Source organism: Oncorhynchus nerka, linkage group LG6 (assembly GCF_034236695.1).
Source record: "Oncorhynchus nerka isolate Pitt River linkage group LG6, Oner_Uvic_2.0, whole genome shotgun sequence".
NCBI lineage: Eukaryota > Metazoa > Chordata > Actinopteri > Salmoniformes > Salmonidae > Oncorhynchus > Oncorhynchus nerka.
Genome location: NC_088401.1, coordinates 82,702,123 through 82,774,211, shown reverse-complemented (window position 1 = coordinate 82,774,211; position 72,089 = coordinate 82,702,123). Strand labels below are relative to the sequence as shown.

The 72,089-nt window shown below is 43.8% G+C and overlaps 2 protein-coding genes and 1 long non-coding RNA gene across 6 annotated transcripts in view; all 3 read left to right on the top strand.

Annotated features, from left to right (window-relative positions):
• LOC115115054 (ganglioside GM2 activator-like) overlaps window positions 1–4,818 on the top strand; it is a 7,532-nt gene extending 2,714 nt beyond the window's left edge. For all 3 annotated transcript variants that reach the window (XM_029643523.2, XM_029643521.2, XM_029643522.2), the window contains 2 exons: window positions 1,741–1,923; window positions 3,566–4,818. In XM_029643523.2, coding sequence (XP_029499383.1) covers window positions 1,741–1,923; window positions 3,566–3,724 — 342 coding nt within the window. In that variant the 3' untranslated portion in view covers window positions 3,725–4,818. The remainder of the gene's footprint in view (window positions 1–1,740; window positions 1,924–3,565) is intronic.
• A 23,590-nt stretch (window positions 4,819–28,408) lies between these two features.
• On the top strand, window positions 28,409–51,162 carry LOC115125664 (coiled-coil domain-containing protein 69-like). 2 transcript variants are annotated; one of them, XM_029655194.2, is made up of 10 exons: window positions 28,409–28,671; window positions 34,403–34,466; window positions 40,673–40,857; window positions 43,650–43,688; window positions 47,737–47,824; window positions 48,832–48,905; window positions 49,041–49,142; window positions 49,554–49,673; window positions 49,944–50,041; window positions 50,564–51,162. In XM_029655194.2, the coding sequence occupies exons 1-10, from the start codon at window positions 28,651–28,653 to the stop codon at window positions 50,730–50,732; spliced, it is 960 nt and encodes a 319-aa protein (XP_029511054.1). In that variant the 5' UTR covers window positions 28,409–28,650; the 3' UTR covers window positions 50,733–51,162. The 2 variants fall into 2 exon arrangements, with proteins under 2 accessions (XP_029511054.1, XP_029511055.1); XM_029655195.2 differs by lacking the exon at window positions 43,650–43,688 and having other exon boundaries at window positions 28,410–28,671.
• Window positions 34,476–38,768, top strand: LOC135572260 (uncharacterized). Its single transcript, XR_010464170.1, has 2 exons — window positions 34,476–34,584; window positions 37,712–38,768. It is a non-coding gene; the product is annotated as an uncharacterized LOC135572260 (long non-coding RNA).
• Window positions 51,163–72,089: the final 20,927 nt, after the last annotated feature.

Genomic DNA, 72,089 nt, shown 5'->3' with positions numbered 1-72,089 from the left:
CCCTTCTCACCTCATTTGCTCACATTGTATATAGACTTGTTTTTCTACTGTATTATTGACTGTGTTTGTTTTACTCCATGTGTAACTCTGTTGTTATGTGTCAAACTGCTTTGCTTTATCTTGGCCAGGTCGCAATTGTAAATGAGAACTTGTTCTCCACTTGCTTACCTGGTTAAATAAAGGTGAAATAAAAATATACAGTAACAGTCAAAAGTTTGGACATGCTGACTCATTGAAGGGTTTTTCTTTATTTTTACTATTTCTACATTGCAGAATAAGAGTGACAATGTCAAAACTATGAAATAACACATATGGAATCATGTAGTAACCAAAAAAAGTGTTAAACAAATCAAAATATAATTGAGATTCGTCAAAGTATCCATCCTTTGCCTGGATGAGAGCTTTGAATACTCTTGGAATTCTCTCAACCAGCTTCATGAGGTAGTCACCTGGAATGCTTTTCCAACAGTCTTGAAGGAGTTCCCACATATGCTGAGTACTTGTTAGCTGATTTTCCTTCACTCTGTGGTCCAGCTCATCCAAGACCATCTCAATTGGGTTGAAATCGGGCGATTGTGGAGGGCAAGTCATCTGATGCAGTACTCCATCACTCTCCTTCTTGGTCAAATAGCCCTTACACAGCCTGGAGGTGTGTTTTGGATCATTGCCCTGTTGAAAAACAAATCATAATCCCACTAAGCACAAACCAGATGGGATGGCGTATCGCTGCAGAATGCTGGTTAAGTGTGTCTTGAATTCTAAATAAATCACTGACAGTGTCACCAGCAAAGCACCCCTACACCATCACACCTCCTCCATGCTTTACAGTGGGAACCACACATGCGGAGATTAAATGTTCACCTACTCTGCGTCTCACAAAGCCACGGCGGTTGGAACCAAAAATGTCACATTTGGACATCAAACCAAAGGACAGATTTCCACTGGTCTAATGTCGATTGCTCGTGTTTCTTGACCCATCAAACCTCTTCTCATTGGTGTCCTTTAGTAGTAGTTTCTTTGCAGCAATTCAACCATGAAGGCCTGATTCACACAGTCTCCTGGAATGCATTTCAATTAACAGGTGTGCCTTGTTAAGTGCCGATTTCTGAGGCTGGTAACTAATGACTTTATCCTCTGCAGCAGAGGTAACTCTGGTTCTTCCTTTCCTGTGGCGGTCCTCGTGAGAGCCAGTTTCATCATAGCGCTTGATGGTTTTTGCGACTGCACTTGTTGACACGTTCAAAGTTCTTGAAATGTTCCATATTGACTGATCTTCATGTCTTAAGCAATGATGGTCTGTCATTTCTCTTGGCTTATTTGAGCTGTTCTTGGCATCATATGGACTTGGTCTCTTACCAAATAGGGCTTTATTCTGTATACTCCCCATACCTTGTCACAACCCAACTGATTGGCTCAAATGCATTAAGAAGGAAAGAAATTCCACAAATTAAATTTTTAACAAGGCACACCTGTTAATTGAAATGCATTCCAGGTGACTACCTCATGAAGCTGGTTGAGAGAATGCCAAGAGTATGCAAAGCTGTCATCAAGGCAAAGGGTGGTTACTTTGTAGAATCTCAAATATAAAATATATTTTGATTTGTTTAACACTTTGTTTTGGTTACTACTGGATTCCATATGTGTTATTTCATAGTTTTGATGTCTTCACTATTATTCTATTCCCTTGAATGAGTAGGTGTGTCCAAACCTTTGACTGGTGCTGTATTTCTCTCCTCTTAGGTGAACGTGACACTGGAGAAGGAGGTGGCAGGGTTCTGGGTCAAGGTGCCGTGTGTGGAAGAGATCGGGAGCTGCCACTACGCAGACGGCTGTGACCTGCTCAACCAGCTGATACCGCCAGGACAGGACTGTCCTGAACCTCTACACACCTACGGCATCCCCTGCCACTGTCCCTTTAAAGCTGTGAGTCTATACTGTAGTCCATCCACTGTCCCTTTAAAGCTGTGAGTCTATACTGTAGTCCATCCCCTGCCCACTGTCCCTTTAAAGCTGTGAGTCGATACTGTAGTCCATCCCCTGTCCACTGTCCCTTTAAAGCTGTGAGTCTATACTGTAGTTCATCCCCTGCCACTGTCCCTTTAAAGCTGTGAGTCTATACTGTAGTTCATCCCCTGTCCACTGTCCCTTTAAAGCTGTGAGTCTATACTGTAGTCCATCCCCTGTCCACTGTCCCTTTAAAGCTGTGAGTCTATACTGTAGTCCATCCCCTGTCCACTGTCCCTTTAAAGCTGTGAGTCTATACTGTAGTCCATCCCCTGTCCACTGTCCCTTTAAAGCTGTGAGTCTATACTGTAGTTCATCCACTGTCCCTTTAAAGCTGTGAGTCTATACTGTAGTTCATCCACTGTCCCTTTAAAGCTGTGAGTCTATACTGTAGTTCATCCACTGCCCACTGTCCCTTTAAAGCTGTGAGTCTATACTGTAGTCCATCCCCTGTCCACTGTCCCTTTAAAGCTGTGAGTCTATACTGTAGTTCATCCACTGTCCCTTTAAAGCTGTGAGTCTATACTGTAGTTCATCCCCTGCCACTGTCCCTTTAAAGCTGTGAGTCTATACTGTAGTTCTTCCACTGTCCCTTTAAAGCTGTGAGTCTATACTGTAGTTCATCCACTGTCCCTTTAAAGCTGTGAGTCTATACTGTAGTTCATCCACTGTCCCTTTAAAGCTGTGAGTCTATACTGTAGTCCATCCCCTGCCACTGTCCCTTTAAAGCTGTGAGTCTATACTGTAGTTCATCCCCTGCCCACTGTCCCTTTAAAGCTGTGAGTCTATACTGTAGTTCATCCCCTGCCCACTGTCCCTTTAAAGCTGTGAGTCTATACTGTAGTTCATCCCCTGCCCACTGTCCCTTTAAAGCTGTGAGTCTATCATTTATGGTTGTGTTCATTAGGGCACAATCATTTGAAACTGTTTTGCAATGACAAATGATGATGGCCGTTTCTTATTGGACAGGTCCTGTTAGTCCCTCTATAAGCCTGTCTGTCCATTTTCTTCCGTTTGTTGCCTTTTGAACCCATCCCCAAGAAAGAACCAGTTCCTCCAGTGGTCAATGCTCAGGCTACTTCCCTCTTTCGTATTCTGTTCAGTGCAATGTGGTGAATGTCTGTTGATAGCACTGTGAATGATTGGTAACAGAGTGTTTGTTGAACAGCAGCTAGCCAAACAACAAAGTTAAAAATAAAAAAAACATTCTCTGAATGTTTTGAACATGTGCACTTAACGTTCTGTTGCTCGGAACTCATTCTGTTTTTCTCAAAGATAATTTTTTCTGTTTACTCAATTCATGTCTATTGGGCTCAAATTACCTATTTTCTGTCTCCTAAGGGTGCATACCTTTTCTATACAGTAAAACATGCTTCACTCTGGGGCTGTGTCCCAAATGACACCCTATTCCTAAATATACAGTACTTTGACCAAGGTGCACTACCCTTGAAAAGAGCCCTATGGGCCTTGGTCATAAGTAGTGCACTATCTAGGGAATAGGATGCCATTCGGGACATAGTGAAAGTGTATTGGTTAACCTCTATTTCCTGTCTGTTCTAAGGGGATGTACACGCTACCAGAGTCCGACTTCTACCTCCCTGACATTGACCTACCCTATTGGCTGACCAACGGACACTACAGGGTACAGGGAGTACTGGGAGCTATGGGAAAAGAACTGGGCTGCCTCAAAATCACCTTTGCTGTCCACTCTAATAACTAAACGATGGATAAACAACCTCCTCTTTCCACTCTAGTTAAATGGAGGCTACAGGGAACATAAATGTGCCATTCAGTGAGCTGCGATACTGAACCTTTTTGTCTTCTTTATTCTCACGGGAACTTCTGCTCTCATCTCTTCCCATCTCATCAAACTGCCAATTGAGAACGGGGCCTGTATAGACAAAGTCTCTCTCTGAGTAGGAGTACTGATCAGTTTTACCTTTACAATCGTAATGAATAGGAGGGTGGACCTGATCCTAGATCAGCACTCTGAGATACTTTGTGGATACTGGCCCTGTACCAAACAAGCAGTAACTGAGCTGCTACTGTAGTTTAGGATATGATTCAGTCGACTCACTTTCAGGTCAAACAGTTGAGTGATTTGCATGGCTTCCTACTGTACTGCTATGAACTTGTCGTCACCTGTTTTTGATTCTTTTTCACAATGTTTTACACTGTCTTTTTTTATACCGAATGAATTTTATTAGATTCCTTGTCAAGGGTGAATGTCCGTGGGTATGCTTCTATTGCTCATTGGCTTCTACCCTAGGTAAGGTGCTGGTCACATGACTAGGAGGTTTTATTGTGCCATAGTCGTTTCTGGCTGACTCTTACTGTGTCATTCGTTTTTGGTTCCATGGATGGTAATGCTACTTCCTGTTGCTAGTGGTGACACTTTTGATTTTAGAACCTCTGGGAATATGTTGTTCTTCCTGTTGATTTGTGTATTGATCTGTTTTTTTTCTGAAGGTGTTTTATTGTTGACATATTCAAAGTGCCTAAGTTGACCTGCTGGAATTGAGGTCGACGAATCAAGTGTGACTGTGTGATGTTTCAAAGGGAAATGTGATTAATACAGACAGTCAATTCCCTCCTTATAATACCAAAAGCCTAATCCCATTCTATAACCAGTTAAAGTGGTCTTAAATCAAAATTCAAATGAAATGGTAATCAAGTATCAAAGTTTTTAGGAATCAACATGAAAAATTGCACCTTGATTATTTAGAAATGACATTGCTTACAACTGTAACAAATCAGCATTCCTGGCCAATATTTCACTGTAAACCCCTTGTTTAAATAAAATAGTATCCTATATGTTGGTAAGTCTTTGTTTTCTGAAATGCATGACTGTATTTTTCAATTGTGATTTGAGCTTCTGCAGTTTCACAGGATGGACACAGGATGGCGCTAGTGGTTAAATGTTGATAACATGACATTGGGTCATGGGAGATTGAGACTTATTCCTGGCTTCAGTCTACCAACTTCTTTGGTAGTTTCTTGAAAAGATGCCATGCAAATTATGTGGAGTTGTGTGAAGTACTGTAATTTGATTACTTACTTTACCATTGTGGTGCTAGTTTGGGTTCCCGAGTGGCACAGCGGTCTAAGGTACTGCATCTCAGTGCTAGAGGTGTCACTGCAGACCCTAGTTCGATTCCAGGCTGTATCACAACCGGATGTGATTGTGAGTCCCATAGGGCAGCGCCCAACTGGCCCAGCGTCGTTAGGGTTTGGCCGGGGTAGGCCGTCATTGTAAATAAGAATTTGTTCTTAACTGACTTGCCTCCACCCCATCCCCCCTCCTCTCTCGCTATCTCTGTATGTCTCTCACTCGCTCTGTCTCACTCTCTCTCCCCCCCTCTCTTTATCTCGCTATCTCGGTACGTCTCCCCCCCCTCTCTCTTTATCTCGCTGTCTCTCACTCTCTCTTTCTCAAAACATTTCCCAGAGTAGATGTCTCAGTTAAGAAGCCTAGTCTGTCTTCTATAGCTAGCAACTGATCACAGTAATAATAGTAATGATTCCTGTTTGGGCTGAAGTTGTGCTTCCCCTTTATAACTCAGATATGACATAGAAAGCAAGAAGGTTTTACTTAGTTCTGTTTGCTTCTGCAAACTGTTAGTGTTGTGTATTCTTAGGCATTGAACAGGTTTATGATTTCCAGTAAGCCCTGCATGTATATTCTCTTCACTGTATGTACCCTCCCCTCATGTCTATAAACTTCTTGTGTGTACTGGAAATATAAAGCACTGTGTACAGTATGTTACTGTCCTCTGTTGAGGCTACAGGAAATATAAAGCACTGTGTACAGTATGTTACTGTCCTCTGTTGAGGCTACAGGGAATATAAAGCACTGTGTACAGTATGTTACTGTCCTCTGTTGAGGCTACAGGGAATATAAAGCACTGTGTACAGTATGTTACTGTCCTGTTGAGGCTACAGTAAATATAAAGCATTGTGTACAGTATCCTACTGTCCTCCGAGGCTACAGGGAATATAAAGCATTGTGTACAGTATGTTACTGTCCTGTTGAGGCTACAGGAAATATAAAGCATTGTGTACAGTATCCTACTGTCCTCCGAGGCTACAGGGAATATAAAGCATTGTGTACAGTATCCTACTGTCCTCCGAGGCTACAGGAAATATAAAGCAATGTGTACAGTATGTTACTGTCCTGTTGAGGCTACAGGGAATATAAAGCATTGTGTACAGTATGTTACTGTCCTGTTGAGGCTACAGGAAATATAAAGCACTGTGTACAGTATGTTACTGTCCTGTTGAGGCTACAGGGAATATAAAGCATTGTGTACAGTATGTTACTGTCCTCTGTTGAGGCTACAGGAAATATAGAGCACTGTGTACAATATCCTACTGTCCTCTGTTGAGGCTACAGGAAATATAAAGCATTGTGTACAGTATCCTACTGTCCTCTGTTGAGGCTACAGGAAATATAAAGCATTGTGTACAGTATGTTACTGTCCTCTGTTGAGGCTACAGGAAATATAAAGCATTGTGTACAGCTTGTTACTGTCCTCTGTTGAGGCTACAGGAAATATAAAGCACAGTATCCCACTGTCCTCTGTTGAGGCTACAGGAAATATAAAGCATTGTGTACAGTATGTTACTGTCCTCTGTTGAGGCTACAGGAAATATAAAGCATTGTGTACAGTATGTTACTGTCCTGTTGAGGCTACAGGAAATATAAAGCACTGTGTACAGTATGTTACGGTCCTCTGAGGCTACAGGAAATGTAAAGCATTGTGTACAGTATGTTACTGTCCTCTGTTGAGGCTACAGGGAATATAAAGCACTGTGTACAGTATGTTACTGTCCTGTTGAGGCTACAGTAAATATAAAGCATTGTGTACAGTATCCTACTGTCCTCCGAGGCTACAGGGAATATAAAGCATTGTGTACAGTATCCTACTGTCCTCCGAGGCTACAGGGAATATAAAGCATTGTGTACAGTATGTTACTGTCCTGTTGAGGCTACAGGAAATATAAAGCATTGTGTACAGTATCCTACTGTCCTCCGAGGCTACAGGGAATATAAAGCATTGTGTACAGTATCCTACTGTCCTCCGAGGCTACAGGAAATATAAAGCAATGTGTACAGTATGTTACTGTCCTGTTGAGGCTACAGGAATATAAAGCATTGTGTACAGTATGTTACTGTCCTGTTGAGGCTACAGGAAATATAAAGCACTGTGTACAGTATGTTACTGTCCTGTTGAGGCTACAGGGAATATAAAGCATTGTGTACAGTATGTTACTGTCCTGTTGAGGCTACAGGAAATATAGAGCACTGTGTACAATATCCTACTGTCCTCTGTTGAGGCTACAGGAAATATAAAGCAATGTGTACAGTATGTTACTGTCCTCTGTTGAGGCTACAGGAAATAAAAAGCACTGTGTACAGTATGTTACTGTCCTCTGTTGAGGCTACAGGAAATATAGAGCACTGTGTACAGTGTCCTACTGTCCTCTGTTGAGGCTACAGGGAATATAAAGCACTGTGTACAGTATGTTACTGTCCTCTGTTGAGGCTACAGGAAATATAAAGCATTGTGTACAGTATGTTACTGTCCTCTGTTGAGGCTACAGGAAATATAAAGCACTGTGTACAGTATGTTACTGTCCTCTGTTGAGGCTACAGGGAATATAAAGCATTGTGTACAGTATCCTACTGTCCTCTGTTGAGGCTACAGGAAATATAAAGCATTGTGTACAGTATGTTACTGTCCTCTGTTGAGGCTACAGGAAATATAAAGCATTGTGTACAGTATGTTACTGTCCTCTGTTGAGGCTACAGGAAATATAAAGCATTGTGTACAGTATGTTACTGTCCTGTTGAGGCTACAGGAAATATAAAGCATTGTGTACAGTATGTTACTGTCCTGTTGAGGCTACAGGAAATATAAAGCATTGTGTACAGCTTGTTACTGTCCTCTGTTGAGGCTACAGGAAATATAAAGCACAGTATCCCACTGTCCTCTGTTGAGGCTACAGGAAATATAAAGCATTGTGTACAGTATGTTACTGTCCTCTGTTGAGGCTACAGGAAATATAAAGCATTGTGTAGAGTATGTTACTGTCCTGTTGAGGCTACAGGAAATATAAAGCACTGTGTACAGTATGTTACGGTCCTCTGAGGCTACAGGAAATATAAAGCATTGTGTACAGTATGTTACTGTCCTCTGTTGAGGCTACAGGAAATATAAAGCACTGTGTACAGTATGTTACTGTCCTCTGTTGAGGCTACAGGAAATATAAAGCACTGTGTACAGTATGTTACTGTCCTCTGTTGAGGCTACAGGAAATATAAAGCACTGTGTACAGTATTCTACTGTCCTCTGTTGAGGCTACAGGAAATCTAAAGCACTGTGTACAGTATGTTACGGTCCTCTGAGGCTACAGGAAATATAAAGCATTGTGTACAGTATGTTACTGTCCTCTGTTGAGGCTACAGGAAATATAAAGCACTGTGTACAGTATGTTACTGTCCTGTTGAGGCTACAGGAAATATAAAGCACTGTGTACAGTATGTTACTGTCCTGTTGAGGCTACAGGGAATATAAAGCATTGTGTACAGTATGTTACTGTCCTCTGTTGAGGCTACAGGAAATATAGAGCACTGTGTACAATATCCTACTGTCCTCTGTTGAGGCTACAGGAAATATAAAGCAATGTGTACAGTATGTTACTGTCCTCTGTTGAGGCTACAGGAAATAAAAAGAACTGTGTACAGTATGTTACTGTCCTCTGTTGAGGCTACAGGAAATATAGAGCACTGTGTACAGTGTCCTACTGTCCTCTGTTGAGGCTACAGGAAATATAAAGCATTGTGTACAGTATGTTACTGTCCTGTTGAGGCTACAGGAAATATAAAGCATTGTGTACAGTATGTTACTGTCCTGTTGAGGCTACAGGAAATATAAAGCAATGTGTACAGTATGTTACTGTCCTCTGTTGAGGCTACAGGAAATAAAAAGAACTGTGTACAGTATGTTACTGTCCTCTGTTGAGGCTACAGGAAATATAGAGCACTGTGTACAGTGTCCTACTGTCCTCTGTTGAGGCTACAGGAAATATAAAGCATTGTGTACAGTATGTTACTGTCCTGTTGAGGCTACAGGAAATATAAAGCATTGTGTACAGTATGTTACTGTCCTGTTGAGGCTACAGGAAATATAAAGCACAGTATCCCACTGTCCTCTGTTGAGGCTACAGGAAATATAAAGCATTGTGTACAGTATGTTACTGTCCTCTGTTGAGGCTACAGGAAATATAAAGCATTGTGTACAGTATGTTACTGTCCTGTTGAGGCTACAGGAAATATAAAGCACTGTGTACAGTATGTTACGGTCCTCTGAGGCTACAGGAAATGTAAAGCATTGTGTACAGTATGTTACTGTCCTCTGTTGAGGCTACAGGGAATATAAAGCACTGTGTACAGTATGTTACTGTCCTGTTGAGGCTACAGTAAATATAAAGCATTGTGTACAGTATCCTACTGTCCTCCGAGGCTACAGGGAATATAAAGCATTGTGTACAGTATCCTACTGTCCTCCGAGGCTACAGGGAATATAAAGCATTGTGTACAGTATGTTACTGTCCTGTTGAGGCTACAGGAAATATAAAGCATTGTGTACAGTATCCTACTGTCCTCCGAGGCTACAGGGAATATAAAGCATTGTGTACAGTATCCTACTGTCCTCCGAGGCTACAGGAAATATAAAGCAATGTGTACAGTATGTTACTGTCCTGTTGAGGCTACAGGGAATATAAAGCATTGTGTACAGTATGTTACTGTCCTGTTGAGGCTACAGGAAATATAAAGCACTGTGTACAGTATGTTACTGTCCTGTTGAGGCTACAGGGAATATAAAGCATTGTGTACAGTATGTTACTGTCCTGTTGAGGCTACAGGAAATATAGAGCACTGTGTACAATATCCTACTGTCCTCTGTTGAGGCTACAGGAAATATAAAGCAATGTGTACAGTATGTTACTGTCCTCTGTTGAGGCTACAGGAAATAAAAAGCACTGTGTACAGTATGTTACTGTCCTCTGTTGAGGCTACAGGAAATATAGAGCACTGTGTACAGTGTCCTACTGTCCTCTGTTGAGGCTACAGGGAATATAAAGCACTGTGTACAGTATGTTACTGTCCTCTGTTGAGGCTACAGGAAATATAAAGCATTGTGTACAGTATGTTACTGTCCTCTGTTGAGGCTACAGGAAATATAAAGCACTGTGTACAGTATCCTACTGTCCTCTGTTGAGGCTACAGGAAATATAAAGCATTGTGTACAGTATGTTACTGTCCTCTGTTGAGGCTACAGGAAATATAAAGCATTGTGTACAGTATGTTACTGTCCTGTTGAGGCTACAGGAAATATAAAGCATTGTGTACAGTATGTTACTGTCCTGTTGAGGCTACAGGAAATATAAAGCATTGTGTACAGCTTGTTACTGTCCTCTGTTGAGGCTACAGGAAATATAAAGCACAGTATCCCACTGTCCTCTGTTGAGGCTACAGGAAATATAAAGCATTGTGTACAGTATGTTACTGTCCTCTGTTGAGGCTACAGGAAATATAAAGCATTGTGTACAGTATGTTACTTTCCTGTTGAGGCTACAGGAAATATAAAGCACTGTGTACAGTATGTTACGGTCCTCTGAGGCTACAGGAAATATAAAGCATTGTGTACAGTATGTTACTGTCCTCTGTTGAGGCTACAGGAAATATAAAGCACTGTGTACAGTATGTTACTGTCCTCTGTTGAGGCTACAGGAAATATAAAGCACTGTGTACAGTATTCTACTGTCCTCTGTTGAGGCTACAGGAAATCTAAAGCACTGTGTACAGTATGTTACGGTCCTCTGAGGCTACAGGAAATATAAAGCATTGTGTACAGTATGTTACTGTCCTCTGTTGAGGCTACAGGAAATATAAAGCACTGTGTACAGTATGTTACTGTCCTCTGTTGAGGCTACAGGAAATATAAAGCACTGTGTACAGTATGTTACTGTCCTCTGTTGAGGCTACAGGAAATATAAAGCACTGTGTACAGTATTCTACTGTCCTCTGTTGAGGCTACAGGAAATCTAAAGCACTGTGTTACCCTTCCAGCGAGTTCTCACTCAGTCTCAGAGGGCAATGTTTGCATCCCAAATGGCACCCTATTCCCCAATAGACCCTGGTCAAAAGTAGTGCACTATATAGGGAATAGGGTGCCATTTGGGACGCATTGATGTTAAGCCTGTTATCTATTGGCCAGCAGAGTGGACAGCTACCCTCCTGGTGTCTGGTCCTCCTATCCTGCTGATGTCTGGTCCTTCTACCCTCCTGATGTTTGGTCCTCCTACCCTCCTGATGTCTGGTCCTACCCTGCTGATGTCTGGTCCTCCTACCATCCTGATGTCTGGTCCTCCTACCCTGCTGAAGTCTGGTCCTCCTACCCTCCTGATGTCTGGTCCTCCTACCCTCCTGATGTCTGGTCCTCCTACCCTCCTGATGTCTGGTCCTCCGACCCTGCTTCCCTGGGTCACGTGCCTCAGCTTTATGAGGGTTTATTATATCCAAGACCTTTATGCCTTGACAATCACACTCTGTTTATTCTAGGGCTGGGGCATGCCTTTCCCTTTATGTCCCCACAATCACACTCTGTTTATTCTAGGGCTGGGGCATGCCTTTCCCTTTATATCCCCACAATCACACTCTGTTTATTCTAGGGCTGAGGCATGCTTTTCCCTTTATGCCTTGACAATCACACTCTGTTTATTCTAGGGCTGAGGCATGCCTTTCCCTTTATGCCTTGACAATCACACTCTGTTTATTCTAGGGCTGAGGCATGCTTTTCCCTTTATGTCCCCACAATCACACTCTGTTTATTCTAGGGCTGAGGCATTCCTTTCCCTTTATGCCCCAACAATCACACTCTGTTTATTCTAGGGCTGGGGCATGCCTTTCCCTTTATGTCCCAACAATCACACTCTGTTTATTCTAGGGCTGAGGCATGCCTTTCCCTTTATGTCCCAACAATCACACTCTGTTTATTCTAGGGCTGAGGCATGCCTTTCCCTTTATGTCCCAACAATCACTCTGTTTACTAGGGCTGAGGCATGCCTTTCTGCCTTGACAATTTGTTTATTCTAGGGCTGAGGCATGCCTTTCCCTTTATGTCCAGGACAATCACACTCTGTTTATTCTAGGGCTGAGGCATGCCTTTCCCTTTATGTCCCCACAATCACACTCTGTTTATTCTAGGGCTGAGGCATGCCTTTCCCTTTATATCCCAACAATCACACTCTGTTTATTCTAGGGCTGGGGCATGCCTTTCCCTTTATGGCACTCTGTTTATTCTAGGGCTGAGGCATGCCTTTCCCTTTATGTCCCCAGGACAATATACACTCTGTTTATTCTAGGGCTGAGGCATGCCTTTCCCTTTATATCCCAACAATCACACTCTGTTTATTCTAGGGCTGAGGCATGCCTTTCCCTTTGATGTCCCAACAATCACACTCTGTTTATTCTAGGGCTGAGGCATGCCTTTCCCTTTATGTCCCCACAATCACACTCTGTTTATTCTAGGGCTGAGGCATGCCTTTCCCTTTATGTCCCCACAATCACACTCTGTTTATTCTAGGGCTGGGGCATGCCTTTCCCTTTACGCCCCAACAATCACACTCTGTTAATTCTAGGGCTGAGGCATGCCTTTCCCTTTATATCCCCACAATCACATTCTGTTTATTCTAGGGCTGAGGCATGCCTTTCCCTTTATGCCTTGACAATCACACTCTGTTTATTCTAGGGCTGAGGCATGCCTTTCCCTTTATGCCTTGACAATCACACTCTGTTTATTCTAGGGCTGGGGCATGCCTTTCCCTTTATGCCCCAACAATCACACTCTGTTTATTCTAGGGCTGAGGCATGCCTTTCCCTTTATATCCCCACAATCACACTCTGTTTATTCTAGGGCTGGGGCATGCCTTTCCCTTTATGCCTTGACAATCACACTCTGTTTATTCTAGGGCTGAGGCATGCCTTTCCCTTTATGCCTTGACAATCACACTCTGTTTATTCTAGGGCTGAGGCATGCCTTTCCCTTTATGTCCCCACAATCACACTCTGTTTATTCTAGGGCTGAGGCATGCCTTTCCCTTTATGTCCCCACAATCACACTCTGTTTATTCTAGGGCTGAGGCATGCCTTTCCCTTTATGCCTTGACAATCACACTCTGTTTATTCTAGGGCTGAGGCATGCCTTTCCCTTTATGCCTTGACAATCACACTCTGTTTATTCTAGGGCTGAGGCATGCCTTTCCCTTTATGTCCCCACAATCACACTCTGTTTATTCTAGAGCTGAGGCATGCCTTTCCCTTTATATACTCACAATCACACTCTGTTTATTCTAGGGCTGAGGCATGCCTTTCCCTTTATGCCTTGACAATCACACTCTGTTTATTCTAGGGCTGAGGCATGCCTTTCCCTTTATATCCCCACAATCACACTCTGTTTATTCTAGGGCTGAGGCATGCCTTTCCCTTTATGCCTTGACAATCACACTCTGTTTATTCTAGGGCTGAGGCATGCCTTTCCCTTTATGCCTTGACAATCACACTCTGTTTATTCTAGGGCTGGGGCATGTTTTTCCCTTTATGTCCCCACAATCACACTCTGTTTATTCTAGGGCTGAGGCATTCCTTTCCCTTTATGCCCCAACAATCACACTCTGTTTATTCTAGGGCTGAGGCATGCCTTTCCCTTTATATCCCCACAATCACACTCTGTTTATTCTAGGGCTGAGGCATGCCTTTCCCTTTATGTCCCCACAATCACACTCTGTTTATTCTAGGGCTGAGGCATGCCTTTCCCTTTATATCCCCACAATCACACTCTGTTTATTCTAGGGCTGAGGCATGCCTTTCCCTTTATGCCTTGACAATCACACTCTGTTTATTCTAGGGCTGAGGCATGCCTTTCCCTTTATGCCTTGCGAATCACACTCTGTTTATTCTAGTGCTGAGGCATGCCTTTCCCTTTATATACTCACAATCACACTCTGTTTATTCTAGAGCTGAGGCATGCCTTTCCCTTTATATACTCACAATCACACTCTGTTTATTCTAGGGCTGAGGCATGCTTTTCCCTTTATGTCCCCACAATCACACTCTGTTTATTCTAGGGCTGAGGCATGCCTTTCCCTTTATGTCCCCACAATCACACTCTGTTTATTCTAGGGCTGAGGCATGCCTTTCCCTTTATGCCTTGACAATCACACTCTGTTTATTCTAGGGCTGAGGCATGCCTTTCCCTTTATATCCTCACAATCACACTCTGTTTATTCTAGGGCTGAGGCATGCCTTTCCCTTTATGTCCCAACAATCACACTCTGTTTATTCTAGGGCTGAGGCATGCCTTTCCCTTTATGCCTTGACAATCACACTCTGTTTATTCTAGGGCTGAGGCATGCCTTTCCCTTTATATCCTCACAATCACACTCTGTTTATTCTAGGGCTGAGGCATGCCTTTCCCTTTATGCCTTGACAATCACACTCTGTTTATTCTAGGGCTGGGGCATGCCTTTCCCTTTATGTCCCCACAATCACACTCTGTTTATTCTAGGGCTGAGGCATGCCTTTCCCTTTATGTCCCCACAATCACACTCTGTTTATTCTAGGGCTGAGGCATGCCTTTCCCTTTATGCCTTGACAATCACACTCTGTCTATTCTAGGGCTGAGGCATGCCTTTCCCTTTATGTCCCAACAATCACACACTGTTTATTCTAGGGCTGAGGCATGCCTTTCCCTTTATATCCCAACAATCACACACTGTTTATTCTAGGGCTGAGGCATGCCTTTCCCTTTATGTCCCAACAATCACACACTGTTTATTCTAGGGCTGAGGCATGCCTTTCCCTTTATGTCCCAACAATCACACTCTGTTTATTCTAGGGCTGAGGCATGCCTTTCCCTTTATATCCCAACAATCACACTCTGTTTATTCTAGGGCTGAGGCATGCCTTTCCCTTTATGTCCCAACAATCACACTCTGTTTATTCTAGGGCTGAGGCATGCCTTTCCCTTTATGTCCCCACAATCACACTCTGTTTATTCTAGGGCTGAGGCATGCCTTTCCCTTTATATCCCCACAATCACACTCTGTTTATTCTAGGGCTGAGGCATGCCTTTCCCTTTATGCCTTGACAATCACACTCTGTTTATTCTAGGGCTGAGGCATGCCTTTCCCTTTATGTCCCCACAATCACACTCTGTTTATTCTAGGCTGAGGCATGCCTTTCCCTTTATATCCTCACAATCACACTCTGTTTATTCTAGGGCTGAGGCATGCCTTTCCCTTTATATACCCACAATCACACTCTGTTTATTCTAGGGCTGAGGCATGCTTTTCCCTTTATGTCCCCACAATCACACTCTGTTTATTCTAGGGCTGAGGCATGCCTTTCCCTTTATGTCCCCACAATCACACTCTGTTTATTCTAGGGCTGAGGCATGCCTTTCCCTTTATGCCTTGACAATCACACTCTGTTTATTCTAGGGCTGAGGCATGCCTTTCCTTTATATCCTCACAATCACACTCTGTTTATTCTAGGGCTGAGGCATGCCTTTCCCTTTATATCCCAACAATCACACTCTGTTTATTCTAGGGCTGAGGCATGCCTTTCCCTTATATCCCCACAATCACACTCTGTTTATTCTAGGGCTGAGGCATGCCTTTCCCTTTATGTCCCAACAATCACACTTTATATCCTCACAATCACACTCTGTTTATTCTAGGGCTGAGGCATGCCTTTCCCTTTATGTCCCCAACAATCACACTCTGTTTATTCTAGGGCTGAGGCATGCCTTTCCCTTTATATCCCCACAATCACACTCTGTTTATTCTAGGGCTGAGGCATGCCTTTCCTTTATGCCTTGACAATCACACTCTGTTTATTCTAGGGCTGAGGCATGCCTTTCCTTTATGTCCCAACAATCACACTCTGTTTATTCTAGGGCTGAGGCATGCCTTTCCCTTTATATCCCAACAATCACACACTGTTTATTCTAGGGCTGAGGCATGCCTTTCCCTTTATGTCCCAACAATCACACACTGTTTATTCTAGGGCTGAGGCATGCCTTTCCCTTTATGTCCCAACAATCACACACTGTTTATTCTAGGGCTGAGGCATGCCTTTCCCTTAATATCCCAACAATCACACTCTGTTTATTCTAGGGCTGAGGCATGCCTTTCCCTTTATGTCCCAACAATCACACTCTATTTATTCTAGGGCTGAGGCATGCCTTTCCGTTTATGTCCCAACAATCACACTCTGTTTATTCTAGGGCTGAGGCATGCCTTTCCCTTTATGTCCCCACAATCACACTCTGTTTATTCTAGGGCTGAGGCATGCCTTTCCCTTTATATCCCCACAATCACACTCTGTTTATTCTAGGGCTGAGGCATGCCTTTCCCTTTATGCCTTGACAATCACACTCTGTTTATTCTAGGGCTGAGGCATGCCTTTCCCTTTATGCCCAACAATCACACTCTGTTTATTCTAGGGCTGAGGCATGCCTTTCCCTTTATGTCCCAACAATCACACTCTGTTTATTCTAGGGCTGAGGCATGCCTTTCCCTTTATATCCCAACAATCACACTCTGTTTATTCTAGGGCTGAGGCATGCCTTTCCCTTTATGTCCCAACAATCACACTCTGTTTATTCTAGGGCTGAGGCATGCCTTTCCCTTTATATCCCAACAATCACACTCTGTTTATTCTAGGGCTGAGGCATGCCTTTCCCTTTATGCCCAACAATCACACTCTGTTTATTCTAGGGCTGAGGCATGCCTTTCCCTTTATATCCTCACAATCACACTCTGTTTATTCTAGGGCTGAGGCATGCCTGTTTATTTTTGCCTTTGACAATCCCTGTTTATTCTAGGGCTATGCCTCTGTTTTTCCCTTTATATCCCAACAATCACACTCTGTTTATTCTAGGGCTGAGGCATGCCTTTCCCTTTATATCCCAACAATCACACACTGTTTATTCTAGGGCTGAGGCATGCCTTTCCCTTTATGTCCCAACAATCACACACTGTTTATTCTAGGGCTGAGGCATGCCTTTCCCTTAATATCCCAACAATCACACTCTGTTTATTCTAGGGCTGAGGCATGCCTTTCCCTTTATATCCCAACAATCACACTCTGTTTATTCTAGGGCTGAGGCATGCCTTTCCCTTGTTTATTCTAGGGCAGGCATGCCTTTTATGTCCCAACAATCACACTCTGTTTATTCTAGGGCTGAGGCATGCCTTTCCCTTTATGTCCCCACAATCACACTCTGTTTATTCTAGGGCTGAGGCATGCCTTTCCCTTTATGCCTTGACAATCACACTCTGTTTATTCTAGGGCTGAGGCATGCCTTTCCCTTTATGCCTTGACAATCACACTCTGTTTATTCTAGGGCTGAGGCATGCCTTTCCCATTATATCCCAACAATCACACTCTGTTTATTCTAGGGCTGAGGCATGCCTTTCCCTTTATATCCCCACAATCACACTCTGTTTATTCTAGGGCTGAGGCATGCCTTTCCCTTTATATCCCCACAATCACACTCTGTTTATTCTAGGGCTGAGGCATGCCTTTCCCTTTATGTCCCAACAATCACACTCTGTTTATTCTAGGGCTGAGGCATGCCTTTCCCTTTATGTCCCCACAATCACACTCTGTTTATTCTAGGGCTGGGGCATGCCTTTCCCTTTATGCCTTGACAATCACACTCTGTTTATTCTAGGGCTGAGGCATGCCTTTCCCTTTATGCCTTGACAATCACACTATGTTTATTCTTAGGCATCCCCATTATATCCCAACAATCACACTCTGTTTATTCTAGGGCTGAGGCATGCCTTTCCCTTTATATCCCCACAATCACACTCTGTTTATTCTAGGGCTGAGGCATGCCTTTCCCTTTATATCCCCACAATCACACTCTGTTTATTCTAGGGCTGAGGCATGCCTTTCCCTTTATGCCTTGACAATCACACTCTGTTTATTCTAGGGCTGAGGCATGCCTTTCCCTTTATGTCCTTGACAATCACACTCTGTTTATTCTAGGGCTGAGGCATGCCTTTCCCTTTATGCCTTGACAATCACACTCTGTTTATTCTAGGGCTGAGGCATGCCTTTCCCTTTATATCCCAACAATCACACTCTGTTTATTCTAGGGCTGAGGCATGCCTTTCCCTTTATATCCCCACAATCTGTCCCCACAATCACACTCTGTTTATTCTAGGGCTGAGGCATGCCTTTCCCTTTATGTCCTTGACAATCACACTCTGTTTATTCTAGGGCTGGGGCATGCCTTTCCCTTTATGCCTTGACAATCACACTCTGTTTATTCTAGGGCTGAGGCATGCCTTTCCCTTTATGCCTTGACAATCACACTCTGTTAATTCTAGGGCTGAGGCATGCCTTTCCCTTTATATCCCAACAATCACACTCTGTTTATTCTAGGGCTGAGGCATGCCTTTCCCTTTATATCCCAACAATCACACTCTGTTTATTCTAGGGCTGGGCATGCCTTTCCCTTTATGTCCCAACAATCACACTCTGTTTATTCTAGGGCTGAGGCATGCCTTTCCCTTTATGCCTTGACAATCACACTCTGTTTATTCTAGGGCTGAGGCATGCCTTTCCCTTTATGCCTTGACAATCACACTCTGTTTATTCTAGGGCTGAGGCATGCCTTTCCCTTTATATCCCAACAATCACACTCTGTTTATTCTAGGGCTGAGGCATGCCTTTCCCTTTATATCCCAACAATCACACTCTGTTTATTCTAGGGCTGGGGCATGCCTTTCCCTTTATGTCCCAACAATCACACTCTGTTTATTCTAGGGCTGGGGCATGCCTTTCCCTTTATGCCTTGACAATCACACTCTGTTTATTCTAGGGCTGAGGCATGCCTTTCCCTTTATGCCTTGACAATCACACTCTGTTTATTCTAGGGCTGAGGCATGCCTTTCCCTTTATATCCTCACAATCACACTCTGTTTATTCTAGGGCTGAGGCATGCCTTTCCCTTTATGCCCCAACAATCACACTCTGTTTATTCTAGGGCTGGGGCATGCCTTTACCTTTATATCCCCACAATCACACTCTGTTTATTCTAGGGCTGAGGCATGCTTTTCCCTTTATGCCTTGACAATCACACTCTGTTTATTCTAGGGCTGAGGCATGCCTTTCCCTTTATGCCTTGACAATCACACTCTGTTTATTCTAGGGCTGAGGCATTCCTTTCCCTTTATGCCCCAACAATCACACTCTGTTTATTCTAGGGCTGGGGCATGCCTTTCCCTTTATATCCCCACAATCACACTCTGTTTATTCTAGGGCTGAGGCATGCCTTTCCCTTTATATCCCAACAATCACACTCTGTTTATTCTAGGGCTGGGGCATGCCTTTCCCTTTATGTCCCAACAATCACACTCTGTTTATTCTAGGGCTGAGGCATGCCTTTCCCTTTATGTCCCCACAATCACACTCTGTTTATTCTAGGGCTGGGGCATGCCTTTCCCTTTATGTCCCCACAATTACACTCTGTTTATTCTGGGGCTGGGGCATGCCTTTCCCTTTACGCCCCAACAATCACACTCTGTTAATTCTAGGGCTGAGGCATGCCTTTCCCTTTATATCCCCACAATCACACTCTGTTTATTCTAGGGCTGAGGCATGCCTTTCCCTTTATGCCTTGACAATCACACTCTGTTTATTCTAGGGCTGAGGCATGCCTTTCCCTTTATGCCTTGACAATCACACTCTGTTTATTCTAGGGCTGAGGCATGCCTTTCCCTTTATATCCCCACAATCACACTCTGTTTATTCTAGGGCTGAGGCATGCCTTTCCCTTTATATCCCAACAATCACACTCTGTTTATTCTAGGGCTGAGGCATGCCTTTCCCTTTATGCCTTGACAATCACACTCTGTTTGTTCTAGGGCTGGGGCATGCCTTTCCCTTTATGCCCCAACAATCACACTCTGTTTATTCTAGGGCTGAGGCATGCCTTTCCCTTTATATCCCCACAATCACACTCTGTTTATTCTAGGGCTGGGGCATGCCTTTCCCTTTATGCCTTGACAATCACACTCTGTTTATTCTAGGGCTGAGGCATGCCTTTCCCTTTATGCCTTGACAATCACACTCTGTTTATTCTAGGGCTGAGGCATGCCTTTCCCTTTATGTCCCCACAATCACACTCTGTTTATTCTAGGGCTGAGGCATGCCTTTCCCTTTATGTCCCCACAATCACACTCTGTTTATTCTAGGGCTGAGGCATGCCTTTCCCTTTATGCCTTGACAATCACACTCTGTTTATTCTAGGGCTGAGGCATGCCTTTCCCTTTATGCCTTGACAATCACACTCTGTTTATTCTAGGGCTGAGGCATGCCTTTCCCTTTATGTCCCCACAATCACACTCTGTTTATTCTAGAGCTGAGGCATGCCTTTCCCTTTATATACTCACAATCACACTCTGTTTATTCTAGGGCTGAGGCATGCCTTTCCCTTTATGCCTTGACAATCACACTCTGTTTATTCTAGGGCTGGGGCATGCCTTTCCCTTTATATCCCCACAATCACACTCTGTTTATTCTAGGGCTGAGGCATGCCTTTCCCTTTATGCCTTGACAATCACACTCTGTTTATTCTAGGGCTGAGGCATGCCTTTCCCTTTATGCCTTGACAATCACACTCTGTTTATTCTAGGGCTGGGGCATGCTTTTCCCTTTATGTCCCCACAATCACACTCTGTTTATTCTAGGGCTGAGGCATTCCTTTCCCTTTATATCCCAACAATCACACTCTGTTTATTCTAGGGCTGAGGCATGCCTTTCCCTTTATATCCCCACAATCACACTCTGTTTATTCTAGGGCTGAGGCATGCCTTTCCCTTTATGCCTTGACAATCACACTCTGTTTATTCTAGGGCTGAGGCATGCCTTTCCCTTTATGCCTTGACAATCACACTCTGTTTATTCTAGGGCTGGGGCATGCCTTTCCCTTTATGCCTTGACAATCACACTCTGTTTATTCTAGGGTTGGGGCATGCCTTTCCCTTTATATCCCAACAATCACACTCTGTTTATTCTAGGGCTGGGGCATGCCTTTCCCTTTATGTCCCAACAATCACACTCTGTTTATTCTAGGGCTGAGGCATGCCTTTCCCTTTATATCCCCACAATCACACTCTGTTTATTCTAGGGCTGAGGCATGCCTTTCCCTTTATATGCCAACAATCACACTCTGTTTATTCTAGGGCTGGGGCATGCCTTTCCCTTTATATCCCAACAATCACACTCTGTTAATTCTAGGGCTGAGGCATGCCTTTCCCTTTATATCCCAACAATCACACTCTGTTTATTCTAGGGCTGAGGCATGCCTTTCCCTTTATGCCTTGACAATCACACTCTGTTTATTCTAGGGCTGAGGCATGCATTTCCCTTTATGCCTTGACAATCACACTCTGTTAATTCTAGGGCTGAGGCATGCCTTTCCCTTTATGCCTTGACAATCACACTCTGTTTATTCTAGGGCTGAGGCATGCCTTTCCCTTTATGCCTTGACAATCACACTCTGTTTATTCTAGGGCTGGGGCATGCTTTTTCCTTTATGTCCCCACAATCACACTCTGTTTATTCTAGGGCTGGGGCATGCCTTTCCCTTTATGTCCCAACAATCACACTCTGTTTATTCTAGGGCTGAGGCATGCCTTTCCCTTTATATCCCAACAATCACACTCTGTTTATTCTAGGGCTGAGGCATGCCTTTCCCTTTATATCCCCACAATCACACTCTGTTTATTCTAGGGCTGAGGCATGCCTTTCCCTTTATGCCTTGACAATCACACTCTGTTTATTCTAGGGCTGAGGCATGCCTTTCCCTTTATATCCCAACAATCACACTCTGTTTATTCTAGGGCTGAGGCATGCCTTTCCCTTTATATCCCAACAATCACACTCTGTTTATTCTAGGGCTGGGGCATGCCTTTCCCTTTATATCCTCACAATCACACTCTGTTTATTCTAGGGCTGAGGCATGCCTTTCCCTTTATATCCCAACAATCACACTCTGTTTATTCTAGGGCTGAGGCATGCCTTTCCCTTTATGCCTTGACAATCACACTCTGTTTATTCTAGGGCTGAGGCATGCCTTTCCCTTTATGTCCCAACAATCACACTCTGTTTATTCTAGGGCTGAGGCATGCCTTTCCCTTTATATCCCAACAATCACACTCTGTTTATTCTAGGGCTGGGGCATGCCTTTCCCTTTATGCCTTGACAATCACACTCTGTTTATTCTAGGGCTGGGGCATGCCTTTCCCTTTATGCCTTGACAATCACACTCTGTTTATTCTAGGGCTGAGGCATGCTTTTCCCTTTATATCCCAACAATCACACTCTGTTTATTCTAGGGCTGAGGCATGCCTTTCCCTTTATGCCTTGACAATCACACTCTGTTTATTCTAGGGCTGAGGCATGCTTTTCCCTTTATATCCCAACAATCACACTCTGTTTATTCTAGGGCTGGGGCATGCCTTTCCCTTTATGCCTTGACAATCACACTCTGTTTATTCTAGGGCTGAGGCATGCCTTTCCCTTTATATCCCAACAATCACACTCTGTTTATTCTAGGGCTGGGGCATGCCTTTCCCTTTATGCCTTGACAATCACACTCTGTTTATTCTAGGGCTGAGGCATGCCTTTCCCTTTATATCCCAACAATCACACTCTGTTTATTCTAGGGCTGGGGCATGCCTTTCCCTTTATGCCTTGACAATCACACTCTGTTTATTCTAGGGCTGAGGCATGCTTTTCCCTTTATATCCCAACAATCACACTCTGTTTATTCTAGGGCTGAGGCATGCCTTTCCCTTTATATCCCAACAATCACACTCTGTTTATTCTAGGGCTGGGGCATGCCTTTCCCTTTATATCCCAACAATCACACTCTGTTAATTCTAGGGCTGAGGCATGCCTTTCCCTTTATATCCCAACAATCACACTCTGTTTATTCTAGGGCTGGGGCATGCCTTTCCCTTTATGCCTTGACAATCACACTCTGTTTATTCTAGGGCTGAGGCATGCCTTTCCCTTTATGTCCCAACAATCACACTCTGTTTATTCTAGGGCTGAGGCATGCCTTTCCCTTTATGCCTTGACAATCACACTCTGTTTATTCTAGGGCTGAGGCATGCCTTTCCCTTTATGCCTTGACAATCACACTCTGTTTATTCTAGGGCTGGGGCATGCCTTTCCCTTTATGCCTTGACAATCACACTCTGTTTATTCTAGGGCTGAGGCATGCCTTTCCCTTTATGCCTTGACAATCACACTCTGTTTATTCTAGGGCTGGGGCATGCCTTTCCCTTTATGCCTTGACAATCACACTCTGTTTATTCTAGGGTTGGGGCATGCCTTTCCCTTTATATCCCAACAATCACACTCTGTTTATTCTAGGGCTGAGGCATGCCTTTCCCTTTATATCCCCACAATCACACTCTGTTTATTCTAGGGCTGAGGCATGCCTTTCCCTTTATGCCTTGACAATCACACTCTGTTTATTCTAGGGCTGAGGCATGCCTTTCCCTTTATATGCCAACAATCACACTCTGTTTATTCTAGGGCTGGGGCATGCCTTTCCCTTTATATCCCAACAATCACACTATGTTAATTCTAGGGCTGAGGCATGCCTTTCCCTTTATATCCCAACAATCACACTCTGTTTATTCTAGGGCTGAGGCATGCCTTTCCCTTTATGCCTTGACAATCACACTCTGTTTATTCTAGGGCTGAGGCATGCCTTTCCCTTTATGCCTTGACAATCACACTCTGTTAATTCTAGGGCTGAGGCATGCCTTTCCCTTTATGCCCCGACAATCACACTCTGTTAATTCTAGGGCTGAGGCATGCCTTTACCTTTATGCCCCAACAATCACACTCTGTTTATTCTAGGGCTGAGGCATGCCTTTCCCTTTATGCCCCAACAATCACACTCTGTTAATTCTAGGGCTGAGGCATGCCTTTCCCTTTATGCCTTGACAATCACACTCTGTTTATTCTAGGGCTGAGGCATGCCTTTCCCTTTATGCCTTGACAATCACACTCTGTTAATTCTAGGGCTGAGGCATGCCTTTCCCTTTATGCCCCAACAATCACACTCTGTTAATTCTAGGGCTGAGGCATGCCTTTCCCTTTATGCCCCAACAATCACACTCTGTTTATTCTAGGGCTGAGGCATGCCTTTCCCTTTATGCCCCAACAATCACACTCTGTTAATTCTAGGGCTGAGGCATGCCTTTCCCTTTATGCCTTGACAATCACACTCTGTTAATTCTAGGGCTGGGGCATGCCTTTCCCTTTATGCCTTGACAATCACACTCTGTTAATTCTAGGGCTGAGGCATGCCTTTCCCTTTATGCCCCAACAATCACACTCTGTTAATTCTAGGGCTGAGGCATGCCTTTCCCTTTATGTCCCCACAATCACACTCTGTTTATTCTAGGGCTGAGGCATGCCTTTCCCTTTATGCCTTGACAATCACACTCTGTTAATTCTAGGGCTGAGGCATGCCTTTCCCTTTATGCCTTGACAATCACACTCTGTTTATTCTAGGGCTGAGGCATGCCTTTCCCTTTATGTCCCCACAATCACACTCTGTTTATTCTAGGGCTGAGGCATGCCTTTCCCTTTATGCCTTGACAATCACACTCTGTTTATTCTAGGGCTGAGGCATGCCTTTCCCTTTATGTCCCCACAATCACACTCTGTTTATTCTAGGGCTGGGGCATGCCTTTCCCTTTATGTCCCCACAATCACACTCTGTTTATTCTAGGGCTGAGGCATGCCTTTCCCTTTATGTCCCAACAATCACACTCTGTTTATTCTAGGGCTGAGGCATGCCTTTCCCTTTATGCCTTGACAATCACACTCTGTTTATTCTAGGGCTGAGGCATGCTTTTCCAAATACCAAGTCCTATAATCATACACTATACTGCTGATCACTTCGAAGACCATGTCTATTAGGCTACAGTAGACTACTTCAAAAAAATATAAATATTTTGTGTAAAACTATTGAATTCATTGCATTTGTGAATAGGGGATTTTAAACCCTAATGACTGTTCATACATGGTGGATATGCAGTCTCACATATCAAATCACACTTTATTGGTCACATGCGCCGAATACAACAAGTGTAGACTTTACCGTGAAATGCTTTACTTACAAGCCCTTAACCAACAGTGCAGTTCAAGTGTATCATATAAACTCTTACACAAAGACATATTGTTTACAATGACATATTGTTTATCCTGTAGAAAGCATTGCAAACTCGACATTGCATCCGACAGCTTGTCACTCTGATTGCGACCAAGGGAATTACATGGCCCTGTACACACTTACGTTGTGCAACTGATCTGAAACACATTTGGGGGGGTTTTTCTGCACAAAAAAAATCACACAAGCACTGTGGAGACACCACACAATGGTTTTTAGGTAGACAAAACTCTCTGTTGTATCACAAAAAAATGACCAGTTATGTCACAACCATTGTTACAAATGTGTTGCAGATCAGTTGTATAACCAGAGTGTGTACTGGGCCTATAGGTCCAGCGGTAACTGAGACACTGCAGCTGCTACTGCTATGGAAAGTTTCACTGTACACACACAGTTCTCAATGAACAACTGCTCTATATTTTCATGTGGGATTAGAGCTCACTAACCTATATATAAATAGACAGGGTTTTGACCCAAAAAATGAGTGTTTGGGATTCCACGGATGGTCTGGTCTTTAGTATTGTAGAGGTACCACATCTATGGTCTGGCCTTTAGTACTGTAGAGGTGACACATCTATGGTCTTGCCCTAGTACTGTAGAGGTACCACATCTATGGTCTGGCCTTTAGTACTGTAGAGGTGACACATCTATGCTTAGTATAAACTTGACAGAGACCAAGGCCAAAAATAGACTCAGTGTTTCAGTGAACTCATTGCCTGGTTGTGAAGAAGACAGCTGGTGTGTCGGAGTAAAGAACGACACTGAAATACATTGTTCTGTAGACTTTTGTTTTTATGTTTTTTTGTCTTCTATTTTGCGAGAAACGTTCTGTCTCTATTGTTCAAAGTTGAAATAATGTAATTGTTGATTGAGATAATATAGGTATTTTGTAAGGCGGGCAACTTTCAGCGTTGTGTCTTGAGTCATATCAATGAGATAAAATATCTTTGTTCACTGTTGAAATTATTGAATGTTAATTGCAGGGAAAGTTATTTTTGTAAGAGGGCCAACTTTCAGAGTCGTGTCTGTTTTAACCTCTTGTAGTTTTGTACTTTAACCGATGTCAGCTTTGGGAAACGTGATTGTAAACTAACAGCCACTAATGTTTTTGGCTTATCACGTACGCTGCTTCTACTGTTTATCATCTGTCACTTTATTCCTAGTTATATGTACATATCTACCTCCATGACCTCGTACCCCTGTACATATCTACCTCCATAACCTCGTACCCCTGTACATATCTACCTCCATGACCTCGTACCCCTACACATATCTACCTCCATGACCTCGTACCCCTGCACATATCTACCTCCATGACCTCGTACCCCTGCACATATCTTCCTCCATGACCTCGTACCCCTGCACATATCTTCCTCCATGACCTCGTACCCCTGCACATATCTACCTCCATGACCTCGTACCCCTGCACATATCTACCTCCATGACCTCGTACCCCTGCACATATCTACCTCCATGACCTCGTACCCCTGCACATATCTATCTCCATGACCTCGTACCCCTGCACATATCTACCTCCATGACCTCGTAACCCTGCACATATCTACCTCCATGACCTCGTACCCCTGCACATATCTACCTCCATGACCTCGTACCCCTGCACATATCTACCTCCATGACCTCGTACCCCGGCACATATCTACCTCCATGACCTCATACCCCTGCACATATCTACCTCCATGACCTCGTACCCCTGCACATATCTACCTCCATGACCTCGCACATATCTACCTCCATGACCCGGCACATATCTACCTCCATGACCTCATACCCCTGCACATATCTACCTCCATGACCTCGTACCCCTGCACATATCTACCTCCATGACCTCGTACCCCTGCACATATCTACCTCCATGACCTCGCACATATCTACCTCCATGACCTCCCCTGCACATATCTACCTCCATGACCTCGTAACCCTGCACATATCACATATCGTACCCCTGCACATATCTACCTCCATGACCTCATACCCCTGCACATATCTATCTCCATGACTTCATACCCCTGCACATATCTACCTCCATGACCTCGTACCCCTGCACATATCTACCTCCATGACCTCGTACCCCTGCACATATCTACCTCCATGACCTCGTACCCCTGCACATATCTACCTCCATGACCTCGTACCCCTGCACATATCTACCTCCATGACCTCGTACCCCTGCACATATCTACCTCCATGACCTCGTACCCCTGCACATAGCCTCGGTCCTGGTGCCCCGTGTTCACTGCCAAGTTATCATTACTCATTGTGTATTTATTATTACTTTTATTGTTACATATTTTACTTTTCTATTATTTCTCTATTTTCTTGCTCTCTGCGTTCTTGGTAATTTAAGTAAGCATCTCACTGTTAGTCCACACCGAAGCATGTGACAAATACAATTTGTTGTGATTTGATTTGTAAGTCATGAGGGCAACAATAATTTTTAGCTATGGGACATGATGAAATGTTGCAGGTTGGTAAGATATCCCAGAGGGCTATGTGCAGCCTACAGGGGCAAGGCTTTGATATGGAGTCTTTACAGCTGGCTACCCCTCCCTGCAAGATCAACATGACCTGCTCCTCAGAGAAGGAATGAGTCTGTAAAGTAAAAACATGAAGGCCCATGCCCTTCTGACAACCCTCCCTCCCTGGCTGGCTGGATGGATGGATGGATCTACTGTGTGTCTATTACATTTCCATCGACTTGTTTGTGTTTTTCATATGGACTGTTCCCCAACATGTATTATAAACAAAATGATAGATTCAGATCAATCCATACAATTCTTTATTTTTGTCTTATTACAGTGAGAATTCAATATTCCAGGGGACACATTATAGGCCTGCTATGATTAAATAGCTCAGGCAAAAGGAAACATTTTCCATGGACAAAACGCATGATTAGGTAACCTATTATTTTCGTTGAAAATCATTGTATTGTCTGATGGGTCGCGTCTTCGGTGTATTACGGTAAAATTTCAAATCAATAGATTTGAAACACCCACAAACCTAAATTGTGCGCAACAGGATGCGCAATCCACTGATCTTTAAAACTGTTTCCCCTTCTTGAACTTGATTATTTAGGTTTGTCCAGATTGCGTTAAAATCAGTGATTGTGGTTTTGAAAAAATAACCGCCCATCTGGTAAATTTGAGTGAGTTGTTGTGAGTGAGCTACACAGACGTCTTGAGAGACCCGACCACATCCCGGCGTTCAGAAGAGTTGGTAACTCTAGGAAAGGACTGGTAGGGGTGACGAGTGGACGCGGGGCGACGAGTGGACGCGGGCAGGCATGGGTTGCAGCCACAGCAAGGTGTGTGGCGGAATTCGCAAAAAAAATTTTTTTTTATTCATATTTGTTGTGAAATCATCTAGGAAGTCAATTAGCGAACCAAGTGATGTTTTGTTATTGTAGCTGCCATTGTCGCACCGATTCCTGGCACAGTACTGGCGTGTTGATAACTTATTTTTTAAATAGATAAAGAAAAACTGTTTGTTAGTGTAGCCTAATTTCCCACGTGCATTAATCTCGTAGATTTTACGACCGAGATTACACATTCATTAACATTAAAGTTTTTTGAAACGCGTGATTTAGGCTATCAGTCAATTTGTGCAAAGTGTTCTACGTTTTGAAACCGCTGAAAATAACTGAAGATATGGAGTCGATTCTCTGATACTGACTACCCCACGAGTTTGAAACCTACTTGTCAATTGTAGCGGTGCAGGGAACTCCTCTGATGCGATTCTTCCCGAATTACTTATAAGAAGTTGCAGGTTGGCCAAACATTGACAGTCACTGATGATACAATGTATCAATGATCTCATCCTTCAGTCTCATTGTGTCATCATTACCAGTATATTGTACATTGTATTCATTCATTGATTGACACCCTGTAGCCTTGCGTAGTCATTGGATTACATCTGTCAACGTTTCTACTTTCTGGTCATATGAGTTGTTGAGTTTTTCTACATGGTTCAGATTTCATTTATTTATTTCACCTTTATTTAACCAGGTAGGCAAGTTGAGAACAAGTTCTCATTTACAATTGCGACCAGTTCGTGTTTTCTATGACAACAACCAATAACTACAAACTGCACTGTTTGTGATGGAAAGGAAGTGACTTGAGGATATGGCAACTAATATTTAATATGCAACTAAATGTAGTTTTTAGGCTACAGTTAATTAATGTGCTAGTACTGCCTCTGACATTTACAACCAGTGGCACAGGTTTATATTACATCCGCAAATGATACCCCAGATTTGTTCCATCCAGAAATGATACCCCAGATTTGTTCCATCCAGAAATGATACCCCAGATTTGTTCCATCCAGAAATGATACCCCAGATTTGTTCCATCCAGAAATGATACCCCAGATTTGTTCCATCCAGAAATGATACCCCAGATTTGTTCCATCCAGAAATGATACCCCAGATTTGTTCCATCCAGAAATGAAATACCCCAGATTTGTTCCATCCAGAAATGATACCCCAGATTTGTTCCATCCAGAAATGATACCCCAGATTTGTTCCATCCAGAAATGATACCCCAGATTTGTTCCATCCAGAAATGATACCCCAGATTTGTTCCATCCAGAAATGAAATGATTTGTTCCACCCCAGATTTGTTCCATCCAGAAATGATACCCCAGATTTGTTCCATCCAGAAATGATACCCCAGATTTGTTCCATCCAGAAATGATACCCCAGATTTGTTCCATCCAGAAATGATACCCCAGATTTGTTCCATCCAGAAATGATACCCCAGATTTGTTCCATCCAGAAATGATACCCCAGATTTGTTCCATCCAGAAATGATACCCCAGATTTGTTCCATCCAGAAATGATACCCCAGATTTGTTCCATCCAGAAATGATACCCTCAAGGATTTGTTCCATCCAGAAATGATACCCTTAAAATTTGTTCCATCCAGAAATGATACCCCGGATTTGTTCCATCCGCAAATGATACCCCGGATTTGTTCCATCCGCAAATGATACCCCGGATTTGTTCCATCCGCAAATGATACCCCGGATTTGTTCCATCCGCAAATGATACCCCGGATTTGTTCCATCCGCAAATGATACCCCAGATTTGTTCCATCCGCAAATGATACCCCAGATTTGTTCCATCCGCAAATGATACCCCGGATTTGTTCCATCCGCAAATGATACCCCAGATTTGTTCCACTTCCCGGAGGCATAGAGGAGGTAGACCTAGATAAATCGTTGAGTTGAAGGGGATATAATTTCAATGTGTCTGTTTGCCAGATGAGTGAGACCACTTACACAGTTTAAAAGCAGACGGAATTATTTGATTGTTTAGCCATTATTTTATGCGAGTGGATTTCTTCATTTATCAATGGTACCTGGTGGTGCTTGATATAAACACCTAACTCTCCTTGAGATTGAAAATATTTTTCTCCTACACAAAGTAAGCACGCACTTAGAGATACTGCAAGCCACTGGCAAGCTGTATGGCAGCTTCTGCAGAGCAGATCACAAAACCATCTGTTTGGCTGGTTGACGTAAGCAACTGGAGAAGTGTGAAGTTCTGCTAGAGAGGGCCTGGAGAGAGAGACACACACACACACACACACACAGCAATATGGCTCCATATGGACCATGATGAAAATGCCACATGAAGAGACTCAGCCAAGTGTTAATGAAATCTCAAGGAACGTTTGTTTCTCTGCTAGACTCGACCACAGTCTAAATTAAATATCCCTTAAAACTAAGTTTGACTGTCCTATGTTGTATTGAAGATGTGGTTTTAGTTTTCTGAATTTCCTTTTGAGTTTAGGGGCTGTTTTTTTCTCTTCTAGTTCTATCAGCCTGGGGTACATGTCTATCAGCCTGGGGTACATGTCTGTCTCCTATGTGTGGTCCTTTGACAGGACACATCTTTATTCTACACTCTCCTTGGGACGTTTCTTTCAACTCTTGTGAGAGCATACCTGAACTAGATGTTTCTCACCAAACATTCAATCTTAACCTTGTACTCTTGGGGCCAGGAAGAACTTGTAAACATTAGGAGTCCTGTGTAGGCTACAGTTTGCCATGGGGCTAGGATGTTCCCTGTGAGTTTAGTCAGTGAAGACATGCCTCCACGTTGCAGTTTCTCCTATGTTTAAAAAGACGGTGGAGACGGGCTTTCTGTCCCAAATGGTACCCTATTCCCTCTGTAGTGCACTACTTTGGGCACTGGTCTATAGGCCTTGGTCAAAAGTAGTGCACTATATAGGGAATGGGGTGCCGTTTGGGATGTGCATACTGAGAAGGAAGTGAAGATGTGATTTATGGTCGTGTTAAAGAGAGCCTTTCCAGAGCCTCTTCAACATATGCTCCTGGACTTGTGTACTTAAGATCCTTTACTGGGACTTAAAGAAGGTACTTAAACAAACCTCAGGCTGTACTGGTCTCTACATTGTCTTCCAGGAGTCACTTGTCTTATTGGAATATTAGATATTATAGTATTTTATTGGGCTTGTGTCCCATATGACACACACTTCCTGTTGTTGTGAACTCCCTATGAGACCAGGGTCCATAGTACACTACTTTTTACTAGAGCCCTATGTAGGGAATAGGGTGCCATTTGGGACACATACACACTGTTTTCCAGGCACAAATAAAACTGGTACGCCATGTTGTTTGTATGTGTTTCTACAGCGTTAGTGGTGGTGGAATAACGTTGTTATATCAGGAGGTGGCCGGTCTCCATGGACCGCCATACTGTACTGCCTAGCGGTTAGAACGTTGGCCCAGTAACCGAAAAGTCGCTGTTTTTAATGCCTGAGCCGTAAAAGTGAAAAATCTTTCTGTGCCTTTAACTCTAATTTGCTCCAGCGCACCTATCACACTACCCTGTAAAACAACCCCTATCATACTACAATGACTGACCCTGTAAAACAACCCCTATCACACTACTATGACTGACCCTGTAAAACAACACCTATCGCACTACTATGACTGACCCTGTAAAACAACACCTATCGCACTACTATGACTGACCCTGTAAAACAACACCCATCGCACTACTATGACTGACCCTGTAAAACAACACCCATCGCACTACTATGACTGACCCTGTAAAACAACACCCATCGCACTACTATGACTGACCCTGTAAAACAAACACCCTCTGATGACCCTGTAAAACAACACCCATCGCACTACTCTGACTGACTACTATGACTGACCCTGTAAAACAACACCCATCGCACTACTATGACTGACCCTGTAAAACAACACCCATCGCACTACTATGACTGACCCTGTAAAACAACACCCATCGCACTACTATGACTGACCCTGTAAAACAACACCCATCGCACTACTCTGACTGACCCTGTAAAACAACACCCATCGCACTACTCTGACTGACCCTGTAAAACAACACCCATCGCACTACTATGACTGACCCTGTAAAACAACACCCATCGCACTACTATGACTGACCCTGTAAAACAACACCCATCGCACTACTATGACTGACCCTGTAAAACAACACCCATCGCACTACTATGACTGACCCTGTAAAACAACACCCATCGCACTACTATGACTGACCCTGTAAAACAACACCCATCGCACACTACTATGACTGACCCTGTAAAACAACACCCATCGCACTACTATGACTGACCCTGTAAAACAACACCCATCGCACTACTATGACTGACCCTGTAAAACAACACCCATCGCACTACTATGACTGACCCTGTAAAACAACACCCATCGCACTACTCTGACTGACCCTGTAAAACAACACCCATCGCACTACTCTGACTGACCCTGTAAAACAACACCCATCGCACTACTCTGACTGACCCTGTAAAACAACACCCATCGCACTACTCTGACTGACCCTGTAAAACAACACCCATCGCACTACTCTGACTGACCCTGTAAAACAACACCCATCGCACTCTGACTGACCCTGTCTGACTGACCCTGTAAAACAACACCCATCGCACTACTCTGACTGACCCTGTAAAAAACAACACCCATCTGCTGTGAAAACTACCCATCTGACTGACCCTGTAAAACAACACCCATCGCACTACTCTGACTGACCCTGTAAAACAACACCCATCGCACTACTCTGACTGACCCTGTAAAACAACACCCATCGCACTACTCTGACTGACCCTGTACAACAACACCCATCGCACTACTCTGACTGACCCTGTACAACAACACTTATCTGCTGTTTGTGACAATACAACTTTATTTTTTACAGTCTACACAGACTTAATACTTCAGTCTACACAGTGAGGACCGGACACAATGTAATGTGTGATTTGGTATCCTAGTCTTGTCAGGAACCTTGGTATTGTTTGACAGTTTAGGAATAGTTTGGTATATAGAGTAGTGACCTATGCTAGAATTGCCCTACTTACAAAAACAGCTATGATTGACCTGGCTGTAACTCCTTAGTGTAATAATCTATGCTCACCTGGTATAGGTTATTCTACAACAACATAATGTATCTAATGCAGAAATGTTTATTAAGGCTCCACGAGTACTGGTATGATCAGTTTGAAGTGAAGCAGTGTAACACATTGTACAAATAGTATGAACACTGTAGCATGGACATGTTTATGTAACTTTTGAACAAACAAATTATTAATTTAATTGGATTAATTTCCAGTCATGTGGGTACGAATCACTCCCAGTCAGAGAGCAATATGGGTCAAGCACCCATCAGAAGCTTTACATAAGCTCCTACCCTGCTTTAGTTTACAAAGTTATGGTTTCCCTGGTAACTTCAAAACATCTCAAATAGTGTTGAGGCATTCTCAGTACTTTGGTGTATCTGTGATATGTTGAGATATAGTCATAATGTATTCCTACATCAGACCACACGCTTTTCTCCTTGTAGAGGAAAAACAAAGTGAAATGGGGTGAGAACTGTCTTTAGGTATTTTGTGTACCATAATCCCCTCTAATTGACCCAGATATGGTTAAATAAGACCGTGTTTAATATTGTGGGAACTAGACCCGCGTTGATCAATGACAACCTTGTCTTTTCTGTATATTTTTAGAGGAAAAACAAAGCGAAGGAGGAGAAAACAGTGAAGGAAGTCAACAACCATCAAGATGGAGGAGGTGAGTGGTGTGGTTTCCTGTAGTGTTGTAGAAGGTCAACAACCATCAAGATGGAGGAGGTGAGTGGTGTGGTTTCCTGTAGTGTTGTAGAAGGTCAACAACCATCAAGATGGAGGAGGTGAGTGGTGTGGTTTCCTGTAGTGTTGTAGAAGGTCAACAACCATCAACATGGAGGAGGTGAGTGGTGTGGTTTCCTGTAATGTTGTAAACTGACACTGACTCCTCTCCTACTGTTGTAAACTGACACTGACTCCTCTCCTACTGTTGTAAACTGACACTGACTCCTCTCCTACTGTTGTAAACTGACACTGTGACTCCTCTCCTACTGTTGTAAACTGACACTGACTCCTCTCCTACTGTTGTAAACTGACACTGACTCCTCTCCTACTGTTGTAAACTGACACTGTGACTCCTCTCCTACTGTTGTAAACTGACACTGACTCCTCTCCTACTGTTGTAAACTGACACTGACTCCTCTCCTACTGTTGTAAACTGACACTGACTCCTCTCCTACTGTTGTAAACTGACACTGTGACTCCTCTCCTACTGTTGTAAACTGACACTGTGACTCCTCTCCTACTGTTGTAAACTGACACTGTGACTCCTCTCCTACTGTTGTAAACTGACACTGTGACTCCTCTCCTACTGTTGTAAACTGACACTGTGACTCCTCTCCTACTGTTGTAAACGGACACTGTGACTCCTCTCCTACTGTTGTAAACGGACACTGTGACTCCTCTCCTACTGTTGTAAACTGACACTGTGACTCCTCTCCTACTGTTGTAAACTGACACTGTGACTCCTCTCCTACTGTTGTAAACTGACACTGTGACTCCTCTCCTACTGTTGTAAACTGACACTGTGACTCCTCTCCTACTGTTGTAAACTGACACTGTGACTCCTCTCCTACTGTTGTAAACTGACACTGACTCCTCTCCTACTGTTGTAAACTGACACTGACTCCTCTCCTACTGTTGTAAACTGACACTGACTCCTCTCCTACTGTTGTAAACTGACACTGTGACTCCTCTCCTACTGTTGTAAACTGACACTGACTCCTCTCCTACTGTTGTAAACTGACACTGACTCCTCTCCTACTGTTGTAAACTGACACTGTGACTCCTCTCCTACTGTTGTAAACTGACACTGTGACTCCTCTCCTACTGTTGTAAACTGACACTGTGACTCCTCTCCTACTGTTGTAAACTGACACTGTGACTCCTCTCCTACTGTTGTAAACTGACTCCTCTCCACTGTGTAAACTCCTCCTCTCCTACTGTTGTAAACTGACACTGTGACTCCTCTCCTACTGTTGTAAACTGACACTGTGACTCCTCTCCTACTGTTGTAAACTGACACTGTGACTCCTCTCCTACTGTTGTAAACTGACACTGACTCCTCTCCTACTGCTTGTACGGTTTTCTTTATTACATCTGAGGGTTTTACACATCAATCTGCCTCTTGATGCATTATAAAATCTAGGCGCCCATACTGACCTCTTTATTATTGGGCCCACTAATAACCAGTACATAATAACTGTCCTCCTGTATAGCTCAATTGGCATTGGTATGGTGCTTGCAACTCCAGGATTGTGGGTTTGATTCATATTTGGGGACTCTGTTTTGTTCAATTCAGTCTGGTATGAGAAGGGTATTCACAGTCTGCGGAAAGCTGAGTATCTTGGCTATTGAGCTGTGCCTTAAAATCGTTGGTGTGATTTGCTAATATATATGAGCATATGAATCTATAACGGCAGGCTGAGCCGATGACCTCATTTCAAGACTGCTGCTACCTACATTCCGGTTAGCGTTGTGAAGCATAAACTAAATGAACACGTCGATACACACCGAAAGCTGTGACTCCGCAGATCATGACCATGTGTTATTTATCTGCCTGTGACCGAGGGTCAAAATGTTTATTTCACCAAACATCTTACAATGTACGCTTCTATTAGGTCTGTGTTTGAGCTATAGTCATATGTAGGGGTATGAAGTTAATCCTTAGGTTGGTAGGAACAAATCTAGTCTATTGCTAATGTTATTTGATGATGTATGACTTAGTGGCCACGTCGAACGTCCACCCAGTGTCTATCTTTGCGCATCAAAAATATGACGTTGCCTGCTTTACATCCCGTAGACATCCATTACACACGGGATTGGCTACTATGACACCTTGACAATCTTGTAGCCAATGAGATGAGCTTTTCAGGGATATGTAGTTGACCTGGGTGGAATAAAGCAAGTTTATAACCGTTTTATGCGTAATGCGAACTATTGTTACCTTGCTCAGACACGAGACACACCAATCACGCCCCACTACATTGTAAACATTTCATGGCTTTAACATAAAATATTGCTTCTCGAGGGGGGGAGGGGTAAGAACTAAGAATATTGAAAAGGAAGCTAAAAAGAAAACAGCTATGAGTAAGTATACCGACAGAAGCTTTGAATAAAATAGTGGACGGACTCGGATCAGGGGAGTGATCTGGACAACAAGGGTTTCGACTCGGCCGACAAAAGATTGATTTCTAGAAGGATCCACGTTTAGAGCTGTAAGTACATTATCTTCATGACTTTATACAGCTTATTTACTATATGTACATTATCTTCATGACTTTATACAGCTTATTTACTATATGTACATTATCTTCATGACTTTATACAGCTTATTTACTATATGTACATTATCTTCATGACTTTATACAGCTTATTTACTATATGTACATTATCATGACTTTATACAGCTTATTTATTATCTTCATGACTTTATACAGCTTATTTACTATATGTACATTATCATGACTTTATACAGCTTATTTACTATATCTACATTATCTTCATGACTTTATACAGCTTATTTACTATATGTATTTGGTTTTTATAAGTTGTCTGCTTTTTATGATTTGGATTTAGTGTACATAGGCTTATGAAACAAGTTATTTCAATGTTCTATAATTCCAAAGTACTTATTGTCTATGTTTCATATTAGTTTGCTGTTCAAAGTTTCATCCTTGTAACTTTGGAGAGGCCACTAAACTCCCATGGCCCTTGTTTATTTGTGGTTCTCACCTCTTGCTTTGTCTCCAAAGTGTTACTGTTTGCAGTGAGTGTGTGCATGTGTGCTTCACACCTATGTGAGTCACTGTACAAATTTGAGTTTTTACTTTACAATGTTGTTTTTGTAAATTTAGTCAACTGTAATTGTTTGTCTTACAACAATATATCCCTTTATTTTATTCTTCACAGGAGGATTCAGAGGATTTTGATGATGCTGTTTGGGGGTCACACCTCCCCAGCAAGCACCCCCCCACGGTCAAGGTCTTCACCCCCCCACTGCTATGTCAATCACCCCGTCTGATGGTTCTTCATCCACTTATCACAGACCTCTTGAAAGAAGGAATGCCACTAGTGAAGTAACAATCTTTCCTGGCAGAGACGGACTTGCTTCAAAGACTATCACCACATGCACAAGCTACGGTGAAAGTGAAATCTAATCATCTACACCTGGGATGTAAAACAAACACGAATGCCATTTGTAAGTTGTTCAGCTTATTTATGTTTTTGCATTTTTTATTTTTTTTGTGAATGACGTGTGTGTGTGTGTGTGTGTGTGTGTGTGTGTGTGTGTGTGTGTGTGTGTGACCAAGTTTGTTTGATAAGACCTTTTTTTTAAACTTTGTTTATCTGTTGCTTTTTATATTGTTTTTGTGAACAGTTCATTTGTATGTGGGACCAATACATTAGATATGCCTAGGCTAAATGTTCAGGCACTTTGGAGAGTGCCCCTGAAACCACCACAATGTTTGAGAGACGTTGGTGTTGTAGAAATTTAGTTTTTATAGTGAACAATAGTAGTTAGTTACTAATCCAGTGTGCAAAAACAGTGCAGTTACCAAATTCAGACACTTTGGAGAGGTTGAAAGGACACATGGGGTGTCCAGGGTACATTCAAAACACCACCACACTGTTTGAGTGAGGTTCATATGGTAGAAATGTTTTATACTGAACACACAGCATTTAGGAATTGCAAATATGTAATAGCACTGGAATGATCTAATTTACAAACATATGCCACTTTGGAGAGGTTTAGGGATACTTGGATACGTCCCGTGACCACAACTGACACCACTTACTAGAACATCTGCCCATTTTGAGTTGTCAGGTCTATCAATTCTATTTTTATTTTTCTGATATTGTTCACATGTTGTGGAAGCCATCTGATGTGTTTCCTGCTCTGGGCATCAATAATTCACTTATAGCTTGTCAATGAAAGATGACTTTCAAAATAAATGTTTAAAAAACACCGGTTATTTTGTGTGTGTGCTTGATCTTGTGTATTCTGAACTATGTAACCCCCCCATCTTCTGTTTGAGGAAATCATCTCCCAGATGTTGTCGTCTTTCCAAATATACCAAGTTTTGGCATGTCAGAATCATGTAATTACACATGAATAGCAGTTACTTATGGCTTTGTCTATTTAGGCGGAAATCTAAATTTGGCCGTTACATTTAAAAGGTTAACTGATACACACTTTGCAATGATCCCGTTGGTTGAAATGATGTCACTACACCCAGAAACTGGTTGGAATTACTCATTAAATTGACATCACAATGACCTAATTTCAACCAGTCAGTTTTGGATACTGAGATGGCCTTGTAAACACTGTGTCAACACTGTTCTGTCTGCATTAGATTACTCAACAGGTACTGTCTTGTGTACTCTGTTGTACTCGAAGTGTTCTCTGTTGCCATGTAATTATGGGTCTCAGGATCATGCCTTGAACAACTGCCTACGTGAACAAGACTGTGTTAGCCTAGCCTGCTGAGCTAAAACCTAGGCATTAGCTAGTGGAGCTAGCACAAGTCTCCAGGTGAATCATCACTCGGAATGTGGTTCACCAAACTAGAGCATTACATGACTTCCTCGGAAGTTGGACCGGTGCTTCCTCCACCCCCCCCTTACACATTACACATATCAGAGTAGCTAGGAGTATTTATAGGTGACAGATTGTATATTCTACTGGTGTTGTACTGAGTCTAGTCAGACCAGTAAATGTTACAGCCAGGTCTGGTTTGGTTCAAACCCTCTGCCCACTCACTGTGTGGAACATACTGTACAAGAAATCTATTATGTAGACGTGTAGGATAAGAAATCATGTCCGCTCTTTTCACAACATTTCTATCTGAGCATTCCAGGAGGAAGTTCTGCCTTAACCACAGCACTTGGTCATATTCAGCTACATTGTAATGTAGCAGATGTAGGATTTTGCCATGAAAAAAAACAAGCATTTGTTATTGGACATGTCCAGGTAGTCCCTCCATGTTTCTGTTTTCCTCTGTTACCTACTGAATTATACAACCCTGGTTTCCTCTCCTCCAGGTAGTCTCTCTGTTACCTACTGAATTATACAACCCTGGTTTCCTCTCCTCCAGGTAGTCCCTCCATGTTTCTGTTTTCTTCTGTTACCTACTGAATTATACAACCCTGGTTTCCTCTCCTCCAGGTAGTCCCTCCATGTTTCTGTTTTCCTGTTACCTACTGAATTATACAACCCTGGTTTCCTCTCCTCCAGGTAGTCCCTCTGTTACCTACTGAATTATACAACCCTGGTTTCCTCTCCTCCAGGTAGTCCCTCCATGTTTCTGTTTTCTTCTGTTACCTACTGAATTATACAACCCTGGTTTCCTCTCCTCCAGGTAGTCCCTCCATGTTTCTGTTTTCTTCTGTTACCTACTGAATTATACAACCCTGGTTTCCTCTCCTCCAGGTAGTCCCTCCATGTTTCTGTTTTCCTGTTACCTACTGAATTATACAACCCTGGTTTCCTCTCCTCCAGGTAGTCCCTCTGTTACCTACTGAATTATACAACCCTGGCTTCCTCTCCTCCAGGTAGTCCCTCTGTTACCTACTGAATTATACAACCCTGGTTTCCTCTCCTCCAGGTAGTCCCTCTGTTACCTACTGAATTATACAACCCTGGTTTCCTCTCCTCCAGGTAGTCCCTCTGTTACCTACTGAATTATACAACCCTGGTTTCCTCTCCTCCAGGTAGTCCCTCTGTTACCTACTGAATTATACAACCCTGGTTTCCTCTCCTCCAGGTAGTCCCTCTGTTACCTACTGAATTATACAACCCTGGTTTCCTCTCCTCCAGGTAGTCCCTCTGTTACCTACTGAATTATACAACCCTGGTTTCCTCTCCTCCAGGTAAAGTCTCTCTGGAGGAGCTGAACGTGGGTCTAGAAACGGAGAAGCAGCTGGGTCAGTATGAGTGGCAGCTGAAGATCCTACGGGAGGTGCTGTCTGCCTCCGGGACCCAGGAGAGGGAGGAGCTACTAAAAGACCCAACCCAAGGAGAGCTCTGTGCCCTGGTCCACAACATCACTGAGAAGGTAGCTAACCCCATAGACTGCTCTGTGCCCTGGTCCACAACATCACTGAGAAGGTAGCTAACCCCATAGACTGCTCTGTTTCCTGGTCCACAACATCACTGAGAAGGTAGCTAACCCCATAGACTGCTCTGTTTCCTGGTCCACAACATCACTGAGAAGGTAGCTAACCCCATAGACTGCTCTGTTTCCTGGTCCACAACATCATTGAGAAGGTAAAGTGCCTTCGGAAAGTATTCAGACCCCATGACTTTTTTTCACATTTTGTTACATTACAGCATTATTCTACACATACTACTCCATAATGACAGAGCGAAAACGGCTGTATTAAAAATAAAAATCGGATACCTTATTTACAAAAGTATTCAGACCCTTGCTAAGAGACACGAACTTGAGGTAATGTGCATCCTGTTTCCATTGATCATCCTTGAGATGTTTCTACAACTTGATTGGAGAACACTTGTGGTAAATTCAATTGATTGGACATGATTTGGAAAGGTCCCACAGTTGACAGTGCATGTCAGAGGAAAATAACCAAGCCGTGAGGTCGAAGGTCCGTAGAGCTCCGAGAAAGGATTGTGTCGAGGCACAGATCTGGGGAAGGGTACCAAAACATTTCTACAGCGTTGAACACAGTGACCTCTATCATTCTGAAATGGAAGAAGTTTGGAACCACCAAGACTCTTCCTAGAGCTGACCACCTGGCCAAACTGAGCAATCGGGGGAGAAGTGCCTTGGTCAGGGAGGTGACCAAGAACCCGATGGTCATTCTGACAGAGCTCTACAGTTCCTCTGTGGAGATGGGAGAACCTTCCAGAAGGACAACCATCTCAGCAGCTCTCCACCAATCAGGCCTTTCTGGTAGAGTGTCCAGACGGAAGTCACTCTTCAGTAACAGGCACGTGACAGCCCGCTTGGAGTTGGCCAAAAGGCACCTAAAGACTCTCAGACCATGAGAAACAAGATTCTCTGTTCTGATGTGGGGCTGTTTTTCAGTGGCGAGTAGCTTCGGGACAAGTCTCAATGTCCTTGAGTGGCCTGGACTTGAATCCGATTGAACAACTCTGGAGAGACCTGAAAATAGCTGTGAAGCAACGCTGCCCATCCAACCTGACAGAGCTTGAGAGGATCTACAGAGAAGAATGGGAGAAACTATCCAAATACAGATGTGCCAACTCAAGGTTGTAGCGTCATACCCAAAAAGACTCAAGGCTGTAGTCACTGCTAATGATGCTTCAACAAAGTGCTGAGTAAAGGGTCTGAATACTTCAGAAATTCAGTATTTCGGTTTTTATTTGTAATACATTTCTAAAAACCTTTTTTTTTTTTTTTTTTGCTTTGTAATTATGGGGTATTGTGTGTCAATTGATGAGGCGGGGAAAAAAACGATTTAACCAATTTTAGAGTAAGGCTGTTACCAAACCCAATCTGAAGGCACTGTAGGTGATCCAGGGAATTGAGCTCATGATATTAGACAGTTTAGTCATTTTAGCAGATGCTCTTATCCAGAGCGACATACAGGAGCATTTAGGGTTAAGTGCCTTGCTCAAGGGCACATTGGCAGATTTTTCACCTAGTCAGCTTGGGGATTCGAACCAGTATTTACTGGCCCAACGGTCAGAAAATGCTGCCCTCGTCAATCGGCTGCCTAATCTTGCCTAATGAGCGGACCGGCCGTGCTTCTTCGTGATGCTGTGGTTCAGAGCACACTTAATGTAGTAGTGGATTTATGGTCTATAAAAAGTGGTTTAAAGAGTAACCTATCCATCCTGGTTGCCCATCCTATCTATTTGTTTAGAACAGACATGTATCAACTGTGGTCTAAGGCTCACCCCATTGTCATGATCAGAGGTTTCAAGTTTGTATCTATACATTTTTGACAAGCTGATCATAATGAAAAAAAATACTTCTGCGTTTCCTGCAAATAGGCTCACGATAAGTCCTGATAAAGTTGGGTAGCTGATATTCAGTGCTTAAATGGCCAAATTGATAACTCACAGGAATCAGGACTAATAAAGCCAATGCAACGGCTTGTTTTACAAATGGTGGGCCTACCACATGGGTGGGCCTCTACCACATGGGTGGGCCTACCACATGGATGGGTGTTTATAAAATGTAGTTTCAGGCAACACTGTAGGCTACACCGTGGTAAGCTACCACATGGGTGGGTGTTTATAAAATGTAGTTTCAGGCAACACTGTAGGCTACACCGTGGTAAGCTACCACATGGGTGGGCCTACCACATGGATGGGTGTTTATAAAATGTAGTTTCAGGCAACACTGTAGGCTACACCTTGGTAAGCTACCACATGGATGGGTGTTTAAAATGTAGTTTCAGACAACACTGTAGGCTACACCTTGGTAAGCTACCACATGGATGGGTGTTTATAATGTAGTTTCAGACAACACTGTAGGCTACACCTTGGTAAGCTACCACATGGGTGGGCCTACCACATGGATGGGTGTTTATAATGTAGTTTCAGACAACACTGTAGGCTACACCTTGGTAAGCTACCACATGGGTGGGCCTACCACATGGATGGGTGTTTATAAAATGTAGTTTCAGGCAACACTGTAGGCTACACCTTGGTAAGCACGGACTGAAGCTGATGCCTTTCAATCTCTTCAACATCCAGAAAAGACACATTTTCAACATCCTGGAAACAGAATGTTGAAAACATCCTGGAAAATAATTCACCTTTCATTCAGAACCTAAATTGAACCTAACTTCAACGTCTGGAAAATGTTTTTCACCTGTCTTTTCAACGTCATTTTGCTTACTGGGACTATTCTAGTTTTGTGGCAGAACGGCAAGGACCGGCCCTGCTGAGAAGGTAGGTAGTAACTGCTAGCACCCTGCCCTAACCCCTAGCACTAACACTCAGCTCTCTAGTGTTTCCCAAGCCTATTCTCCAGCTGGAGTTTTACCTCCAGCCCTTCATATACCCTTTACCCTTTACCCTGTACCATTTTATATTCACCATATACTGTAAACTCAGAAAAAATAAATGTCCTCTCACTGTCAACTAAGTTTATTTTCAGCAAACTTAACTTGTAAATATTTGTGTTTGTGTTTGTACATAACAAGATTCAACAACTGAGACATAAACTGAACAAGTTCCACAGACATGTGACTAACAGAAATGGAATAATGTGTCCCTGAACAAAGGGGGGGGGTCAAAATCAAAAGTAACAGTCAGTATCTGGTGTGGCCACCAGCTGCATTAAGTACTGCAGTGCATCTCTTCCTCATGGAAGAGAAATAAGGGAGGAGGATGTCTTCCCTGTAACGCACAGCGTTGAGATTGCCTGCAATGACAACAAGCTCAGTCCGACGATGCTGTGACGCCCCAGACCATGACGGACCCTCCACCTCTAAATCGATCCTGCTCCAGAGTACAGACCTTTGTGTAACACTCATTCCTTTGAAGATCATCTCAAATCCGACCATCGCCCCTGGTGAGACAAAATCGCGACTCATCAGTGAAGACTTTTTGCCAGTCCTTTCTGGTCCAGCGATGGTGGGTTTGTGCCCATAGGCGACGTTGTTGCCATTGATGTCTGGTGAGGACCTCCCTTACAACAGGCCTACAAGCCCTCAGTCCAGCCTCTCTCAGCCTATTGCGGGCAGTCTGAGCACTGATGGAGGGATTGTGCATTCCTGGTGTAACTCAGGTGTGATGTTCGGATGTACCGATCCTGTGCAGGTGTTACACGTGGTCTGCCACGGCGAGGATTATCAGCTGTCCGTCTTGTCTCCCTTTAGCGCTGTCTTAGGCATCTCATAGTATGGACATTGCAATTTATTGCAGTCCTCATGCCTCCTTACAGCATGCCTACAGCATCTTTCTTATGGTGTTTTTCAGAGTCAGTAGAAAGGCCTCTTTCGTGTCCTAAGTTTTCATAACTGTGACCGTAATTGCCTACCGTCTGTAAGCTGTTGGTGTCTTAACGACCGTTCCACAGGTGCGTGTTCATTAATTGTTTATGGTTCATTGAACAAGCCTGGGAAACAGTGTTTAAACCCTTTACAATGAAGATCTGTGAAGTTATTTGGATTTTTACGAATTATCTTTGAAAGACAGGGTCCTGAAAAGTGGACGTTTTCTTTTTTTTCCTGAGTTTATATACTTGTACCATTTACACTGAACAAAAATATAAACGCAACATGCAACAATTTCTAAGATTTTACTGAGTTACAGTTCATATAAGGAAATCTGTCCATTTTAAATGAATTGATTAGGCCCTAATACATGGATTTCATGTAACTGGAATACAGATATGCATCTGTCACATACCTTTTTTTTTAAATGAAGGGGCGTGGATCAGAACCAGATGTGACCACCATTTGTCTCATGCAGCACGACGTCTCCTTCGCATACAGTTGATTGTGGCCTGTGGAATGTTGTTCCACTCCATTTCAATGATTGTGAGAAGTTGCTGGATATTGGAGGGAACTGGAAGACACTGTCGTACACATAGGTCCAGAGCATCCCAAACATGCTCTATGGGTGACATGTCTGAGTTTACAGGCTATGGAACAACTGGGACATTTTCAGCTTCCAGGAATTGTATACAGATCCTTGCAACATGGGGCTGTGCATTATCATGCTGAAACATGAGGCGATGGCAGCAAATGAATGTCATGACAATGGGCCTCGTCACAGTATCTCTGTGCATTTAAATGGCCAACAATAAAATTGTGTTCGTTGTCCGTAGTTTATGCCTGCCCATACCATAACCCCACCACCACCACGGGACACTGTTCACATCAGCAAACCACTCGCCCACACGATGCCAAACACATGGTCTGCAGTTGTGAGGCGGGCGAGACATACTACAAAATTCTCTAAAACAATGTTGGAGGCGGCTTATGGTAGAGAAATTAACACGAAGTTCTCTGGCAACAGCTCTGGTGGACATTCCTGTAGTCAGCATGCCAATTGCGTGCCCCCTTAACGTGAGACATCTGTGGCATTGTGTTGTGACAAAACTGCACATTTTAGTGGCCTTTTTATTGTCCCCGGCACAAGGTGCACCTGTGTAATGATCATGCTGTTTTTAATCAGCTTCTTGATATGCCACACCTGTCAGGCGGATGGATTATCTTGGCAAAGGAGAAATGCTCACTAACTGGGATGTAAACAAATGTGTGCAAAATTTGAGAGAAGCTTTTTGTGCGGATGGTACATTTCTGGCATCTTTTATGTTGGCTCATGAAACATGGGACCAACACTTTACATGTTGCGTTTTTGATATTTTTGTTCAGTGTACATTCACCATGTACCCTTTCCACACTACTTTGCTGAGCAGAGCCTAGCCAACTGTACTGGGCTGGCCTGTTTATACAGTATATCCTCTATAGTTGCCGGAACCGGGTTGGAGAGGACAATGTGAAAAGACAATATCCATGCCAACACAGTACAGTTGGAACAATAGTATGAAAAGGGCATGAGTATTAATTAGTGTGAACCACATAGCCACTACTAAGGTATATGTGGACATCATTATTATTACAAAGCAGATCAGAAAAAGTATTTCTGCTCTTCCTGCAGGATTGCATTGTGATTTTGCATTTTAATCTCAGTTTCTTTTTTAATTGAGGTCTCATAGTGGGTGTGTCCAAAATGGCACCCTATTCCCTATATAGTCTATGAGCCCTGGTAAAAGTAGTGCACTACATAAGGAATAGGGTGCCATTTGGGACTACCTATGTTTCCAGGATGTGCAGCTTCAAGTCGGCGCAAGCTGAAGGCAGAATAACCAGAGCAGCACAGTAACATGATGTCAAGTCATATATTTTACAGCTGTCAGAGATGATAAACACATGCTTTTCCATTACACAATCTACTTGGTGTGTGTATGGTGACTACCTACAGCGGGTGCGATCGCCTGCAAAGTTCTCTGGCTATGGATTTGTAAACCTCCTGTCAACAGAGCATGAGTGTGCCGTTGCGGACACAACATTTTATAGGGCTCTGCTCAAAAGTAGCGCTCTAAGTAGGGAATAGGGTTCAGTTTGGGATGCTACCTAGACCTGTTTGGGTGCTTTGGGATCACAATGCCTTTCCAGAAGGGAGGGAGGCAGTGATTTGTGCAAACATAGTTGACAAAGTAAGAATGAGAAGTCTTGGAAGGTTTATGGTGTATTGAGTGATTGGTTGGTAGCAGCCAGTTGGATTGTTAACTGTTGTCTGTCCTCATATTGGTCTGGTTGAGCAGTGAGTTATGGTTGGCTCATCTGGTATTATACACCTGGTACAACAGTGAGTTATGGTTGGCTCATCTGGTATTATACACCTGGTATACAGTGAGTTATGGCTGGCTCATCTGGTATTATACACCTGGTATACAGTGCGTTATGGTTGGCTCATCTGGTATTATACACCTGGTATACAGTGCGTTATGGCTGGCTCATCTGGTATTATACACCTACAACAACAGTGAGTTATGGCTGGCTCATCTGGTATTATACACCTGGTATACAGTGAGCTATGGCTGGCTCATCTGGTATTATACACCTGGTATACAGTGAGTTATGGCTGGCTCATCTGGTATTATACACCTACAACAACAGTGAGTTATGGCTGGCTCCTCTGGTATTCTCACCTAGCACAACAGTGAGTTATGGCTGGCTCATCTGGTATTATACACCTGGTACAACAGGGAGTTATGGCTGGCTCATCTGGTATTATACACCTGGCACAAAAGTGAGTTATGGCTGGCTCATCTGGTATTATACACCTGGTATACAGTGAGTTATGGCTGGCTCATCTGGTATTATACACTTGTTTATATTTGATATTCACTTTGTCTAGCTCCTATGACAAGTGAGGCTGTACATGGCTTCAACCCTGTCCTTGTGGTGTTGATCATCTCCAGGTGGAAACAGAGACAGCTGCTGACCTGACTGTTCTCTATGTGGAGAAGAGCCAGAGGATCGCAGAGCAGCACGAGAGACAGCTGGAAGGCAAGACTACAGCATGTGAAATAACTTCTGTACATCTAATAACCATATTGATTATTTTGTTTTGGAACTGCATTTTGTTTTCTGTTGGTTCTAGAATGAGTAATCATTGACTGATGTGATTCTGTTGGTTCTAGAATGAGTAATCATTGACTGATGCGATTCTGTTGGTTCTAGAATGAGTAATCATTGACTGATGTGATTCTGTTGGTTCTAGAATGAGTAATCACTTACTGATGCTATTCTGTTGGTTCTAGAATGAGTAATCACTGACTGATGCTATTCTGTTGGTTCTAGAATGAGTAGTCATCGATGCTCATTGACTGATGCGATTCTGTTGGTTCTAGAATGAGTAATCATTGACTGATGCTATTCTGTTGGTTCTAGAATGAGTAATCATTGACTGATGTGATTCTGTTGGTTCTAGAATGAGTAATCACTGACTGATGCTATTCTGTTGGTTCTAGAATGAGTAATCACTGACTGATGCGATTCTGTTGGTTCTAGAATGAGTAGTCATTGATGCTATTCTGTTGGTTCTAGAATGAGTAATCATTGACTGATGTGAATCTGTTGGTTCTAGAATGAGTAATCATTGACTGATGTGATTCTGTTGGTTCTAGAATGAGTAATCATTGACTGATGCGATTCTGTTGGTTCTAGAATGAGTAATCATTGACTGATGCGATTCTGTTGGTTCTAGAATGAGTAATCATTGACTGATGCTATTCTGTTGGTTCTAGAATGAGTAATCATTGACTGATGCGATTCTGTTGGTTCTAGAATGAGTAATCATTGACTGATGTTGTTCTGTTGGTTCTAGAATGAGTAATCATTGACTGATGTTGTTCTGTTGGTTCTAGAATGAGTAATCATTGACTGATGTGATTCTGTTGGTTCTAGAATGAGTAATCATTGACTGATGTGATTCTGTTGGTTCTAGAATGAGTAATCATTGATGTTATTCCGGCCCGTGTAATTACATAATAAATCCCTATTATCCCCTACAGAATGGCAGATGATACAGAGTGACGAGACAAAACTACTAACAGAGACTCACCAGGCAGCTGAGAGAACATTGAAGGTGTGTGTTTAGTTGTCTCTTTAACTTGATCAGTTTGTATCACCTGTTTTGATGTACTGTGGTCTACACAGCACCCCTTACCTTCTAACTGTGTACTAGGACGTACAGAACTGACCAGTAGGTTTTCTTTTAAAGGAGGAGGTAGAGGAGCTGACTACAGAGCTACAGGTGTACAATCAGTTAAAGAAGAGAGTTGACCAGTCTACCTTCAAGAAGGACCTGCAGCGGAACATTCAGGTGTGTGTGTGTGTGTTTTTGTTTCTGTGTGGCGTGTGCATGATCCTGTAACCAGTTCACTTAGTTGGACTCTTGCTTTAGACATCTGGTCTCCAGGTTTCATTAGTATGCTGTTAATGTTATACTCTTCCTCTCCTCCTCCTCCTCTCTCTCTCTTTTCCCCTCCCTTTCTCGCTCCCCCTTTACCCTCCCTCTCTCTCGCTCCCCCTTTACCCTCCCTCTCTCTCGCTCCCTCTTTACCCTCCCTCTCTCTTTACCCTCCCTCTCTCTCGCTCCCTCTTTACCCTCCCTCTCTCTCGCTCCCTCTTTACCCTCCCTCTCTCTCGCTCCCTCTTTACCCTCCCTCTCTCTCGCTCCCTCTTTACCCTCCCTCTCTCTCGCTCTCTCTTTACCCTCCCTCTCTCTCTCTAGGCCCACGGCAGTCCTGGGCCATTCTGGGAGCGGGAGCAGGAGAGTCTGCTGTTTGTCATTGAGATGAAGAGTGAACGTATTCAGGCACAGGGAAACAAACTGCTACAGATGCAGGTTCTGGTAGGGAACTGGGACATGGACTGTCCAGGCACCTGACTCTTTCAGATTTCTGCTATAGTCTAATTCAAGTCATTCTTTATTTAAACTGTATAATAAAGAGTTGACGAGTCTACCTTCAATACACTTTACGGAGGAAATCAAACAGAAACGAGAAATCTGAGGTGCTCTGCGTTGTCAAAAAATACTCTGGGTTATAGTTTCACAAAGTCTGTGAATGTCAACATGTTGTCTTCACCACCCTGATTGGGTCCTTTTTTTCTACCCTGACAGGTGGAGAAGAATCTGTCTCTAGAGGACCAGGTCATAAATGTTCTACAGAACAATGAGGACCTGAGGGTTCGTATCGACAAACATCAAAGCCTTCTACAGTAAGACCATGTGATATCCACACCGTCTCTGTCTCTCTGTTTGGAACAGTCAGTTACCCTGGAGTTAATGTTGTTACCAGGAAGTCACATTGTAGAAGAATACATGGCAACAAGGCTGTAAATAGTTTAACAAAGTTAACAAGTTCTGTTCAACCGAACTCAAATGTAGGAAACGGCTATGGCATTTACATAAGATGTGAATCTGGCGCCACTTGGTGGAGAAAGTGGAAAGGATATTTCAAAGTGGAAGCAAATTATGGCAGTTTACAGTACTTGAGAGTGTAAAAGTACAATTTCACCATCCAAACTTGTGTAGTTGATATAGATGAGGTTTTTGGTGCTACTTCTGACAATGCATGTAGGATTTTGGTGAAGAATAGTAATTTGAGGTCAGCAAAAGACTGATTATAAAGTACTTTGCTACAGATTTGTTTTATCAATGTCTTTCTGTGCTAAACTATCAATGTTGATAAATATGTGTTCTCTTCTAATATATCTCCTCCCCTGTGCTCCTGTCTGTAGGCAGCTCTCCAAGGAGCACCAGGACCTCCGAGGGGCGTTAGACAGGCAGGCAGGTCTCTGTCAGAGGCTCACCCAGGAGAAAGAGCAACTCATGTTTAAACTGAAGCACAGAGACTCCTGTCCTACCTTCCCATCCTTCCCCATAGTGTCTGAGATCTCCCCCAGCTGATCCGAACAGGACAGTCAGGGTTACCTCGATCTTAATCCTGTCCCAGGTTGTAAACATGGAGCCTGAATCCGGAACATTTCCCAAAATTCTGAAAGTATTATTTTTTCAGAATTCCCTGCTTGGAGGATTCTAAGAATCATGAAGGAATACGTAATGAATGATTCCTCCACCTGAAATTCTTCCAAGTGTGATTTCTGAAAAAGCAGGGGCCGTTGGGAATGTTTGGGGACTTTTTTTGCAACCCTAATCCTACTTTGACAACCAAAGTCCAGGTACCTTTACAAAGGGCTATAGTCACATGTTTGATGGAACCTGATGCCAAATAATGTTTTTAGTCCAGTTGTGTACCTGCTGTGCCTTACAGTACATCATGTTTTCTATAGCAGTATGGTGCTCATACAAAAGGACTGTTTTTTTGGGGGGGGGGGGGGGGGGGTATAGCCATGCGCTGTTGGACTTAACTGACTCCTGCTGTACAACTGAGATCATTATTCGACTGACATTCTCATAGTTGTGTTACTGTTCAACTGAGAATATTCTAGGTGAATGTGACCGTGTTCACTTTGATGGTTTGACTTGCGGTTGTAGACAGATGTACAAACTTAGTGGCTACATTTATTTTTATATATATATATATATCTAGCTACCTGCCGAGACACTGACGTCTATCAAAATGCAGTGTCAAGGTTTTACATCACTCAGTATGGAATAGACGTTACAGAATATAATGCAATTTAAACCGTTACTTTAGACAACTGCCTTTGTATTGGAAGATGTTTATACTTTTGTTTTATAGATTATGGAAAATAGATTGCCATGTTGGCAGTTGGATTTTGTTCTCCTTTTTGTTTTGCAGATGAGGACGATGCATATTTTTGTGACTTTTTTTAATTAACAAAGAAACGGAAGCAATTCTGTGTTTAAATTTTTTTTTTTCTTCTTCTGATGCACTAGCACTTTTAATCAGTATTTTACTAGTACTAAATGTGAGAGGTTAGTTGATGTCATTTTTAATCAGTATTTTACTAGTACTAAATGTGAGAGGTTAGTTGATGTCATTTTTAATCAGTATTTTACTAGTACTAAATGTGAGAGGTTAGTTGATGTCATTTTTAATCAGTATTTTACTAGTACTAAATGTGAGAGGTTAGTTGATGTCATTTTTAATCAGTATTTTACTAGTACTAAATGTGAGAGGTTAGTTGATGTCATTTTTAATCAGTATTTTACTAGTACTAAATGTGAGAGGTTAGTTGATGTCATTTTTAATCAGTATTTTACTAGTTTTTAATCAGTATTTTACTAGTACTAAATGTGAGAGGTTAGTTGATGTCATTTTTAATCAGTATTTTACTAGTACTAAATGTGAGAGGTTAGTTGATGTCATTTTTTTGTTATTCTTGTGTTTACATTTAGTTGGTTTTACATTTTTATTTGAATCATTTAGCTAACGCTCCGCTCTTCAAAGGTAGCGGATAGATCTAGAAGGAGAGAGGAAGTCACAATAAACAGTTGCATCTGAACCACTGGACTGCAAGTGTTCGTGTGAAATGTGTCAGGTTCTCCACTAGGAGGCAGGTTGTGTGAAATGTGTCAGGTTCTCCACTAGGAGGCAGGTTGTGTGAAATGTGTCAGGTTCTCCACTAGGAGGCAGGTTGTGTGAAATGTGTCAGGTTCTCCACTAGGAGGCAGGTTGTGTGAAATGTGTCAGTGTCTCCACTAGGAGGCAGGTTGTGTGAAATGTGTCAGTGTCTCCACTAGGAGGCAGGTTATGTGAAATGTGTCAGTGTCTCCACTAGGAGGCAGGTTGTGTGAAATGTGTCAGGTTCTCCACTAGGAGGCAGGTTGTGTGAAATGTGTCAGGTTCTCCACTAGGAGGCAGGTTGTGTGAAATGTGTCAGGTTCTCCACTAGGAGGCAGGTTGTGTGAAATGTGTCAGTGTCTCCACTAGGAGGCAGGTTGTGTGAAATGTGTCAGTGTCTCCACTAGGAGGCAGGTTATGTGAAATGTGTCAGTGTCTCCACTAGGAGGCAGGTTATGTGAAATGTGTCAGTGTCTCCACTAGGAGGCAGGTTGTGTGAAATGTGTCAGTGTCTCCACTAGGAGGCAGGTTGTGTGAAATGTCAGTGTCTCCACTAGGAGGCAGGTTATGTGAAATGTGTCAGTGTCTCCACTAGGAGGCAGGTTGTGTGAAATGTGTCAGTGTCTCCACTAGGAGGCAGGTTGTGTGAAATGTGTCAGTGTCTCCACTAGGAGGCAGGTTATGTGAAATGTGTCAGTGTCTCCACTAGGAGGCAGGTTGTGTGAAATGTGTCAGGTTCTCCACTAGGAGGCAGGTTGTGTGAAATGTGTCAGGTTCTCCACTAGGAGGCAGGTTGTGTGAAATGTGTCAGGTTCTCCACTAGGAGGCAGGTTGTGTGAAATGTGTCAGTGTCTCCACTAGGAGGCAGGTTGTGTGAAATGTGTCAGTGTCTCCACTAGGAGGCAGGTTATGTGAAATGTGTCAGTGTCTCCACTAGGAGGCAGGTTGTGTGAAATGTGTCAGGTTCTCCACTAGGAGGCAGGTTGTGTGAAATGTGTCAGGTTCTCCACTAGGAGGCAGGTTGTGAAATGTGTCAGGTTCTCCACTAGGAGTGTGAAATGTGTCAGGTTCTCCACGTTGTGTGAAATGTGTCAGTGTCTCCACTAGGAGGCAGGTTGTGTGAAATGTGTCAGTGTCTCCACTAGGAGGCAGGTTATGTGAAATGTGTCAGTGTCTCCACTAGGAGGCAGGTTATGTGAAATGTGTCAGTGTCTCCACTAGGAGGCAGGTTGTGTGAAATGTGTCAGTGTCTCCACTAGGAGGCAGGTTATGTGAAATGTGTCAGTGTCTCCACTAGGAGGCAGGTTGTGTGAAATGTGTCAGTGTCTCCACTAGGAGGCAGGTTATGTGAAATGTGTCAGGTTCTCCACTAGGAGGCAGGTTATGTGAAATGTGTCAGTGTCTCCACTAATTTGTTTAACTAGGCAAGTCAGTTAAGAACAAGTTGTTATTTACAATGACGGCCTACACCGGCCAAATCCGGATTACTCTGGGACAATTATCCTATGGGACTCCCAATCACGGTCGGTTGTGATACAGCCTGGTTTCGAACCAGGGTGTCTGTAGTGACACCTGTAACACTGAGATGCAGTGCCTTCGACCGCTGCGCCACACGAGAGTAATAAGCATACTTCTCCATAAAGCACTCAGGACGGGCCCCCATTGATAGAGGGCCGTAGTAGGGTGTTCACATACTGCGCCCACACGAGAGTAATACGCATACTTCTCCATAAAGCACTCAGGACGGGCCCCCATTGATAGAGGGCCGTAGTAGGGTGTTCACATACTGCGCCCACACGAGAGTAATACGCATACTTCTCCATAAAGCACTCAGGACGGGCCCCCATTGATAGAGGGCCGTAGTAGGGTGTTCACATACTGCGCCCACACGAGAGTAATACGCATACTTCTCCATAAAGCACTCAGGACGGGCCCCCATTGATAGAGGGCCGTAGTAGGGTGTTCACATACTGCGCCCACACGAGAGTAATACGCATACTTCTCCATAAAGCACTCAGGACGGGCCCCCATTGATAGAGGGCCGTAGTAGGGTGTTCACATACTGCGCCCACACGAGAGTAATACGCTTGTGTTCATTGTTTTAACTTTTATATTCCAACTGACAAACAGGGAAGTCATATTCTCTAGCTGTATTATTTAGTGTGTATTCTCTTCCTATTTCTACCAAAAGGCTCTTCTCATATATATATATATTAGTTCATGCTTTTAGTGACAAGTAGCACGTGGTTGTTTTTCCATACTGTGTGTAATTCACTGTGATAAACGCTAGGGGGCATAACAGGACAGTTGGGTGGAAGGAGTTAATGAGTATCGCTTTGGCTGTGTCCTTTTCCGTTTTATCTTCTCTACTTCATCTTTTTTGGATTTCTCCGGTATGTTTTCACTGAAAGAAAAAGGCCGTCATGAAATAATGAACATTATGTATTCGTCTAATCCATGTGAATGTGCAGCAAAGATGCTGACAATGTTTTTTTTTTTGTGTTAAGGTATACTTTATAATGTAGAAAAAGGTTTATGTAGTTTAGAAACTGTTAATAAACTATTAATTAGTTCATAACCTATACACTAATTTACCCTGCAGTCATGACCTCATCCACTCCCACTGTGTGTTATAATGAGGTGATTTGAAAAGGTGTTAGATGTGACTAACAACAACCACTAAGGTGAAGCTGATTGACACATTCATTGGTGGCTTTTGCACCCTGGGGCTTGATTCCCCCATCCCTTCCTGGTGCTTTGCTCGGGGCAGATGGGGAGCAGAGGAGGTGAAAGTGGGACCCCTCTCACCCCTACCTCTGTCTTGTTGCGGCCGGCAGCGGAACCGTTTGCTCAGCGGATGTAAAAAGGATCACTATGTCAATGGATGTTTGACAAGCCAGGACAATACCTGGTGGGGCTCCACGCTAACTGCAGGTCAAACCCCTGGCTGTGGTGTCATCCAGTTCCCAGGGCATTTCACAGGACTGGAGGAACTGGGGAGGAACCGCCTTTCTGTGTTTACATCCCCAATGACACAGACTGCAGCATCATGTTACAACTCCCAGTCACAACGAGGAGCATGTCAACCCCACCTGCACACAGACACACACATGCAGCCTGGTTAGCATGACAACTAACCCTAGACCGGAGGCTGACCCTGTGGAGGAGGCTGACCCTGTGGAGGAGGCTGACCCTGTGGAGGCGGCTGACCCTGTGACCTGTTCTTTGTTACTTCCTCCTCACTTTCATTTTTTACTATTATAGTTTTCCTATAAATTGTCATTGTTTATTGTTTAGAGGTTAACATCATTTTAAAGTTATCACCAAGCCAAACGCCCACAATGCTTCCTGGTGAAACGGGCGTCTGGACAGAGAAGCACCGCTTCCTTCTATATTTCCTGGGAGGTGGAGTACAAAGAGAGACGAGGAGCTGTGTCTGGTGTCATGACCGTGTTTTCAACTCACCTGAATTGTCTTGGTCCCTCTGTGCATTATTAGCTGTGTGAATTTAGTGCCATACCTGTCCCTGCCTCATCATCATTTGCTAATTGCTCAGAAATAAAAGCATATCCCCATATTCATTAACAGACGACTGAAAATAATGTTGCCATTACCTCTGCTCTGTGTCTTCGTGGCTGATTAATAACGTGTAAAATGCACTGCTTCTAGTGCCTTTATTTATTATCATTTCCATTATTTTATTACAGGCAACGATAACCCCTTAAATTACCAAGTGGGGAATTAAAAACCTCATGCACATTTCTGTAGGTTATTGCCAACTGCTATTTGTGGCAACTGAGGTGTTTTTCATCGCATTTGCTTAGAACAAAAAAGGTGAAAATTGCACCCTAGGGAAAACAGCTTTGAGGGAAAGAAGGTGTAGTCACCCCCACCATCTCTCTCTCTCTCACTGTATTCTGCCTGTCCTCTACCCGCATAGGGTTTTAGTCCATTTTGGTGACATCCTAACAATTATTTGACCTTATTTGTTTTAAATTCAGACAAAAAATGCAACTCTGCAAGTAATTTTCTCCGTTCTCTCCAGTGTTTCATTTCAGGAATTGATGGCCAATACAGACCGTGAAAAAACATCACAAATTCATTAAAAGCAAATTATATACATTTGAGTTGTTTATGTTACGCTGTATACCCAGATAAACCTCTGTGAGAAAAACACTGAAGTGAGGCGAGGAAAACCCTGTCCAGACATGACCAGCACCAACCCTGTCCAGACATGACCAGCACCAACCCTGTCCAGACATGACCAGCACCAACCCTGTCCAGACATGACCAGCACCAACCCTGTCCAGACATAACCAGCACCAACTCTGTCCAGACATGACCAGCACCAACCCTGTCCAGACATGACCAGCACCAACCCTGTCCAGACATGACCAGCCATTCACCAGCACCAACCCTGTCCAGACATGTCCAGCACCAACCCTGTCCAGACATGACCAGCACCAACCCTGTCCAGACATAACCAGCACCAACCCTGTCCAGACATGACCAGCACCAACCCTGTCCAGACATGACCAGCACCAGCACAACCCTGTCCAGACATGACCAGCACCACCAGCACCAACCCTGTCCAGACATGACCAGCACCAACCCTGTCCAGACATAACCAGCACCAACCCTGTCCAGACATGACCAGCACCAACCCTGTCCAGACATGACCAGCCATTCACCAGCACCAACCCTGTCCAGACATGTCCAGCACCAACCCTGTCCAGACATGACCAGCACCAACCCTGTCCAGACATGACTAGCACCAACCCTGTCCAGACATGATCAGCACCATCCCTGTCCAGACATGACCAGCACCAACCCTGTCCAGACATGACCAGCACCAACCCTGTCCAGACATGACCAGCACCAACCCTGTCCAGACATGACCAGCCATTTACCAGTACCAACCCTGTCCAGACATGACCAGCACCAACCCTGTCCAGACATGACCAGCACCAACCCTGTCCAGACATGACCAGCCATTCACCAGCACCAACCCTGTCCAGACATGACCAGCACCAACCCTGTCCAGACATGACCAGCCATTTACCAGTACCAACCCTGTCCAGCCATTCACCAGCACCAACCCTGTCCAGACATGACCAGCACCAACCCTGTCCAGACATGACCAGCCATTTACCAGTACCAACCCTGTCCAGACATGACCAGCACCAACCCTGTCCAGACATGACCAGCACCAACCCTGTCCAGACATGACCAGCCATTCACCAGCACCAACCCTGTCCAGACATAACCAGCACCAACCCTGTCCAGACATGACCAGCACCAACCCTGTCCAGACATAACCAGCACCAACCCTGTCCAGACATGACCAGCACCAACCCTGTCCAGACATGACCAGCACCAACCCTGTCCAGACATGACCAGCCATTCACCAGCACCAACCCTGTCCAGACATGACCAGCACCAACCCTGTCCAGACATGACCAGCACCAACCCTGTCCAGACATGACTAGCACCAACCCTGTCCAGACATGATCAGCACCATCCCTGTCCAGACATGACCAGCACCAACCCTGTCCAGACATGACCAGCACCAACCCTGTCCAGACATGACCAGCACCAACCCTGTCCAGACATGACCAGCCATTTACCAGTACCAACCCTGTCCAGCCATTCACCAGCACCAACCCTGTCCAGACATGACCAGCACCAACCCTGTCCAGACATGACCAGCCATTTACCAGTACCAACCCTGACCAGCCATTTACCAGTACCAACCCTGTCCAGACATGACCAGCACCAACCCTGTCCAGACATGACCAGCACCAACCCTGTCCAGACATGACCAGCCATTCACCAGCACCAACCCTGTCCAGACATGACCAGCCATTTACCAGTACCTACCCTGTCCAGACATTCACCAGCACCAACCCTGTCCAGACATGACCAGCCATTCACCAGCACCAACCCTGTCCAGACATGACCAGCCATTCACCAGCACCAACCCTGTCCAGACATGACCATCCATTCACCAGCACCAACCCTGTCCAGACACAACCAGCCATTCAGCACTAGCAGGTCCTACTATACCACCTGACCCAGAGCCAAATGGTCTTGTAGGCAGGGCTCCATGTACAGATGGTCTGCCTCGCACCCTCCTGTCCAACCCCATCTTCTGCTTTCTACATTTACAAATGACTCAAACCGTAAATGTCCACAAGGCTTTGAACATACGGGCCATTTTAGATTTGACATCTCACATATTTTTTATTTTAGTTCTGTATGCTTTGTTCAATATATTCATATGTGTATAGTTAATATTTGATCATATACATACCGGTATATACAAATACTGTATGTACTGTTTGTCCTTGCAACATGAGTTCAAGAGACTTCCTGAGATAAAACATTAGAGGTCTCAGTGTTGTTCCAGAGCGTATTACAACGGGAGTCTTGTCTTGTGGTCATGGTTAACCTCCATCAGCGTAACAGACCGTGGTGTTTGTTCAGCCGTCCCATCAAATGAGGCAGATTAATGTCTTAAACAAGTCAGTTACACTGTATAAATCAACAGGCTTGGAGGCAGCCCTGCCTGCCCTCCAAATGAAACCTAATCCCGCTCTGTCCCAGGTGCATGTCACTCAAGTCTGTGTCTGTACGTCAGTCCTATGACTGATCCGGCCCCAGTAGATGATGTAACACTGATGAAGATGATTTGGGGTCTGGATTTATGCATATGTCACATTATTAACATGTTATATTCATTGATCACAAGAAGAAAACTTGCATAGAAAAACTGATATAAACGTTCAAAATGTCATATTTGTTTTATCCGAGTTTTATACAGAAATACACATAGAAATAGGGATACAAATCAGATGTGATCCTTAATATTAGGGTCATACTAATATGGCATTAGTTAACAGCTTTTGACGTGATAATGTATTTTATTACATGGCTAAAATCAATCTCATAGACGAAAAGAAATACTTCAATCCTCCTATTATTTTTTTACTGTAAAATCCCTCAAACTGGAGACAACAATGATGAATTAATTATATTTACTCTCTCATTTGTCTGCCAGAATAACCTGCCAACACTTCTACTGTTCTGCCAGTCACTGGATATGCCATGACACAATTAATGCCATATTCTTTACGCACACAGATTAACAGTGTAGATGAGATCCTGAACGTGAGCTACTTGTTTCTGTACAGGTAAACCCACCAGTCTCCCTCATCTGTCTCATCCCTGGTCTAACAACATGTCTTTAGTTTAAACCCTGGGAAACAGTGAGTTATGACATTTTTGGCATAGCTCTCATACAGGTGAAAACATGTCAGAGAAACAGAGTTTAGCTAATGGTACTACACCTCCTGGAGAAATGTGTCCTCGACAACAACAAGTGTTGAGTAAGCCTCACTAAGAGCCATTTGGCTCATTTCAGTTGGTTGGGGTCTGGAACAAAACCATACCGTCTGTGGGATGTCGTCCATGAATGGACCCCATACTCAAAATACAGACGTTTTGCCACCAAAACGATCTGCATAGTCAATGATAACCGCGCGCTACCTATTCCTACAGGTAGACGTTAAACTAAAGACGACATTGAAAAAGACGAAGTATCCGTTACTTGACCATAGAAATCATATGTAACCTAACATGACGTATTACTTACGTCACTATAATGACCTATTATAGTTAAATGGCAACTTCTGACATTTCTAGATCTATTCTGGAAACATATTTCTCTGTCTAGAATCCTTCTGGTTCATGGTGAAGGATGTGGTGATTCTATAGCATTCTACATGACATCCCCAACGACGATAAGCTACAACTTGGCCAATGATAGGGGCTAATTATTACGGAAACTGGAAGTCCGTGAGCCCATCATGACTATTCCAGCAGAGGTCTTCCTCCTCTTGGTGTTTATGGACTATGAGCTCTTATAGAGCACCATACACTTCTACAATAGGATGAAGAAGACAATACACAACCATGCACTGTGTGGTCTTGTCCTGTTTGATTGTTTATGTCCTGTATTGTCCTATTCTGTTTCACAACACTACAAGCAGAATCTCCCCAAAGGGATAATAAAGTGATTCTTATCAAATCTAATCTACTCAGCAGGAGTGTCTGAGATAACATGTCACACACACAATGCTGAAGAGAACCCTCCTCTTCCTAGAACACCATAGTGACTGAATAGAATCCTCCTCTTCCTAGAACACCATAGTGACTGAATAGAATCCTCCTATTCCTAGAACACCATAGTGACTGAATAGAATCCTCCTCTTCCTAGAACACCATAGTGACTGAATAGAATCCTCCTCTTCCTAGAACACCATAGTGACTGAATAGAATCCTCCTCTTCCTAGAACACCATAGTGACTGAATAGAATCCTCCTATTCCTAGAACACCATAGTGACTGAATAGAATCCTCCTCTTCCTAGAACACCATAGTGACTGAATAGAATCCTCCTCTTCCTAGAACACCATAGTGACTGAATAGAATCCTCCTCTTCCTAGAACACCATAGTGACTGAATAGAATCCTCCTATTCCTAGAACACCATAGTGACTGAATAGAATCCTCCTCTTCCTAGAACACCATAGTGACTGAAGAGAACTCTTCTCTTCCTAGAACACCATAGTGACTGAAGAGAACCCTCCTCTTCCTAGAACACCATAGTGACTGAAGAGAACCCTTCTCTTCCTAGAACACCATAGTGACTGAATAGAACCCTCCTCTGCCTCTTATACCATAGTGACTGAGAACCCTCCTCTGCCTCTTAGTAACACCATAGTGACTGAAGAGAACCCTCCTCTGCCTCTTACACCATAGTGACTGAATAGAATCCTCCTCTTCCTAGAACACCATAGTGACTGAATTGAACCCTCCTCTTCCTAGAACACCATAGTGACTGAAGAGAACCCTCCTCTGCCTCTTATACCATAGTGACTGAAGAGAACCCTCCTCTGCCTCTTACACCATAGTGACTGAAGAGAACCCTCCTCTGCCTCTTATACCATAGTGCTTGAAGAGAACCCTCCTCTGCCTCTTACACCATAGTGACTGAGAACCCTCCTCTGCCTCTTAGTAACACCATAGTGACTGAAGAGAACCCTCCTCTGCCTCTTACACCATAGTGACTGAATAGAATCCTCCTCTTCCTAGAACACCATAGTGACTGAATTGAACCCTCCTCTTCCTAGAACACCATAGTGACTGAAGAGAACCCTCCTCTGCCTCTTATACCATAGTGACTGAAGAGAACCCTCCTCTGCCTCTTACACCATAGTGACTGAAGAGAACCCTCCTCTGCCTCTTATACCATAGTGACTGAATTGAACCCTCCTCTTCCTAGAACACCATAGTGACTGAAGAGAACCCTCCTCTGCCTCTTATACCATAGTGACTGAGAACCCTCCTCTGCCTCTTAGTAACACCATAGTGACTGAAGAGAACCCTCCTCTTCCTAGAACACCATAGTGACTGAAGAGAACCCTCCTCTGCCTCTTATACCATAGTGACTGAAGAGAACCCTCCTCTGCCTCGAACACCATAGTGACTGAATACCATAGTGACTGAATTGAACATAGTGACTGAAGAGAAACCCTCCTCTTCCTAGAACACCATAGTGACTGAAGAGAACCCTCCTCTGCCTCTTATACCATAGTGACTGAAGAGAACCCTCCTCTGCCTCTTACACCATAGTGACTGAATAGAACCCTCCTCTTCCTAGAACACCATAGTGACTGAAGAGAACCCTCCTCTTCCTAGAACACCATAGTGACTGAAGAGAACCCTCCTCTGCCTCTTATACCATAGTGACTGAAGAGAACCCACCTCTGCCTCTTACACCATAGTGCTTGAAGAGAACCCTCCTCTGACTCTTACACCATAGTGACTGAAGAGAACCCTCTGTCTCTTATACCATAGTGACTGAAGAGAACCCTCCTCTTCCTAGAACACCATAGTGACTGAATAGAACCCTCCTCTTCCTAGAACACCATAGTGACTGAAGAGAACCCTCCTCTGTCTCTTATACCATAGTGCTTGAAGAGAACCCTCCTCTGCCTCTTACACCATAGTGACTGAATTGAACCCTCCTCTTCCGAGAACACCATAGTGCTTGAAGAGAACCCTCCTCTGCCTCTTATACCATAGTGACTGAAGATAACCCTCCTCTGCCTCTTACACCATAGTGACTGAAGAGAACCCTCCTCTTCCTAGAACACCATAGTGCTTGAAGAGAACCCTCCTCTGCCTCGAACACCATAGTGACTGAAGAGAACCCTCCTCTGCCTCTTATACCATAGTGACTGAAGAGAACCCTCCTCTTCCTAGAACACCATAGTGACTGAAGAGAACCCTCCTCTGCCTCGAACACCATAGTGACTGAAGAGAACCCACCTCTGCCTCTTACACCATAGTGACTGAAGAGAACCCTCTGCCTCTTACACCATAGTGACTGAAGAGAACCCTCTGTCTCTTATACCATAGTGACTGAAGAGAACCCTCCTCTACCTAGAACACCATAGTGACTGAATAGAACCCTCCTCTTCCTAGAACACCATAGTGACTGAAGAGAACCCTCCTCTGTCTCTTATACCATAGTGCTTGAAGAGAACCCTCCTCTGCCTCTGAAGAGAACCCTCCTCTGCCTCTCTACACCATAGTGACTGAATTGAACCCTCCTCTTCATAGTGACTGAAGAGAACACCATAGTGCTGAAGAGAACCCTCCTCTTCTTAGAACACCATAGTGACTGAAAGAACCCTCCTCTGCCTCTTACACCATAGTGACTGAAGAGAACCCTCCTCTTCCTCTTATACCATAGTGACTGAAGAGAACCCTCCCTTCCCTCATAGTGACCTCTTATACCATAGTGACTGAAGAGAACCCTCCATAGTGACTGAAGAGAACCCTCCTCTGCCTCTTAGAACACCATAGTGACTGAAGAGAAACCTCCTCTTCCTAGAACACCATAGTGACTGAAGAGAACCCTCCTCTGCCTCATAGTGACTATACCATAGTGACTGAAGAGAACCCTCCTCTTCCTAGAACACCATAGTGCTTGAAGAGAACCCTCCTCTGCCTCGAACACCATAGTGACTGAAGAGAACCCTCCTCTGCCTCTAGAACACCATAGTGACTGAAGAGAACCCCTTCCCTCTTCCTAGAACACCATAGTGCTTGAAGAGAACCCTCCTCTGCCTCGAACACCATAGTGACTGAAGAGAACCCTCCTCTGCCTCTTATACCATAGTGACTGAATTGAACCCTCCTCTTCCTAGAACACCATAGTGACTGAAGAGAACCCTCCTCTGCCTCTTATACCATAGTGACTGAAGAGAACCCTCCTCTGCCTCTTACACCATAGTGACTGAATAGAACCCTCCTCTTCCTAGAACACCATAGTGACTGAAGAGAACCCTCCTCTTCCTAGAACACCATAGTGACTGAAGAGAACCCTCCTCTGCCTCTTATACCATAGTGACTGAAGAGAACCCACCTCTGCCTCTTACACCATAGTGCTTGAAGAGAACCCTCCTCTGACTCTTACACCATAGTGACTGAAGAGAACCCTCTGTCTCTTATACCATAGTGACTGAAGAGAACCCTCCTCTTCCTAGAACACCATAGTGACTGAATAGAACCCTCCTCTTCCTAGAACACCATAGTGACTGAAGAGAACCCTCCTCTGTCTCTTATACCATAGTGCTCTTTTCAGTCTTCCGTCACATTTCTCGGTTCTTTTAGAGAATCCAAGCTGTCAGTGATGAAGAGAACCCTCCTCTGCCTCTTACACCATAGTGACTGAATTGAACCCTCCTCTTCCGAGAACACCATAGTGCTTGAAGAGAACCCTCCTCTGCCTCTTATACCATAGTGACTGAAGATAACCCTCCTCTGCCTCTTACACCATAGTGACTGAAGAGAACCCTCCTCTTCCTAGAACACCATAGTGCTTGAAGAGAAGCCTCCTCTGCCTCGAACACCATAGTGACTGAAGAGAACCCTCCTCTGCCTCTTATACCATAGTGACTGAAGAGAACCCTCCTCTTCCTAGAACACCATAGTGACTGAAGAGAACCCTCCTCTGCCTCGAACACCATAGTGACTGAAGAGAACCCACCTCTGCCTCTTACACCATAGTGCTTGAAGAGAACCCTCCTCTGCCTCTTACACCATAGTGACTGAAGAGAACCCTCTGTCTCTTATACCATAGTGACTGAAGAGAACCCTCCTCTACCTAGAACACCATAGTGACTGAATAGTCTTCCGAGGGCCCCAGCTGGACATGCGCGCACCTCATCTACCTAGTGGATTGGGAGGGTTTCCTGGAGGAAAGGAGATTATGGACCTCAACGAACACCAAGCCTCCTCCTCTTCCTACTTTGCCGAACATCCTCTGCCAGGAGAGCTTGCTTTATTGTTTTCCACGCGTCGTTAGGACTGTGCCGTGGTCGCTGATCCTCCTCTTCCTGCGCCAGGAGAACACCATAGTGACTGAAGAGAACCCTCCCTCTGTCTCTTATACCATAGTGCTTGAAGAGAACCCTCCTCTGCCTCTTACACCATAGTGACTGAATTGAACCCTCCTCTTCTGTTGAGAACACCATAGTGAACACCATAGTGCTTGAAGAGAACCCTCCTCTGCCTCTTATACCATAGTGACTGAAGATAACCCTCCTCTGCCTCTTACACCATAGTGACTGAAGAGAACCCTCCTCTTCCTAGAACACCATAGTGCTTGAAGAGAACCCTCCTCTGCCTCTTATACCATAGTGACTGAAGAGAACCCTCCTCTGCCTCTTATACCATAGTGACTGAAGAGAACCCTCCTCTTCCTAGAACACCATAGTGACTGAAGAGAACCCTCCTCTGCCTCTTATACCATAGTGACTGAAGAGAACCCTCCTCTTCCTAGAACACCATAGTGCTTGAAGAGAACCCTCCTCTGCCTCGAACACCATAGTGACTGAAGAGAACCCTCCTCTGCCTCGAACACCATAGTGACTGAAGAGAACCCTCCTCTTCCTAGAACACCATAGTGCTTGAAGAGAACCCTCCTCTGCCTCGAACACCATAGTGACTGAAGAGAACCCTCCTCTGCCTCTTATACCATAGTGACTGAAGAGATCCCTCCTCTGCCTCTTATGCCATAGTGACTGAAGAGATCCCTCTGTCTCTAACACCATAGTGACTGTGAACCCTCCTCTGCCTCGAACACCATAGTGACTGAGAACCCTCCTCTGCCTCGAACACCATAGTGACTGAGAACCCTCCTCTGCCTCGAACACCATAGTGACTGAGAACCCTCCTCTGCCTCTTAGTAACACCATAGTGACTGAGAACCCTCCTCTGCCTCTTAGTAACACCATAGTGACTGAGAACCCTCCTCTGCCTCGAACACCATAGTGACTGAGAACCCTCCTCTGCCTCTTAGTAACACCATAGTGACTGAGAACCCTCCTCTGCCTCTTAGTAACACCATAGTGACTGAGAACCCTCCTCTGCCTCTTAGTAACACCATAGTAACTGCAGTCAGATAGTTGAGAGGACAGTGCTCCCAGTGAGACACCATGATTGGAGATAGTTGAGAGGACAATGGTGTGGTGCTTGGTGTGACCTTCCACATTGATTCCCAAGCAGTGTCTAAACCATCTCCCAACATATGTCCCATCACTCACTCACACGTAGACAGAGGTTTCCTCCCCACTTTCACAGATGTAGGTACTGATACTGAAAGTCATTTTGAAAATGAAAAGCTGTCATCTGAAGGGACCGGCCTGCCTGCGGCCTTGTGGGTAAATCAGTGTATATAAGTGGCACTTTCCTCAGAACAGTGACAGACCAGCTTGACCACATTCTGTCCGTGCACAACATCACAGAGACACGTCTTTTACCTCATCGTTCCATGTGCACAACATCACAGAGACACGTCTTTTACCTCATCATTCCATGTGCACAACATCACAGAGTCACGTCTTTTACCTCATCGTTCCATGTGCACAACATCACAGAGTCACGTCTTTTACCTCATCGTTCCATGTTCAGACACGTCTTTTACCTCATCATTCCATGTGCACAACATCACAGAGATCACAGAAACACGTCTTTTACCTCATCATTCCATGTGCACAACATCACAGAGACACGTCTTTTACCTCATCGTTCCATGTGCACAACATCACAGAGACACGTCTTTTACCTCATCATTCCATGTGCACAACATCACAGAGAGACTCATCATTCCATGTGCACAACATCACAGAGAGACTCATCATTACATGTGCACAACATCACAGAGAGACTCATCATTACATGTGCACAACATCACAGAGAGACTCATCATTCCATGTGCACAACATCACAGAGAGACTCATCATTCCATGTGCACAACATCACAGAGAGACTCATCATTCCATGTGCACAACATCACAGAGAGACTCATCATTCCATGTGCACAACATCACAGAGACACGTCTTTTACCTCATCATTCCATGTGCACAACATCACAGAGAGACTCATCATTCATTTGAGTTCCCTCACTCTGTCAGTCAGGCGCTTTTCATCTCCCAGGCATTAGAATCAGTTTGGAAGTAAACTGTCATTCCGTCAAGGAGAAATGTAGGGTGGGTTTTTTTCTGTGACAATTGATATGAACACCTGTACAGGATTGACATAGAGCATTACGTTACAGGTTATTAGATCATGACAATTGCATTTAGTGATGCGATATAATATGACGTTATGCTAAACATTTGGCATTATGAGAAATTGCAATTACATTTTGTAATGCCAATTACAAGATATACAACTTTTAATAAACGCAATGACAAAATATTAAAAGATAACTCAGCCTGGCATGTTTTTAAGCGTTTATGTTTTTCTAATTCATCGAACAAAAGACATTTCTTTCCTTCAAATACAACAGTGTTAAACAAGCGAGAGGACAGAACAGACAAACAAACAAGTCATCAACATAAAGACCAGCTGCAAAACAAACAGAGCAGGAGCACTGAGGTGTTTAAGGCTTAATGTTGTTCCCCGGGGACCCGTTTGGGCTGGTTAAAGCCTCATAACCCCCTGAGAGAGAACTGGAAACATACGCCACCACAGGAACACCCTAGGGCCTTCAGGAGGAGGAGGAGGAGATGCATCCTTCCCTCCTTCACTCCTTCCCTCTGGCTGGGGGAAGACAAAGGGAGAGGCGGTTTTCTAGGTCCTGACGGCCCTGACACCTGTCAACACATTAGGTGTCAAATAAACAGCCTTTCAACCTGGGCCAGCAGGTAAACCCAGTAGATGAAAGGGCACGGCTCTTGACACGCTGGGCTAGGTGTGTGTCTGGCAGATCACTCTAAAAGACCAGGTTGAAGAACGATGATCTGGCCTAGAGAGCATGCCAGAGAGACAGAGAAGAGCTGTGATAAGGTGTGTTCTGATCAGATTCAGTCTCTAATGAGAGAGCCCAGGAGACAGGAAGTAGGAGACAGGCCCAGGAGACAGGAAGTAGGAGACAGGCCCATAGAGACTGGTAGTAGGAGACAGGCCCATAGAGACTGGTAGTAGGAGACAGGCCCATAGAGACAGGAAGTAGGAGACAGGCCCATAGAGACTGGTAGTAGCAGACAGGCCCATAGAGACTGGTAGTAGGAGACAGGCCCATAGAGACTGGTAGTAGGAGACAGGCCCATAGAGACTGGTAGTAGGAGACAGGCCCATAGAGACTGGTAGTAGCAGACAGGCCCATAGAGACTGGTAGTAGGAGACAGACTCATAGAGAGTGGTAGTAAGAGACAGACTCATAGTGACTGGTAGTAGGAGACAGACCCATAGAGAGTGGTAGTAAGAGACAGAGGTAGTAGGAGACCGGTAGTAAGAGACAGACTCATAGAGACTTGTAGTAAGAGACAGACCCATAGAGACTGTTAGTAAGAGACAGGCCCATAGAGACTGGTAGTAAGAGACAGACTCATAGAGACTGGTGGTAAGAGACAGGCCCATAGAGACTGGTAGTAGGATACTGGTAGTAAGAGACAGACTCATAGAGACTGGTAGTAAGAGACAGACCCATAGAGACTGTTAGTAAGAGACAGGCCCATAGAGACTGGTAGTAAGAGACAGACTCATAGAGACTGGTAGTAGGAGACAGGCCCATAGAGACTGGTAGTAGGAGACAGGCCCATAGAGACTGGTAGTAAGAGACAGACTCATAGAGACTGGTAGTAGGAGACTGGCCCATAGAGACTGGTAGTAAGAGACAGACTCATAGAGACTGGTGGTAAGAGACAGACTCATAGAGACTGGTAGTAGGAGACAGACTCATAGAGACTGGTGGAAAGAGACATGCCCATAGAGACTGGTAGTAGGAGACAGGCCCATAGAGACTGGTAGTAAGAGACAGACTCATAGAGACTGGTAGTAAGAGACAGACCCATAGAGACTGTTAGTAAGAGACAGGCCCATAGAGACTGGTAGTAAGAGACAGGCCCATAGAGACTGGTAGTAAGAGACAGACTCATAGAGACTGGTAGTAAGAGACAGGCCCATAGAGACTGGTAGTAAGAGACAGACTCATAGAGACTGGTAGTAAGAGACAGGCCCATAGACAATGAATAGTAGAACACAGCAGGTTTGATTTACTCCAAATAGCTGGTATTTAGTCAGAATCGTAATGAGATTATCATAAAACAACGCTCATGGCAAGTGTTATAATACATTATAATAATGTTTTAATAAATATAATAAATGATTTATTAAACTTATATAACGCTTTCATTACAGACAAAATGTCAAAGCGCTTGTTAAGCAAAATGAACAACTAAAAGTATTTTAAAAATAAATATAGGCTACAATAGTATCCAGATCAGCTAGACCAAGTCTGTTTGAGTGATTCTAGATCAAGTCTGTTTGAGTGCTTCTAGACCAAGTCTGTTTGAGTGATTCTAGATCAAGTCTGTTTGAGTGATTCTAGATCAAGTCTGTTTGAGTGCTTCTAGATCAAGTCTGTTTGAGTGATTCTAGACCACGTCTGTTTGAGTGATTCTAGATCAAGTCTGTTTGAGTGATTCTAGACCAAGTCTGTTTGAGTGATTCTAGATCAAGTCTGTTTGAGTGCTTCTAGACCAAGTCTGTTTGAGTGATTCTAGATCAAGTCTGTTTGAGTGATTCTAGATCAAGTCTGTTTGAGTGATTCTAGATCAAGTCTGTTTGAGTGCTTCTAGATAAGTCTGAGATCAAGTCTGTTTGAGTGATTCTAGATCAAGTCTGTTTGAGTGATTCTAGATCAAGTCTGTTTGAGTGATTCTAGATCAAGTCTGTTTGAGTGCTTCTAGACCAAGTCTGTTTGAGTGATTCTAGACCAAGTCTGTTTGAGTGATTCTAGATCAAGTCTGTTTGAGTGATTCTAGATCAAGTCTGTTTGAGTGCTTCTAGATCAAGTCTGTTTGAGTGATTCTAGATCAAGTCTGTTTGAGTGCTTCTAGATCAAGTCTGTTTGAGTGATTCTAGACCACGTCTGTTTGAGTGATTCTAGATCAAGTCTGTTTGAGTGATTCTAGACCAAGTCTGTTTGAGTGATTCTAGATCAAGTCTGTTTGAGTGCTTCTAGACCAAGTCTGTTTGAGTGATTCTAGATCAAGTCTGTTTGAGTGCTTCTAGATCAAGTCTGTTTGAGTGATTCTAGATCAAGTCTGTTTGAGTGATTCTAGATCAAGTCTGTTTGAGTGCTTCTAGACCAAGTCTGTTTGAGTGATTCTAGACCAAGTCTGTTTGAGTGATTCTAGATCAAGTCTGTTTGAGTGATTCTAGATCAAGTCTGTTTGAGTGCTTCTAGATCAAGTCTGTTTGAGTGATTCTAGATCAAGTCTGTTTGATTGATTCTAGACCAAGTCTGTTTATAATAATAGTTATTCATTGTAGTTACAATGCAGAAGAATGTGTTACCATTATGTTCAAATGATAATGTTCCTGTCTCTCTGTCCAGTATTTATTTTTCAAATATGCTTTTGTCTGTTTGTCTAAATGCCATTTAAGATAAGCAGCCTCCTTCTCGTCTGCCGCATAAAACCCTCTTTTCCACTCTGAGGAGGTGAGGGGATGATGAGGGGATGATGCCTGAAGCCGTTACAGATTGCCTAGTCAGGTATAACACTAACTCTGGGTTTATGGCTACTTAGGTGGTAATATATCGTTCCAGAATTCCGCAGGTGTCTCTTTCCTTCCCAAAGTGGTCTGGATCAGATAAGGCCTCTCTCCCAGCCAGTCGCTCTGCTCTCCACCCTCAAACACACACACCATCAGCGGCTGCTCGACTGCTCTCCACCCCCGGGCCCCTGCTCCAGGCCTAGCTGTGTGGAGAGAGAGGTAGTACCAGGCAGGAAGGAAATGTGAAAATAATTATATATTTAACAGTCAGACACCTTCCTATAAATCCACAGACACATGGCTGTTACTGAAACGGCACCCTTTTCCCTGTGTAGTGCACTACTTTTGATCAGGGCCCATAGGGTAGGGGTCAAAAGTAGTGCACTATAAAGGCAATAGGGTACCATTTGGACCTCCAGCTAGTCCATTAGAGGTGCTGTGTTTCTACAGATGGAAATGACCCAATACGTGCAGAGACAGCAACAGAAACGAGGTTGGCGGTAGGTAGGTATTTTCTCCATACCTTTACGCTTTAATGACAGGCATTTTACAGTGGTGAGTTGATGATTGTAGTGAAAGGTATTGGAAGGGGGAAGGCAGGCTGCCTTACATTTACTGTAATATATGCCAGTTGCGACATGACGTGGCCGCAAATCGTTTCCTAAGAAGTCTATTTACCTGTGGTTGTTACTTTTAGACAAATGATTGCATCCCAAATGGCACCCTATTCCCTATTGAGTGCACTACATTTGACCGGAGCCCTACAGTATGGTCCCTTGTCAAAAGTAGTGCACTCAATAGGGAATAGGGTGTCATTTGAGAAACATATTTTTTTTTTACTGTTGTTGAGCCCAATCAACATATTTCAGTGACGATAACCACATTTCCATCCACAGTTTTTATCAGAGTGAAGTCATACTTACCTTCTTGCCCTTTGTGCTGTTGTCTGTGCCCAATAATGTTTTGAGGCTGCTGCCATGTTTGGGTTGCTACGATGCTGTGTTTTTGTGTGTTGCTACCATGTTGTACTGCTGCCATGTTTGGGTTGCTACCATGCTGTGTTTTCGTGTGTTGCTGCCATGCTATGTTGTTGTCTTTAGGTCTCTCTTTATGTTGTGTTGTGGTGTCTCTCTTGTCTTGATGTGTGTTTAGTCCTATATTTTTATTTTATTTTTAATCCCAGCCCCCTTCCCCGCCGGAAGCCTTTTGCCTTCTGGTAGGCCGTCATTGGTATCTTCTGGTAGGCCGTCATTGGTATCTTCTGGTAGGCCGTCATTAGTATCTTCTGGTAGGCCGTCATTAGTATCTTCTGGTAGGCCGTCATTAGTATCTTCTGGTAGGCCGTCATTGGTATCTTCTTGTAGGCCGTCATTGGTATCTTCTGGTAGGCCGTCATTAGTATCTTCTGGTAGGCCGTCATTAGTATCTTCTGGTAGGTCGTCATTAGTATCTTCTGGTAGGCCGTCATTGGTATCTTCTGGTAGGCCGTCATTAGTATCTTCTGGTAGGCCGTCATTAGTATCTTCTGGTAGGCCGTCATTAGTATCTTCTGGTAGGTCGTCATTAGTATCTTCTGGTAGGCCGTCATTGGTATCTTCTGGTAGGTCGTCATTAGTATCTTCTGGTAGGCCGTCA

Excerpts from the sequence above, each read along its gene's own strand:
- LOC115125664 (XM_029655194.2), top strand. The coding sequence starts at position 28,651 with ATGGGTTGCAGCCACAGCAAG. Across the intron at positions 43,689-47,736 it reads GGACCGGCCCTGCTGAGAAG|GTGGAAACAGAGACAGCTGC; the intron begins GTAGGTAGTAAC and ends GATCATCTCCAG. Across the intron at positions 50,042-50,563 it reads AAACATCAAAGCCTTCTACA|GCAGCTCTCCAAGGAGCACC; the intron begins GTAAGACCATGT and ends TCCTGTCTGTAG.